The 70291-nt window shown below is 51.9% G+C and overlaps 1 protein-coding gene across 3 annotated transcripts; it reads left to right on the top strand.

The window, feature by feature from the left end:
- The first annotated feature begins 10908 nt into the window (after positions 1-10908).
- On the top strand, positions 10909-61405 carry LOC111142642 (ST8 alpha-N-acetyl-neuraminide alpha-2,8-sialyltransferase 5). 3 transcript variants are annotated; one of them, XM_022495955.1, is made up of 8 exons: positions 10909-11039; positions 27765-27872; positions 42602-42694; positions 51290-51376; positions 54974-55118; positions 58761-58873; positions 59648-59740; positions 60896-61405. In XM_022495955.1, exons 1-8 carry the CDS (start codon positions 10909-10911, stop codon positions 61362-61364), a joined length of 1239 nt encoding a protein of 412 aa, XP_022351663.1. In that variant the 3' UTR covers positions 61365-61405. The 3 variants fall into 3 exon arrangements, with proteins under 3 accessions (XP_022351663.1, XP_022351664.1, XP_022351665.1); XM_022495956.1 differs by lacking the exon at positions 27765-27872; XM_022495957.1 differs by lacking the exons at positions 27765-27872; positions 42602-42694.
- Positions 61406-70291: the final 8886 nt, after the last annotated feature.

The raw sequence follows: 70291 nt of genomic DNA, 5'->3' as shown, positions 1-70291 counted from the left end.
AGTTGTCGGGTAACAGCAGGAATGGCCCCAGCACTACCAACATGGCCAGGCCGGGTCGTGACTTTGGTTCACTGTCCTCCTCCTTCCATTAGCTGCCCTGCTTGTCAGCTCCCAGCCCTTTCCCTGTCCTGGCCATAGATGCTGCCTTGACCCTGACTGCTCTGCTTTCTGTCTGCTCCTGGAGGGTCCCGCACACTCTTTGCATGACCAGCTATTTATTCCTTCATGTCTGGAGTTACTAGACACCACTGGAACCCAATCCTGCCAAGGAAGGTTTTATTAGCAGGTGTTGTAAGGTTGGCGTCTGTGTGTCTGTTGAGGAAACTCTCTGGCACAGCAGAGAGAAGCATGAAGCCGAGAGTGAATCAGTTAAGGAACCAGGCACCCCTGGGTCAAACAAGCATCCGGATGGCCGGGCTCCTGTGGGCTGGTCTGAATTACCTGCCTGGTCTCAGCCCCTTTGGGATAGGAGGCCTGCAGCAAGACACGTGCTGGTGCAGCCTCAGGGCTCACAGGCTGGCCTTTCCTCTGCCTCCGACCCATCGTGCTGTGTTGGGCAAGTCATTTTGCCTCAGTGGACGTCTCAGCATCTATCTGTGAAATAGAAATAACAAGTGTCTCCTGGGGCTTTTAAAAGATCCAACCGAAGGAATAAAAATGAAAATGCAGTGACCTCACATGGGTCACTGTGCACGGAGTGCCCAGCCTGTTGCCAAACTGTGATCGGACCCACAGGACAGAGATATGTCTCTTGCTTGGATTCACAAAGCTAGTGAGCAGAGGAGCTAAGAGCTGGATCTTAGTAAGTCTGGCTCCACAGGTCATGCTCTTTGCCACATGCTGTGTACCAGAAGGCAACACAGCCTCAGAATATTACCATTGCCACCAGCACCCCTGTACCCTGGGGGTTCTGAGAGGCCTGGGATGGGAGGGGAGCACAAGAGAAGACAAGGATAGGACAGAGGATGAGAAGAAGAGAAAAGGATAGGGCACGTTAGATTGGGAGGAGCACAAGGCAGGTTTGGGGGGCTGGTGGTTTCCTTTTCTCTTTTATCTTAGTTCCTTCACTCTTTTATCTTAGTGGTGGTTCCGTGGGTGTCTTCATGTTGTGGTAATTCATGGGGCCGTACAGCAAGATTTGAGTACCTGTCAGTACATATGTTATCCTTCTTAAAAAGGTTAAAAAGAAAATAGGAACTTTGTAGCATATAGTTATTGAGTACAAATGTATTTTTAAAGTTCATACACTCTATTACTTATGCAGCTCTCATCTACATCTATTCAAATGACATGAAAAGTTATGTTGAAGAATCTGAAGATATTCTGGTAAATTACTCAAAAGTCTGGGCCAACATAAAGATCCCAGAACTGAAATTCTGGGGATCATTTTCTCCCCTCCTTATGGCTGACTAACTCCTGACATGGAACCTACCATTGGTCATGGGCCCTCCTTCCTTGGAACAATAGAGTAATGAGCTAGAGGGAGCTTGAATTTTTGAAGACTTTTTTTGAATGGAGCCACCGTCTGAGCCTTGAATCGCTCACCTCTGAATGTCCAGTATGTCACAGGAAAGAAAAACCCTGCGTATATTAAGTCTTGTCATTTGAGGAATTTCTGTGCCCAGAGCTGAACCCGGCTATAGCTCATCCTCTTCCCAGCCCTGCCCCATGAAAACATGGTGACTTCCCTTGTCCTCCTTGGATCTGGTGGTTAACTACGGAGCTGATGGGAGCCATGCTCTGGCAGGTCCCAAACTGAGAAGCCAACAGGTTACTGACCACCCCAAAAAATGCCATTAACTGCTTCAAGATGAGGCCCCACATGAACGCTGAATGGATAATCCCAATTGAGTGATTTTAGGGGGCTCGGAGAGTCTCTCAACTACCCCTTTCACATACAGGATGCCTGAAATTCCATCTTCATTTGCGAACTCAGGAGAGTATGCATCTCTGGGAATTCCTACTTAGATACAAATGATTCTAGGTGGGGGAACCGTATTATATTCTGTCTCACATTAGCATGAAGTCATTTATCTTAGAAGTAGAAACAGAGAATTGTAGAGACGAATGAGCCCTTGGGGGATCATTTAGCTCAGTGGTTTTCAAAATACACTTCGGCAAAGCCCTTGCATTTTTATGATGGTAACTCTCAGCTGCCGTTCAGGTCAAGACAGGCAGGAGGGGAGGCTGGATGGAGGGCATGGAGCACCATTGTGTTTCGAAGCCTGGTTTCCATGCTGGATAAAGTTTTAAAAACCACAGCTCTCTTTTATTTTATAGGTTCAAAGTCCAAGGTTGCCACTAGGTTAATGAAGCCTGAAATCAGAGGGCTAGTTAGTGGCAGAGCCAGGCCTACAATTCCGGATTCTGACTCAGGACTGTGCTCACAACTGTTTCGTACTTCCTTAGGTGAGTTGCAGATGTGTGTTAAGGAGATGGGATAGTGAGAGTCGAGATGGGTGAGTTTCCGTGGGAGGAGAACAAAGGGGGCAGATCCAAGTCTGGGCTTCAGTGGGGATGCTGCAGAGTTATGTGCAGTAGACAGTCCTGGGCACTTGGAGTAGGCAGGGCTGATGGGGACAAGGGAGGCTGCTGAGGACACCTGGCCCCCTTCACGAATCTGCTGAAACTCAACATTTGTGAAATCTTTCTCTCTTGGGCCATTGCAAATAATGTGGTTTATCTTAGAGTCATATGGCTTTACAGTTTACAAAATGCTTTTATAGCTTTATATTTAATCTTCAAAAACTCCTACTTTGAGGGATAGATATTATATTTTCCAGTGTCTATATGAGGACACCAGTGGGTTAGAGAAGGCAGGGGTCTCTCCTGAACTCCTAGGCCTGTGACCTAAAGCATGTCTCCTCTGACTCCGCACCTGTAACACCTCCCCACCCCCACACTGGCAGCTACTTTCCCCAGCCTGTCACTGTCTTTGCAGCCAAACACCAAGGCATGCAGACACAAACATAATCTGTTTCCATTCTTATAATTTAGCTGACCCGTTGCCTGGCTTCTCTCTTTTACTACAAGCTTTGTAAGTATTATCATACGTGCTACCGTCAGTGAACCAGTAACATGTGTGTGTTTGGGGAAATGGGCAGGAGACAGGGCTACCCGTGATACTCTTCATGGTTCTGAAACATTTCTGGGACATGGGAGGGGCACCTTTTCTCTCTCTCTTGTTTGTCTGTCATCAGCACTAACCAATGACAGCAGTGGTGCCCTGTCGAAAGGAAGAAAGGAAACGTAAGTGAAAAAGTGCTGCTCTCGATGATATCAGGTTGACTCTCCAACATCTGTGTTCTATCTCCATCTGTGGAAGCAGCCACGTGGTTTCTGGAATGGACCCTGGCTCCTGGGGAGCGTTCTTTGGTAGATTAAACCAACTAGGATAATACCTTCCCTTGTCAGTGACGGTTCAGGGACCCGGGGCAACCCAGTCAAGGCATGGCATCCCTGTGCTGAATATTATTGGTCCTAGGTTGGAGGAGTCTCTCTCTCTCTCTCTCTCTCTCTACACCCCCCTCTTCTGCTATCCCCCTAGTTACTAATGGCAGCTCTCATAGAACCATGAGGACAGCCACTTTTGAGAAGAAGCCTATAATTTAGATGACGCAGCAGAGGATGGGAAGAACCTGGGTTCTAGAAAGACTGATTGGCCAATCGCGGAGCCCACCCCACCTCCAGTTTTTCTGATAGGTGGGAAAGTACATTTCTCAGTGGTCTTTGTTACTTTAGTCAAAAGCTCCTAACTGACACAATGACCTTTAGGACGCAAGAATTTATGGTCTCCAGAAGTGAGATGGAGTCTCATCAAGCAGCCCATATGTGTGCTCAGGAGTCCCTGGCAACCAGGGGCATACGTCTATGAAACGAGTGGTCCAAGTTAGGGGGCACTTTCTTCATGGAAATGTCACCCCATGATCTCCAGGCTGTATTTCAGGGGTAATTGAATCTGTGCAAACATGTTGACAGTGGATAACGGATTCGCATGTTGTAATTTATCAGGCCTTTGTAGACATAATGCTCGAACACGGGGGACTGCCTTTCACAGTGATTCTCTAGTTCAGTGGGGTGGGTCTTTTGTATAGGGCTCTGCAAATCATGTGGTGTGGCCGCGGGTGGGGCAACAGACTATAACCTGTGGACCAACTCTGGTCACGCTCATGTGTTTCTGCATCATTTATCTTTCCCAGCACAACAGCAGAGCTGAGTGCAACAGAAACCGTATGGCTCACAAAGCCCTTTCAGTTTGCTGATCCCAGTACACAGCACTGTCCACTTGGCCTGTAAGCAGTGGCCATCTGGGCAAATCCACAACGTAGCCGGGCGAGGGCTGTCACACCGGTGACCACGCTTGTCAACGATGATCTGTTTTCAGGGTGTTCGGGCGGAAGACACCAATGCTGTTGCTCTTCCAATGTAAGTACTGATGTGGTTAGATGACAAGAAATTTCCTTTAGAAACGAATCCCATTCCCACTACTCCCTATTTATAATACCAGGTATGTATTCTCCTAGAAAACCCCCTCCCCATTAGGCTGCGATGTCTGAGCACATGGGTCAGGGGATGGTCACCCATAGGTCCCTTCATATAGCTCTGTGTGCATTTCTAATAGGACATCACCTCTATTACAGGCCCAGAAGATAATTCAGGTTATGTTTCTCCCCGTCAGGAACAGTAGGATATAAATTAAATTTACCAGAACCTTCTCCAAGGGCAGGGTTATCAAAGGGAGGAGGAAGAGAGGGTTTTTGCACCAGGAACCTGCAGAGTAGAAGGAACCCCAGAAAATGGCAAAAAGGGTGTCCTGGCGACATGCTCTGGGATTGTACCAGTGTGCAGTGGACTGGCCCCAACCACGCTTCACCAATGTCCATGAACACCAACTAAGAGGGCTGATGACGCCCTTCATACAGAGATAGTGATCACATACGAGGCAGTAAGCCTGTACCTCTGCTCCCTGCCTGCTCCCCTGGAAGGGGGCAGAGAATTCCTTCTCAGGTTGGCACAACAATGACAGGAGTGGTGGAGCTGCCTGCCCCTGGGGGTGTGGGGGTGAGGCCACAGCGGTGGGGGAGGCGTCTGGTGCTGTCAGCGAGAGGAGAGATAGGCTCTCATGTCTGTGCCTTTTCAGGCATCTCTCCCTCCAGCTGCTCTCTACCAATCCGGAGGCTGATTTAACCAAAATGCAAATCTAATCATGTTGTTCTGCTACTTAAAATCTTGCAATGGTATGGTGGATCATTTCCCCACTCCTGTGCTCTGGCTCCTGCCCTCTCCTCCAGCCTCATCTCTCCAGCTACCCTGAGCTGACCGGGTCACGTCGTCTCCTGCTGCTGCTGGGCTTTGTCCACAGTGCCCCTGCCCCACTCAGTGACCTGGCTAATCATCCTTCCCTGGTACAATTCAGCTCAAAGGCCACCTCCTCTCGACCCCTTCTTTGCCATTCTTTGCCCTACCTCCCAACAACCCCCCCTCCCCACCATTTGGGTTAGAGACTTACTTCTCCTACTAGAGGTTACTGTCTGCCCTCTTCACTGCCACCTAAATTCCTTTAAGGGCACAGACTATGACTTACAGATTCTCATTTCCCTGGCTCATCATGCAATACCTACCACATAGTAGACACTCCCACCACAGGCACTGAAAGCCTGGACCTTGAGAAACCAGGACAGAGGCTAAATGAACATACTTGACTGTGGCTGTGATATTAGGACCGGGAATCTCTGGTGTTCTAGAAATGGATGATCATAGTAGGACACATATTGCTTTTCTCTTTACAGGTACCCAAGGAACATTAAACATTTCCAAACCGCTGTGTTCCCAGGCATTCTTTTGAAGTCTCATCATTACACAGACCACCAGCAAAATGCATCGAGGAGCCTGCCCTGGACTGGAAGTGAGAAACCTTCTCTGAACTGAATTTGTCAGAGCTCCTCCTCAAAGGGCAGAACCTGATCCCAGGGGTTTCTAGCCCAGGGCCTGGCCTTGAAGGTGAGCAAAGAAGACACCATGTCATCTCAGTGTGTCCCCGAGTGACCTCATTATGAAGAGTGTAGCTGTTTCTGGCTACCTGTGGGAATGTGACAGCCCCCAGGGGGAAATGAGTCTTTTCTGCCCTGAGACGAAGGAGCCACTGTGGATTAATACTGAGAAGCCTGTCTCTGCCTCTGGAAGCAAACTGGGTCCTTCAGGGCAGATACAGAAGAGGAATCCCTGGGGCGGGGGGTGGGGGAGTGGTGCGAGGACAAAAGGAAGTTGTCTCTCGGGTGGGACACAGGAAGGCCACACTGTGACTTCATAGCCTCGTTCAGGATCATTTAATAAGTTATTTCGAACATGCTTGGTGCATTATAAGGGAACTGAATGAGGAGTTTAAATTCTAGTTCTATTCTATAATAGCAGCTTAGTGAAAACCAGGAGGATCCAGCGTCCACAGATGCCCGAGCAATGGTGAGCTCTGGCTCTCTAGATTCAGAGGTTATCCCTAGGCATTTCTGCTCAGTGGCTGCAAGACACCCTCAGCACAGACAGAGTGTCCCCGAACCACGAATCAGCCTCTTGGAGCCGCCTTGCGAACACAGATAGGAAGAGGCAGAACAGCCTGGACTTATCACAGACTCTGTGAACGCATGGGTGGAATGTCACTTACATAATCTGGCAGGTTGCAATTGTGCCATAATGTTACCAACCCCAGTTTTCTTAAACCAGTCGAAATCTCTGAGGTCTTTTTTTTTTTTTTTTTTTTTAAAAGGAGTCTTTCTGTTTTCTGTCGGAGACAATGCTCACAGCATGAGTAATGCCCATCAGTTATCAGCAATTTAGCAGATTGTGCCAGTGTTGACATTTCTTCTTGGCTTAATTGTGCGTGCGTGTGTGTTTTAAACAATGATGCAGCTGTCCCCGTTGCTGGCAATTAGGATATAAAAATGGTGTGCACTGAATCTGGCACAGTGATCAGCTCTCCACGGTTTACTCTTTTGTTTGCAAGGCCTTCCGAGGGTTTGCAGCAGTTCCCCAATCGGAATATGGATTTGGCTTAAAATGGAACCTAGATCCATATATTAATAGCAACAACAGGGACTGCAGACCTCCGTGTCTCGAGGTCTTTGGTCTCTGATTCCTCCGCCGATGCTTGTGTCTGTGTGTATGTTAAAGGTACCTTCCGACTTGATACGGAGATGGTGGGATTCAAGACACCGTTAGGATTAGGAAGGCCCTGTCAGCAGAGGCGTGCAGGACTATTGCTGGGTATCAGGTGACCCAAACACATCGCACACAGGAGACTACCCCAGCATTCCAGCCGTGGCCAAAGTCAGCACTGGCCCTTGCTGCAGATTCCTGCAGGCTACCTGGCCATCAGGGAGAGTCCACACCCAGTGTTACGTAATTCATTTCTCTGGACTATTTTGTCTCTTTGCTTGGTGGGTTTTTTGCTGTTAGATTAGCTGGTTAATGGTAGCGTCATCTAGGGTGGGGACCAATTCCCATCAGGTCATGGCAAGTTTGAATCAAATACCTATGAAAAGAATAACCCAGCTGTTTGGAAAACTGTTTGGCAGGAATCACTATAGCTGAGCCTTCTGTGACCCAGAGATCCCACTCCTAAATACCGCTACCCCACAGGTAAGCGCACATATATTCACCAGAGGACACACTGGAAGGTATGTGGCCGCAACTCTCTGGGGGTCTGTCAACAGTAGAGTGGATAAGTCGGTTGTGCTACAGTCCAGCCATGACATGCTATATAGACAGAAGATGGAACAAACAACGGTATCCGTCAACCTCTAACCCATAGCGTGCGAAGCATGCATTTTCTGGCTCTGGGAAACACATGACCACCAACTGAGGGGCTGAGGACAACACAAGCTTACCAGCTCACGGTGGGGCAGCTCGTAAATCTTGCTTCTCCTCAGACGGCCTCACAGGCCAGGAGCTCAGGACTGTCTTCCCAGTTCATTCACGTGGTGGCGAAATTTATGGTCTTTCTTGTGACTGGAGGACTGAGGTCCCCCATTTTCTTGCGGCCTGTGAGCCAGGAGCCGGTGTCAGCTCTCAGAGGCCGTCCAGAGCTCTTGCCGTGTGGACTCTGTCACCAGAGCCAAAAGTGAAGAGCTTCCCTCAAGTCCATCTGTATCATGCTTCAAAATCTCTTTCGTCAGGAAGAGCTTAGTCCCTTTTAAGGGCTCATGTGATCGGGCCCACTGAAAATACTCTCCCTATCTTCAAGCCAACTGATTTGGGCCTAAATTACATCCCACAATCCCTTTACAGCAACACCTAGATGGATGTTCGATTGAGTAACTGGGAGAAAGTGCGAGGACCAGAGAGGATGAGGGATCTTGGGGGCCATATTACAATGCTCCCTATCATACACAGTGACATGGAGGAATCTTCCAACCCGTGGCGAGCGAAAGAAGTCAGACATGAAAAGTATATATGAGGTATGATTCTGTTTGTATAAAATGCAAGAATGGGAAGTGCTGATCTTTGGGACTAAAAGTCAGAATAATGGTTACTCTTCAGCACAATGTAACTGGAAAGGATCAGGAGAGGGGTCTTGGAGGGGGACTGATGATGTTTTGTGTCTCGATCTGCATTCTGGTTACACGAGTATGTTCAGCTTGTGGAAACTCAGCAAGCTGTACATTTTTAGAATAATTTAGATTTCTTGTTTTAAAATAGATCCGTTTTGTTTTTCCAAGGCACTATGCGTTCAAAGACAACTATCCGGGAGGGTACTTGATGGTGGTGGGGAACCAGCGGGAAAAGAAAGGAGATGAAAGTGCCTCTCCAGCAGTGAGGGTAGCCCATGACCTCCACACGGGAGGGCCAACTAAGTGAAAAATGAGACTCTGTCAACTTGGACCACTGTGCGGGACCCACCGCATAATCTGTGTGTCCCAGTGGAAAGCAAAATGCAGGGCCTTCTAGTTCAAAATTATTAAGAGGTTAAGGACAGCAAGAGTGGAACTCTAAGCCAAGGGTGAGGTGGGGTGGGGCAGGGCACTGGCCCCACCCATAAAGCCCCCCCTGCTTCTGTGGGAGCAAATGCCACACTCCCATTCCAAACACTTCTTGCTAGGTGAGTTACTTTGGGCAACTAGACCTTTGGTCCTTTTGATTGTAAAGAGGGTTAGTTAGAGGCTAGCAGGCGCTAATTCAATTAATATGCAAAAGCAAGCACTATTTTGATGAGTAAGGCACCAAATAAATATGGGGATTATTATAATAATGGGCCATCTTAATGTTTGTGTTCTTTATTTAATTGACCTCACAGATATTTATTTGGTACATAAACTCTTGACAGCCCATGGTCCACTGCCACCTTGTGCATTAAAACCAATTCCAAGCTTATTGATGAATCCTTAATCATGAGACCTGCCATCCCGTTTCTTGCTCTTTCCAGCTCCAGAGTAAAGTACTAAAGGGTAAGGCCAGAGCACTGAAGGCCCGTCACTAAAGCCATTTTTTCTTGCTGGGACTAGAGTTTCCGTCTATTTGGGAGCTGAATCCTCACCCTGACTCCAGAACGTCCCCAGCAGCTGTAGGGCCCTTGGAAGGGGCGCCCTGAAATCATCCAGGAGGGCTCAGGGGTGAATGCTGTGGGCACGTGACTCTCCAGGACGTGGGAGACTGTGGAGTCAGGGTGACAGGGCTGGCACTTGGCTTGCAGGGCGGGGGTAGGGGGGTGAGGGGGATTAGGAGAAGGGGAGCACACCTAGTGGCTTGGATTTCTGAAGAGGCAGGACTTTGGCGTTGCCTTTCTGTGCCCTCTGAAGCACCAGCCTTTCCAGACTTGCTGATTTACTCAAGCTTTGGGGGACCCTGGTACCCTAAGGCGGCCGGCTGCCTGACCTAAGATTTATGAGCGGCTCCGAGGATGAGACAAGGTCCCAGTGTCTCGGTGACAACCAGGTCTTTGAGGAATAGCCGCGGGCCACAGCTGGGGAGAGGAAGGAGGCCTGTGGCTGGGGTGTAGAGCCTCTGAATTTTCTCCCTGCAGGAGTTGGGTGCCCGGAGCGCAGGCGGGCAGCCCCGCAGGCCATCAGCATGCAGGAGCCGCACGCGCCTGTCCTTGAAGGGTTGCCCGCTGACCTTGCTCCGCTTTCTCCGGAGAAATCTCCCGAGCGCGAGGACGTGGCCACCGCGGTGACTCAGTACCCTGCGCGCCGCAAGCAAACGCTCCCTTCCAGCATGCCCAGCTTCTCTGCCGCGCCTTCCCCTTCCTGCCCCCTTTTTTAATTCCACGATTCAAACCTGGCGTTTTCCGCTCCACCCCTCCCCCTCTCCACCGCCCGCCAGTCATTCGCCAGCCTGTCCGGGTGTTTGGTCCCCCCACCTCCCGTCTGCAGAATTGAAGGCACCTTCGCGCTGCCTCGCTGCGGGCGCTGGGATCGGACGTGGCCGGCCCGGACAGGGCAGGGCGCGGGGCGACTGCGATCCGGAGCCTGACCGGAGGGGGCGGTGCGCCGCGCTCTCGGGTGCACCAGCGGACGGCATCAGGGCCCCGCTCCCCATTGGTCGTCACCTCGGCGGGGAGGGGCCGCCCCGGGCCCGGGGCACCTGGAGTCGCCTCTCCGCAGGGAAATTGGCGGGTGCCGGGCACGGGCGCCCAGAGGTAGAGGCGTCCGGAGGGAAGGCCCCGGGCCGCGGCCGAGCTCCCTACGATCAGCTCTGCCCTGCCCGCCGCCCCGGCGCCAGCCACGCTCGGATGCCCCCTGCGCCCTCCCCGCCAGGCGGAAACTTTGCCCTGCCAAGTACCCCGCCCGGCTAACAGCGCCGAGAGGCACCTGGTCGATCGCGCGCCCCGCCGGGGGCCCCGAAACCCCGTGCGTGATTGCGGGGGCCCCCCGGCGTCCGGCGCCCGCCGCGCCCCGCCGTGCGCGAGCGGCCGCCAGGATGCGCTACGCGGACCCCTCGGCGAACCGGGATTTGTTGGGGAACCGAACTTTGCTCTTCATCTTCATCTGCGCCTTCGCTTTGGTGACCTTGCTGCAACAGATCTTGTACGGCAGAAACTACATCAAGAGGTAAGAAAGTCCGAGCGCGGGTGAGGGTGCAGGGAGCTCGCGGGCCAGTCCCCAGGTGGCGGCAGCAGCGTCGGCCCGGGCGTCCCCAGAGTCAGGCGCCCGGGTTGGGCACCTGGCCGCGAGCACGGCCGCGTTGGGTTTGGGTCCTGGCGCTCCGAAACGCATCTCTCCTCCCAGCGGCATGAGAGCTCCTGCCCTGCGTGGGCCGGAGGGGCCCAACAACTTTGTTCTCTTGTGAAAATGGGGGACAGGTTGGAATTCCGAGTGGCCACGCCGATGAAGAATCCATCCGAATGCCCCGAGGGGCCACAGGAGTCAGATCGGTGTCCCCCCAAATCTACGGCGCCATGGCCGTTTGGTTGGAGGGGAGGCTCCCTGGTGTGGAGGGCTCAAAACCGAGCAGGATTACCCCGAGTCCTGAACTTCTGTGGGGGCTCCTGTGGGGAAAGCGGCAGGTTAGGTGGGGAGTGATAATGGGCTGGGACCGTGGCTGGAATCGTCAGTTTTCATAAACCGGTAACCAGTGTGCGTGTGAAACACAACCTGATTCCTCCTGTAGCAGATGGTTCTTTCTCATCCTTACACAGAAGGTCAGAGCGGCAGACGAAGTTAACTCTCCCCTCGTTGGGCTCTCTTCCCAGCCCACCCCATCCACCCGCCGACTCTGTTAAGAGAAAGAGCAGTAGGAGGATGTGTCACAGCCTGGGTCCCTGCGTGTGTGAAAATGCCAGCCAGTTCCTTCTGCTGGCCAGGAGAAATGCTTCGGGGTACTCTGCCTAGCTCCAGAGCTTGGGGATAGCGCTGACCCTAGGATGCTCCCACATCGGATCCCCTTTTGGAAGAGCCTAGCTCTCCTTTCGCCTGGAGGTTTGTTCTTTGCTGCTGTTAGGCTACTCGCTTCCCTGTCCCTGTCCCTGTCCCCGTGCTGGGGAGTATGAGGCTCCTTGCCTGGGACATTGGCACTTAACCAGCCATGCACACACACCCCCCCACCTCCCCAGACAGCATTCTTCCCCCATGGAAGGCAGCCGATGAGCTCTGCATGGTGCTGCTGGTTTTAAAGGACATTTTCAGAGTTCCCTGGCTGGCTTGGGTCTGCCTCCCCTTCTGGCTCCTACTGCCCCTCCAAGATAAGCCCATGCAAGGACTGGCGGGCCCCAGATGGCCTGCTTCTGCCCCGTTGGCCTCCACCTGCTGCACTTGTTTCCTCCTCAGCAGGCCCACTCTGGGTTCCTGGGCCCCGTTGGCACTTACTCAGTACTGCTGGGCCTGCTGGGACCCATGCTGCCTGGGTCAACAGTGAGAAAACATCCGTGTTCATGGTCAGCGCCAGCTCAACTCCTAACTGCTTGCTCTGCCACACCCTCCCTGGTCTTGGGTGGCCGTGCGAGCCACCGAGAGTTCAGCAGGCGTGGTTGCCTCCCATCCCTCCCTCACACCGAGATCCTGACTCCCTGAATCTCAGATGCCACCTCTGGGGCTCACTCCAGGGGCATGGGCTCAGTCTGGTCAAGCAAGCCAAACCGGCCTGTGCTGGACGCGGGAAGGACGCTCTGGGGGTCTGTGGAGAAGCGGATGCTGTGATCCTGGTGTTCAGGAGGCCTGAGGTCTCTTTGGGGAAACAAATGGCCACAGATGAGCTAGTTCAGTCGTGAGTGTTAACCTCTCTGAGGAAGGACGTATGAATGGGCTGGAGTAATTAGGGAAGACTGCCTAGAGGAGGTAGAACCTGAATGGGTCCATGTAGGAAGGGTGAAATTTAGGTGTGTGTCTGGGTGGGGGGTGGTGATGACATGCACAGCCAGAGCTAAAGAGCATGTAAGCAAATGTGCAGAGATGGAGCACCGCCTCCCTTCGGCTCTCCCATGCCCGGACCACCCACTCAATTGTAATGAGCCAACTGGGTGTGATTATTGGTCTGTGTCCGGTCTAGGAACACTTTCCACTTGAGTGTTCCCCAAACAGGTCTTGGGACAGCCTCATGAGAATCCCCTGCAGGGGCCGCTGATACGTAGGCTTGAGCTCAGGATTGGACTCTCTGGGGGTGGGTCCAGTTCATGCTTGTTACCAGGTCCCCACAGGGCTCCTAGCAAGCTCCCCCTGCTGCTCTAGACCCACAGTTCTCAAGGGAGAGCAGCATTACCCCAGGCAGTACCTGGAAACATTTTTGGTTCTCACACTGGGAAAGGAGAGAGCTGCTGGTGTCTTGCAGGGAGAGGCCAGGGCTGCTGTTAAGGATCCTACAACTGTATCATCTCCTTCCCCCAGGAAAGCATTGCCCAGCCCCAAATAGCAATAGGGCTGACATGGAGAAACCCCTGCTCTGGACCGAAACCTCCATGAGACAGGGTCCTCCACACTTGGGTCCCACCTGCACGCTGAGCACCAAACATGGTGCCGGGTACATAGTAAACTCTCAATAAATACAGGATAATGAAGAAATGATTGAAAGTTGGGTGTGTGTGTGCGCACATGTGCACATGGGGTGTGTGTGTGTGTGTGTGTGTGTGTGTGTGTGTGCGCGCACATGCACCTGTTTGCCCACGTGCACCCCTGGTAATTGGAAGACACGGTGAAGAAACGGATCCAACTGGTAAAAGGGAGAATGTGGAGAACGGGGACAGATATAATGTTGGGTGAGTAGCTTCGGTGAGGTGCTTTGTGGATGGGGAAGGACAGATTGAACCCGGTTCCTTCACTCACAGGGAGCCGCATGTGGTCTTTGAGTAGGGTAATGATGGGATAAAAGCCTTTGGGGAGGAAGGCTATTCAGGCTCTGTAAGGAGAGGTTAGTGATGGGGAAAGCCTGGGAGGCTCTTGTGACAGCCTGGTCCAAAGTGAGGAGACTGGTGCGGAAGGCAGATCTACTTTAGACCTTGGGGATTCCTGAAGGCTGCCATTTTTCGCTTCTGTGCCGAGCTGGGGTAGTTGATGATGTATTCAGCAAAGCCTCCATTGTTTGCCACCTCTCAGAGAGCTCAGGAGCACAGAGATGACAGGCTATTTCAGGGAGAATTCGGTCCAGACTTCACCAGAAGGGAGTGGGGCATGTGAGTCGGTATGTGTTCTTCCCTTGGACCCCTGGTCTCTGTCTGTGCTGTGTGGTCGCCACTTCTAGGGACAAAACTGTGAAGTTTCCCGTTGATGTTCTTGGCTTCCTCCTATCCGTACTTGATTGAGCACATACTTAATGAAGATTTGCTCTATGCTGAATACCACGCTAAGTGCTGAGGACAGTGGTGTGGCAGGCCGACACAGTCCAGGGTCTCCGGGGAGCTTGCGGTCTGCTAGGAAGACGGAAAGGCACGTAATACAAACATAAGCCAAATTGGAGGTGTGAGCAAGGGCTTCCAGAAATCCGGAGGGACCCAGAGTGGATCAGAATGGCTTCAAGGTGCATGGAGGCATTTGAAATGGGTCCTAAAGAAAGGAAAATGACCCGTAGGCGTGGTGGAAGGGGAAGGAAGGAGGATGAGAGCCAGCTTGAATGAGGATAGCCAAGTGCCAGGGAGAGCTAAGTAATTCACCATAACTCAGATGTCACAGCTGTGTACCTGGAGCAAGGTGAGACAGGCAGGGTCTGATTATGGAGAATCAAGGAGATGTGTGTGAAGAAGCATGTCTGGAGGAAAGAGGTAACAAATTTGAGTCTGGATCTGTTAGGAAACTCACTGCAAGGAGCTGACAGGGAGCTATCCAGCAGCTCCTTGGAAATGAGCTCCGGAACTGTGGGCGGAGAAGAGCCAGGCTAGCAATGGAGATTACTTAGTCACCACCAAAATCAGTGTTTTCCCAACTTTTATAATTGTTAGCCACCGTAAGAACTATGTTACACCCGGGGATCTAGAACACACTCACATACACATCCATTTGAAACAGCCGTTCTGTGAAACAATATTTGATCTTCTTATAAGAAACGTGCTTTAATGTTTTCTATTCCACTGCATTTGAAAAATAAATCTGGCCTTTAAAAGGAAGGGAAATCTGATACATAACGTGGATGAATCTTTTTTTTTTTCCCAACATGGATGAATCTTGAAGATGTTATGCTAAAATAAACCCGGCACAAAATGACAGACATTGTATGGTTCTACTTATACGAAGCACCTAGATTAGTCAATTCATAGGGACAGAAAGTAGAATGGTGGTTGTAGGGGCTGGAGGTGGGGTGGGAGTTAGTGTTTAGTGGGTACAGGGTTTCAGTTTGGGAAGATGAAAAAGTTTTGGAGATGGATGGTGGTGATGGCTGCATAACAGATTGGCTACACTTAATGCCACTGAACTGTAGACTTAAAAATAGTGAAAGTGGTAAATTTCTGTTATGTCTATTTCACTGCAATACAAAAGTTTAAAAAAATTCTAGGGGTAAACCACCAAGTTGATTTTATAACTTGTTGGTTTGAAACCCTTTGTTAGAAAAGCACTGGTTCCACGATGAGGTTGGATGGGATCACCCAGGAGACAGCAGAGTGAGGGATGATGAGGGTCAGGGCACAGTGGAGAGCCTTAAGGAATCCCCGCATCTAAGGGTCCAGAGAGGAGAGCTGTCTCTGGAAATTGAGGCTGCAGAGAGGTAGAGGGGAACAGCTGTTGAGGAAACCAAGGGATGATGGTGCCAGGCAGAGGGTGGTCCCCTGTGACACACATTGCAGAGGGATCAGGTAGGATAAAACCTATCCAGATTTGGCTGTGTGGGTAAGGACAGGTCTGGGGGAGTGATGGGTCAAAAGGATTTTCTAGAATCAGGGCCATGGAAATGGTACCCTCTTCCTTTAAGCCCTCCACTGCTCCCAAGCTCCTTTGTGAGTGCTAAAATCTTCACATAAACTTTTGTCCCTAGAGTGCTGAGGACTAAAAGTACTTACACTTTAACAGAGGGGCAGGGAAAGGGCAGTAGTTTTTTTTCTTCTGTTTTGTGGTTGTTTCTCCTTTAGTTAGAAATAAAAGTCCTTGTAGATTTTATTTTATTTTATTTTTTTACAATCTGGTGTCAACCTGCCTTTTAAACTTAATCTCAGAGGAAGACCGGATGGGCTTGGGCCTCGCACGTCCTCTTTTTATGTCTTTCAGTGAAATTTTATAATTCTTCATAAAGAATTTGAACATTGCTAGGCTTATTTCAGGCTACATAGCTTTAACTGCTATTGTCAAAATTTATTTTTAAAAATTGTATTTTTGAAACATTTATATATAGTATATATACAAAAACATATACTAAAGTGTGTGTGCATGTGTGTGTGTGTATATATATATGACATACAGAATTTGTATAGCACTTGTAGCTAGTATATAGAAATAAATTTGATTTTCTTATGTTTTGATCTTATAAACAGCAACCTGGATAATGTATACATAATGACAATAATTTATCTGGAGAGTCTTCTGGGATTTCTGCATAGACTTTTTTTCCTTATATTGCAACCCTGTACCTTAATTATTTTTCTTGTCTTACTGAGCTGGTGAGGACCTTTGATATAAGGTTCAGTAAAAATGTCATAATGAATATCCTGGCCTTAATTCTGATTTTTTTTTCTTTTTTAACTTTCTTTTTTTTTTTTTAAGATTTTATTTATTTATTTGGCACAGAGAGAGAGATCATAAGTAGGCAGAGAGGCAGGCAGAGAGAGAGAGAGAGAGAGAGAGAGGGAAGCAGGCTCTCTGCTCAGCAGAGCAGATGCGGGGCTCGGTCCCAGGACCCTGAGACCATGACCTGAGCTGGAGGCAGAGGCTTTAACCCACCGAGCCACCCAGGTGCCCCTTTAACTTTCTTTTTAAATAGATTTCTCCAAATATAATTTGCCTATTTGAAGTGTACAATTAAATGATTTTTGGTATAGTCACATCACTGTGTACCCATCACCACAGTCAATTTTAGAACATTTTCATTACCCCAAAAAGAAACTAGACTTCTTAACCATCATCCCCCAGTACTCCCACTTCTAGCTGTAGGGATGTACAAACACTAATGCATCTTCTGTCTCTATAGCTTCGCTGTTCTGGACATTTTCTACAAATGGAATCATATGATATGTGGTCCAATATGACTGTCATCTTTCTTTAAGCATAAGATTTCCAAGGCTCATCCATGTTATGGCATGTGTCAGTACTAACCTTCTTTTTTCCTTTTTTAATATTTATTTATTTATTTATTTGAGATAAAGAGAGAGCACATGAACATGGGCGAGGGGAGGGGCAGAGACTCTCCAGCAGACTCTATGCTAAGACTCTCTGCAAGCCCCCCGACGTGGGGCTTGATCTCAAGACCCTGAGGTCATGACCCGAGCTGAAATGAAGAGTTGGCTACTTAATGGACTAAGCCACCCAGGTGCCCAATACTTCATTTCTTTTTGTTGATGAATAATATTCCATTTATAAATATACCATATTTTGTCGGTCTGTTCTTCAGTGATGGAAATTGGGTTTTTGTTTTCACTGTTAGGAATAATGCTGTGATGAGCATTTGTGTCCAGGTTTCTGTATGGACATGCATTTTCCTTTTTCTTCGGTACACACCTACAAGTAGAATTGTTCTGTCATATGATAACTCTGTGTTTTACCATCTGATTGCCACACACTTTTGCAGTTGCCACACTCCTTTCCAAAGTGGTTTTGCCATTTTATACTCCCTCCAAGAGGTGCATGAATTTTCCAGTTTTTCCCTATTTTTAAAAACACTCATTGTTATCTTTTTGGTCATAGCCATCTTTGTGGTTTTGAAGTGGTATTCCGTTGTGGGTTTGATTTTGTATTTCTCTGATGACTAATGATGTAGAACATACTTTCATGTGCTTATGGGCCATTTGTATGTTTTCTTTGGAGACATGTCTATTCACATCCTTTGCCCATTTTTAAATTGGATGATTTGTCTTCCTCTGATTGAGTTGTGAGAGTTCTTTATAGCTTCTAATATAAGTCCCTTATGAGAATAAGATTTGCAAAACATTTCTCTTATTCTAGGGGTTGTCTTTTTACTTTTTTGATGATATCCTTTGAAAATTTTTAATTTTGATGGATTCTAATTCATGTATATGTATGTCTGTATATATATATAGTTGTTGCTGCTGTTGGTTGCTTGTGCTTTAAGTGTTGTTTCCATTAAATCACAGCCTATGTACATTGCCCAGTGTCACAAAGATTTATCCCTGTGTTTTCTTCTAAGAGTTTTAAATTTTTTTTATTTTTATTTTTTTTAACATTTTAAAAAAAGATTTATTTACTTATTTGACAGACAGAGATCACAAGTAGACAGAGAAGAAGGCAGAGAGAGAGGGGAAAGCAAGCTCCCTGCTGAGCAGAGAGCCCGATGCGGGGCTCGGTCCCAGGACCCCGGGATCATGACCCGAGCCGAAGGCAGAGGCCTAACCCACTGAGCCACCCAGGTGCCCCTTTTTTATTAACATATAATGTATTATTAGCCCCAGGGGTACAGGTCTGTGAATCGCCAGGTTTACACACTTCACAGCACTCACCATAGCACATACCCTCCCCATTGTCCGTAACCCAGCCACCCTCTTCTAAGAGTTTTATAACTTCAGCTCTTATGTTGATGTCTTTGCTCCATTTTGAGTTATTTTTTGTATAGTGTATGATTAAACCTGATTTTAAGGAGAATTATGGTACAAGTGTCTCCATTGAATATATCTGCTTAAAATTTTCTTTTGTTTTTGTTTATGTTTTGTAGATAACCTCTAAGATATTAAGACTCCCTTCTGGAGTATGCGAACAAGTTTTGTTTACTTGTGTCACCGTATTTGGATATTCATTTTATCAGATGCTTTTTCTACCTCTATCGGATGATATGTAGTTTTTTGCCTGTAATTTTTGATGTGATAAATTACATTAATAGATGTTCAACTTATAATTTGGGGGCTAAATCTAGCTTGTTCATGGTGTATTTTTTATTTTCTATGATGTGAGATTTTGTTGGCCAGTATTTTATGTAAGATATTATATCTCATTTTACTGAATAATATCAGCATCTCATCTTCTTATAGAATGCAGTCTCTAGTCTTAAAACCAGTCTTGTAAAAGGAGTTGGGAATATTCCCTCTTCATTCTGTGGGATGATTTATACAGGTCTGAGATCATCTATTCTTTGAAAGTTTGGTAGAACTCGCCTGTACAGCTATCCACACCTAATGTTTTCCTAATGGGAAGACTGTAAGTTACTAATTCCATCTCCTTAATGGTTAAGGATGATTTCTCCAACCACACAGGAGCCGAGGCTGGGTCTATTTCATCCTGCCTTTTGTAGAGCAGGCTCTCCTCTATGCTACCTTCCCTCCAGCCTTGCTCTCTCCTGTGCTCAGAGGGTGCCAATCTGGGCTGCCTGCATGTGGCTGGTGCAGGCCTGAGACCTGAGGATATGAAACTGGGTCAAGGAAAAGCACAACCTGACTCCATGCTTTATCTGAGGTTGTGTGCGAAGGCTCTCCTTGCAGAACCAACCCTCCTGTTCGACTGCCCTGAGAAACAGGCACAGCACAGGAGATGGGACAGCAGGGGTGGGAAGGTCTATCCACCTTCCCCTTCTGAAGGGGACGAGTGCCTTGCGGGGACCTGGTGGGAATGGATGGTCCCCCAGAGAAGAGAAGGGATGCTGAGCTGACTGGCACCGGGGTGTTGTGCTGGGCCGGCGGGATGACCTTCTTGTTTTGCTGATCAGAGCAAGCTTGTCTTGAGAATCTGATGCAGGGCTGGGATTAGGGTGAGGGAAGCCTGGCACCCAGGGGACAGGACTCAAGGAGGCCTCCCTCTCACGGGTGTGCCCTGCACCTGTGTGAGTCTGAAGGGTAGGGGCCACCTTTGGTTTTGGCCCCTGGGAGCCTGTTTGCCTCAGTCCAGACCCGACCCTGACCTGCTGTGTACCCAGGCTGCACTCAGTCATCTGTCAGCTGTCTCTCCCTCTCCCAGATGGCCCCTAGTGACGCAGCGCTGTTCCCTCACTCTTCTCCCCACCCCCCTTTCGGTTCCATTCTTTTCTTTTTGGCATCCCTACTTATCAGGTAAATTGTACCTCTTAAAGGACTGAGCATCTCTTCTGTGACTTATCCAGGCCCACTCACGTCTCCTCTAATACCCTCTCATCCAGAACTTCTCAAGTTTGGGCCTTAACCCTACGTGTAGGGGCCCCTGCCCCTCCGTACCACACACCTGAAGGATGCATCAGGTAATGATACAGATTATTAACATTCCTTAAGTGTTCATGAGCCAGCCTCCGACCTAAGGAAATAATCCTAAGTGAGGATTGTTTCATGTAATCCTTACAGGAGTCCTGTTAAACAGATACAATCATCCTCCTCTAAAACTCACTCAGAGAGGCGAGTAACTTGTATAAGGTCACGTAGCCTGCGAGACCCTTAAAAGAGATGTTTTATCCATCTCTGCATTCCCAGGACCTAGCACAGTGCCTGACATTAATTGCTGGACAAATGGATGCACAAAGGGAACCGCTCGTAGCGCCTGGGCGATGCAGGCAGCTCGGTGTCCAGCTCGTGATTTCCGCTCAGGTCATGACCTTAGGGTCGTGAGATGGAGCCCCACTTCGGGCTCCGTGAGTCTGCTTGTCCCTCTCCCTCTGCTACCCACTCCAGCTCTCTCTAAATGAATGAATGAATGAATAAATAAATACCTTTTTTTTTTGAAGGAACCCCTAAACTTCTCCTAATAATTGTCAAACATCAATTAAATGTGCACTCAGCTTCGTACTGGGGGGATAAAGGGATGTGATAAGGAATTATTAGATGCGATACATGTTCTTAAGGAACATAGAGCACACATAAAGAGACAAACCTGAAAAATATGTAAAACTGTACAAATGAACTTGCAGTTGTGTGGCATAGGCAATAAAGCTTGTAGGATTCAAAGGAGACAGCAGTTGACTGGTGAGTAGCCTGGCAGGACCTGATGTGGGCTTTGGGGAGCTAGTGTATTTCAGGGGGTGATTCTGGGGGACAGGCTGGGGTGTTACGACTGCAGGTGCAGGGATGGAAGTCACAGATGGCTTTTGAACTTCCTTTTATTCCCTGGTGCTCTGTGAGGCGGATGGCCCTCTCTGGTCCCAGTTTAGTATTCTGTAATGTGAGAGGGTGAGTGGGAGGTTAGTTGTTTTTCCCAGCTCTGATGAGGGGGGCTGGCCCTTCAGCATAAAGCCTTGGGCCAGACTTTGCCAGTCCTCTTTGTGAAGGACCCACGGGTCCTGCAGAGATGGGAGATGGGAATGAGGCTGGTAATCCAGGAGAGGTGGGTGGGACACCATGCATTGGGGGTGCCAAGGTTATTGGGAGAATCAAATGCATCTGTGCTTGCTCCAGCCTGAGATCGTATCCGATCTGTGTTGCTCCTGCTGAGCCTCTGAGCAAAAGAACCCGAGCCTCTGAGCAAAAGAACCCAAGCCTCTCCCTGGTCCCCCCGTATACCAGCTTTCCACGCTTCCCCCGGCCCATCAGGCTGAGGATCAGTATTTCTGGGACCAACACTGCTCTTTCCCCAAAAATAAGCTGCAACCCCCAGAAGAAGGTTTCGAGGACTCGAGACTCCCCCAGTGTTTTCTCTTTCTTCAGTGTCAGGCTGGGTTGCTGTCCTGACACAAGTTCATTACTCTGGGTCTTCTTCGCCCACCAGGGCTTGCAGAGCTAATGTTCCCACTCCCAGGGCCTCCAGCTGGTAGAGGTGCCATTCTGCACGTCCAGTCTCCACCTCCTTTTACGTAAGGTTGAGTAATTGGTTGGTTGGTTGTTTCATTCATTCATTCATTCATTCATTCATTCATTCATCTGTTTGTTCATCCAGCAAGCATGTACCTGACCTTTGGTGTTCAATATTAATAGCCACTCGCCATGTGTGGCTATGGAACCCTGGAAATGTGACTAGTCTAAACTAAGATGTGCTGTAAGTATAAAATACATACTAGATTTCAAAGACATAGGGGAGCCTGGGTGGTTCAGTCAGTTAAACGTCTGCCTTTGGCTCCTGTCATGATTCAGGGTCCTAGGATTGAGTCCCACATCAGGCTCCTTGCTCAGCAGAGAGACTGCTTCTCCCTCTCCCTCTGCTGGTCTCCCTGCTTGTGCTTGCTCTCTCTGTCAAATAAATAAAATCTTTTTTAAAAATAGATTTCAAAGACATAATATGAAGAAAGATGTAACCCATCCCATTGGTTTTTAAATTATTATATATTGAAATGACAATATTTTAGATGTATGAGGTTAATAAGAATATATTATTAAAATTCATTTCAACTTAAAAAAAAGATTTTATTTATTTATTTGACAGAGATCACAAGTAGGCAGAGAGGCAGGCAGAGAGGGGGGGAAGCAGGCTTCCCACTGAGCAGAAAGCCCGATGTGGGGCTCGATCCTAGGACCCTGAGATCATGACCCCAGCCGAAGGCAGAGGCTTAACCCAATGAGTCACCCAGGTGCCCCTCAACTTTTTTTTTTTTTTTTTACTTCTTAGAAAACTTTTTATTTTGAGAATTGTAGATTCACATACAGTTGTAAGAAATTATACAGAGAGAATCCACGTACCCTACTCCTGTTTCCCAGATGCTAACATCTTGCAAAATTATAGTACAATATTATAACCAGGAAATCCACATCGATACAATCCATCAACCTTACTCAGATTATACTAGTTTTACATGTACTCATTTGTGTGTCTGTGTGTAGCTAGTTCTATGGAATTTTATGATGCGTTTGATAGTTTTATTTTAATTTTTTTGTAATGTGGCTATCAGAACATTCTAGATGACATCTGTGGCTCCTGGTGTATTTCTATTGGATAGTACTGCTCTAGTCTCTGGTTGCCAAGATGTATGAAACTCTGCTGTATACTAAGTGCCAGGTGGGCTGGGGTTCGGGCACAGAGAGACCCCCAGGGCCTCAGATGACGTGGAAGCCTCTTACATGGAGAAAGGAGGGTACTCGTTTGGCACAGAGTGGGGGCTTCAGTCCTTCCCAACCGGGTGCCTCTTCCTCAACCCCGCCCTCTGCCATGTCCCTTCCCTCCTCTACACAGTCACAAAGGGTCTCCCAGTGTCCCACAGAGCCAAGCTGGAAACCACGGGCCAGGGCTGAGCATCTGAATGGAATCTTGAAGAAAGAGTAAGGTCTCACCTTGGAGGATTAGAGAGGGACCCCAAGTGTATGGTCAGGGCTGCTGTAACGGTACCACAAACTGGGTGGCTTCAATTGAGAGTTGCTGTCACATAGTTCTGGAGGCCAGATGCCTGGGGCGAAGGTGTCAGCAGGGTCGGTTCCTTCGGAGGGCTATGAGGGGGAGTCTGTTCCATGCCTCTCCCGTGGCTTCTACTAGTTTGCCTGTGATCTTTGGTGTTCCTTGGCTTCATCTTCACATGGCGTTCTTCCTGTGTCCGATTTCCCTTTTTTATAAAGACACCAGTCAGTCATATTGGATTAGGGGCCCACCCCACTTCAGCATGACCTCATCCTAATTTAATGAATTTCCTCTGCAGTGACCCTATCTCACAAGGACTGGGGTGGGGGAGGACTTCAACATAGGAATTTTGGAGGAGCACAGTTCAACCCATAAGAGCCACAGGAATGAGCAGGAGCAAAGGCTGGTGCACGAAATGACTGGAGAAGTTCAGCTGGAGGGGGCTCCCCAGGGTTGAGGGAGAGTGTGGGCTGCTAACCTCTGAGAATCTGGGACGTGTCATAAGATGGAGAAGATTGAATTAGTGGGAGCTCATAAGAGAGTAGTTGGAGTGAATGAATGCATGAGTGTTTGAGGGGACCCCCATGTGTCCTCATCATTCCACTGCCCTCCAAGGAGGCAGGGGGGCCCCACTCTGTTCACTGTGGTCCGCCACTGGGGGCCTTAGTGCCAGAGGACAGCTGGAAGGTTGTGGGTGTATCCTCAACCCCTCCCTCACCCTGTGCTCCTCCTGCAGCAGCCTCTCTTGGAAGGGGTGGTCTGGAGCACCAGCCCAGGGAGCACAATGTTTGGACGTGGGCCTGGGGGGCCCAGACTCCTCTGCGGTGCCTAAATGGGGGGTGGCAAGGTGGTCTCAGAATTATGCCTGGAGCTTGTCCAGTTTCTCTCTCTCTGGACCCCTCCCATGGCTGGGTGTCCCCGTGTGTACCACCCTCCACCCCCATTCCTGCCCTAGCACTGCCAGTACCGAGACCACTGGGCCCCGGCCCAGCCGTTCCTTAGCCAGAGGCTTCTGCAGGGCAGTGGATGGTCTTCAAATCCAGGAGCCTCTATCTGCTCCCTGGGCCCATGCATTCCAGGCCTGGGGACTCTCAAGGAGGCCAACCCTCTGCCACCTCTGGGCAGGGCCACTGGGGAGTACAGGCCCCCCTCCTCTCCTCTCTCAGCAAACCCCCACCTGCAGCAGCTTTTCTGTTGCCCCAAATGAAAGTCTCCACAGGTGAACCCTGGGGATGAATCTACTTCCCTTTCCCCCCGAGGTTCTTCTGGGGAGAATGTTACCATCCAGCCCTTCACAGAGAAATACCATGAGTCACTGGTATGTCAGGAATGGGGACCGGCAAAGGAGTATGTGGAACCTGATAATTATGCCCATTAATCCCACTGAAAAGGCTTCCCAGCTGGCAGGCACTTCCGCTTGGATCTGGGTGGGAAGGTCCTGGCAGCTTCTGACCAGCTCCTTCTGGAGACCCAGAGAGGTGGAAGGTGGGGGAGGGCCTAGCACAGGCTCCCAGGTGGCCCAGCGGAATTCTTGGCTCCTCAGAAGATGACATGGTCCCACCTCCCTCTTAGATGACTTTGAGGGAACGCAGAAATGTGGCACTGCTTCTCTGAGCCCAGGCCCTGTCACCTGCCCTGATTCACTCAGCCCCAACTACATAGACCCTCTTGCCAACCCCAGAAGAAGCCATCACACCCCTCAGGGCCACCACAGGTGTTGGTTCTGGAATATTCTTCCTCAGGAGCCACCTGTTGCCTCATCACCCACTTCCCGTCCTCTCCATTTTACCTCCTCAGAGAGGCCCCCCGACCACCCAGTGTGGAATGGTACCTTCACCACCCCAAACTCCTTATCCCCCTTGCCACCCTTAATTTTTCCCACAGCACTGTCCACATCTGACACACTAAACATCGTGTCACCTGTTTGCTTATTGTCACTGTATCTGTCTCCCTCTGGTAGCAATTGTCATCGGGGCAGAGCCTTTTTCGGCTGGTTTGTTGTTGAACCCTGGCACCCAGCCTGGCAGGGCTCTTTGATAAATACAGAATAACATAATAAATATTTGAAATATATCTGCCTATATAATAAAATAAAAATAGCTTGGAGATAAAGGAAACATATCCTCAGTCAGCTGTGACGTACGACACAAGCGACTTGCTGATGATTGATGGAAAAGGAGTCATACCTTTGATTTCACAAACTTGGTGTGAAAGGAAGAGTTTGTTTCCTTCTCTTCTTTTAATTGAGCCTTATCCACCAGCTGGTGGGAAACTGAGTCTATCATTCCCAAAGGGCCTTCCATCCACACCTTCCCCCCACCACTCCAGGTTTGTGGAGAACAGTGCAGTTGGGGGCTCCCAGGGCCACACCAGCCTTAGTCAGTCTGCTCACTGCTCTCCGGAGGCTCCCAGAGCCATGGGTCCAGTCACCAGGGGTGCCCCACGCTGTGGTCTTTCTAAGGTCCTGCTGTCTGTTTAGAGGGAGATGTGGGGGAGCCCCAAAGCAGGAGGCAGGCTTCCTGGACTTGAGGCATCTTCTGCCCCCCTCCTAGACCAGAAGGCCGTGACTTCCCCTCCTGGACGCCTAGCACAGTTTCTTCAGGGAGCCAGGAAGCTTTCAGCCCCCACAACCCGCAGGGCCCTAAAGTAAGAGGATAAAAAGCCCAGCTCCCTTCTCGGAAAGGGGGAGGGAATAAATAATTCAATAGATTATCCTCCCACAAAAGTTAAGTACTGGTGTTTTCTGAATGACTTTCTTCTTTTATTATTTTTTTCCCCCATGGAGTCAACTCAAGGTTGTCCTGGCAATAATAGCAGGTCGGGCATTTACAGTCCTATTGCTGGCTTTGCCAGTGGGCGAGGGGGCGGGGAAGGGGTGGTCACAGGCTCCAGGGACCGCACCCCCGTGGGCTGCCTCGGTGGGCGCCCCCCGCAGTGCTGAGCTGGTCCGTTTTGCCTGAGCCAGCCCCCAGGACAGAAGACCCTCAGGTGTGCTGCGGGTAGCAGACTCCTGGGGATGGGATCCAGGACGTCTCCTGAGCTGCGACAGATGAGGCACACTGTCTCTATGGACAGGGACCCCCAGAGGTGGGGGTGGGGCAGGGGTCCCCAGACTGCATCCAGCGTGCAACATGGCGCATGTGGTCTGCACAGTGTTCCCACTTAGAACTCATGGACGCACTTAAACACTGGGGCGACCTAGACGCCCATGGAGGGATCTGGGTGGGCATCGGGGAGACAGCTCACCTCCCTGATACTTTGGTCAAGGACCCTGGGGGACATCCTAGACAGCGCTCCTCCCTTGAAAGATGCCAGAGAGTTATGCAGATTTGCCTCAGGTTGCTCGGCTCAACAGTGGCAGCTCCGGGTTGAGGGGACAGCAGCTCCGACAACCATCGCCGTCCCCTCCCCTCAGCTTAGAGGCTATTTATTATCAAGAGTTTTATTAAAAATTTTTTTCTCCTTCATTTGTCTCTTTTCCCCTGAGTTTACCTCCTCCCCCCCCTACCCTTTTTTTGGCTATTTGTTTTGTTCTCTGACTTTGAAGTTTAAGGTTTTCTCACATGCTGGTTGGTGGCCTGTCGTTGCCTGTTCATACTTCAGGGCAAGCCAGTCTCCAGAAGGTTCACCGGAGCTCTGTGAGGTGGGCACTGTCTTAGGACAGTGGTTCTCGGCTGGGGGCATTTGGCCCCCCCGGGGATGCATGGTGACCTCTGCAGACATTTGCGATCGTCCTAGTGGGACAGTGGGGAAGGAGGTGCTCCTGGCATCCAGACAGTAGAGACTGGCGGGCACAGCTCAGCCCTGCACTCCTGCCCTCGGTGGCCCTGGGTCCCCAATTTCAGAGCCTTCTTGAGTTGTGCACACGGAATAGATTGCCCCATAAACAGCGGGGCTCCACTCTCTCATGGTGTGGGGGACTTAGTTACCTGTCTGCTCTTCGTCTTCCGTGGACTTGTTGCTGGCCCCCCTAACGGTCACCTCCTCTCCATGCTCGCATCCTTATTTATTCCTTTGCTATCACTGCAGGCAGGGCTGGGGACGGAGCAGAGATGACCATGGGTGTTGAGTCCCTCTTCTCGAACCAGGAGGTGTATCCTTATGCCTCAGAGCGCCGGATTTCATTAAAAGCTTTGCAGTGTGGCCTCTGAGAACAGCCAAGCGCTGGCGAGTGACAGCTCTTTGGGTCTAAGTCTCCAGCGCGGTAGGGGGAGGGCTGAAGAACACACCACAGAGAGGTAGCTATGAAGAATGCACCACATAGGACCTTGACCTCACTAAGCCTCAGTTTCCCTGTGTTTACAGCGTGTAACCTCAGCTCTGCTGGGAGAGGCGGAAGGAGGGCACGGGTGAATGTGAGCAGAGAACACGATACAGGGCTGTGGTTTATGACCATCCCCCTCGTGGGTGGGTATCCGCTTTATCTCCAGTAAAGGTGTGATCACGGCGACGTGTCCCTCAGCACAACAACAGCAAGAGGTGCTGTGGTTAGATGGGTTTCATCGAGTGTGTGAGCCTTGAGTACCAACTGCCTCGTTTTCTTGCCAGAGGCCTCCAGTTTGGCTGGCAGAGTGGCGACCCGCTGGCCAATTGGACGGGGCTCTTTAATGTCACGGACGACCCAGCAGTGCAGAGCGGCAGTGACTCCAGCTCCAGGTACAGACCCCAGTGAATGGCCTGGGAGGGGGGTAACCCCATCCCCAGGTGGCCTCATAGTCCCTGCCCTGCGGTCCACCCCCAGAACTACCCTCAGGGAAGAAGCAGGCTCAAAGCTCACTGCGTTTTGGCATCCCGCCTTGTCTCCTCTGACATGAGGGCTGAGGGCTAGGACCCAACCACAGCACGGCAGGGATGTGCTGGCCCCTCTCAGTCAGAGAGCGGGGAGCTGGAAGGGGTGCAGTGTGGGTCTCAAGCTTTCCTTGGGAGTCGGGGCTTTTGCTGCGTCCCTGCTGCAGAGGTTTTGGAGGCCGGCCTGCAGGTGTGTGTAGGTGTGTGTGTGGGTGGCATCCGGGGTGGGCGTGGGGCATGGGCTCTGCTCCTTGGATGTCCAACTGCACGGGCTGTTCCTACTCTGCCCCCAGGCGGGGCTGACCTTGGCTAGGGAAGAGCCATTCCCTCAATGTCAAATGCTGAGATTTGACATTCAGACCATAGCGTGGTTTTCCCTTACTGCTCTGCTGTCGGGTTGGGCGTGAAACAGTAACGCAGGGCACTCTGTAAACCCAGGAGCTCGGGGTTTGTTGGATGCATGAAATGCAGGGTGCTCCACTGGAGGACAATCAAGGCGGGGAGGGCAGCGGGGGTAAGTCTTTCAGGCAAGGCAGAATGCTTTCTCTGGGTGTGGCTGGAACTTGCCCCCTAAGGGTTTCCAGGGGCCAATTAAGTTGTTCGGGCCCTTAATTTTTGCATTTCTCAGGATGCACTGACTCTGAGGTCTGTTTCCCTGGGAAAGTGGCCTGAGTTTTTGTTGCTGTTAATTCTGACACTGAAACATTAAACTGACCCCACAGAACACACAGAAGAGAAGTAATGTGTTTTTCAGGGACCCCTCCCATGGGTATGATTCTGTTCGGTGCTTGAAAAACTAAGGATGTGGTTCCAATGTCAGAAGAATGTCAGCGGGGGCAGTGTTCACAGACAGGCCTTAGGGTGTGGGCCAGTCTCGGGAACCCGGGTCTTATCCTGGCCAGTTCTTTCCATATATGTGTGTGGTGGAGCCCCAGCCAGCCGCTCGGCCCCTGGGATGTCACCCGGGAAGAGCGGGGTGTCCAGAGTTGTCCCTTCCTAAGTGTTGCACCTAAGTGTTGGCCTTTCTGCTGTGTGATTAGCCCGCCCAGTTGGGGGGTGTTCTAGGTAAGCCCACAGGTGTCTGCCTTCCTGGGACGGACTCTCTGAAGAACTGCCCGAGGAGTTTGGCTAAGATGCTAATCCCCTGAGCAAGATGGGACAGGCCCCTGGGAGCTGTCTCTGCGGGGAGCGCCCTGCAAGAGCTCTACTTGCCCCCTTTCCTGTTGCAGCAGACTTTCCCTCTCCTTCTCTCTCTGCCTTGTGTTGCTGATTTCTCTACCTTTCCCTTGACCTCTTCTCCCCTCTTTCTTCCTGCCGCCCTTTCTTGCTCCCTAATTCCTGCTTCCCTCCCACCTCCTTTCTTCACTACTCCCTTCTTCCCGTCCCTTCCCTTTTACTTTCTCCCCCCTCCCAGTGACCCTGGACAGACACCCCCCCCCGCCCCATTCCCTGTCACCCAGGATCCCCCCGAGTCAGAGCCACCACTAACTTCTAACCATTTGGTTTTAGAACTAAGCCGCCCTTTCTCCAGCGTGCTCACCAGCTGAGCTCATTTCCTCCTGGGGAGCAGCCATTTGACCCAGACCCCCTTTCATCATGGAACAAATGTGATGAGCACACAGCCCAACTTCTTCTGGGACAATTCCAATGTCAGATCGCCATTTCAGGTTGACCCCCAAAGTACTATCACACATGTGAGAAACCGTAATGTGCATAGTTCGCAGGTGTGGGAAAGAATGGTTAATGTCATTAGAACTGAACCATATGTTGGAGATCTACCTTCCTACCTACCTTCCTTCCTTTCTTTTCTCCTTCCTTCCTTCCTTCCTTCCTTTCCTTCTTCCTCTCTCTTTCTTTCTTTTACCTTGGTTTAGGAGTAGCGTCTGCCGTCTTCATAATGGGTAGGACTGCTCCTGGCAACAGATTTGCAGGGCTGGGTGGGGGGGGGGTCTCCTGTCGCTGTGGAAAAAACATCATGGCGGTGAGCAGCTCTCCACGCCCGGATTATGTGATGTTCTTTGTGGTATTATTCAGCCACTGAATAATTCAGCACAGGCCATATTTTGCTCTCTATAGTTGTGTGGTGTGTCGTGGTGTGTCATGGTGTGGTAAAGTGTGTTATTTATTATTAACATGGTTGGAGGGGAAGTCAGGAGTTACCATATATAACCAGAGGATCAAGAGAGGCAGAAAAAGCAAATGACTCATAAACTGTATATTCAAACAGGAGCCATGGGAGAAGGAGCAGGTCCAAACGATTGGTCTGGAAAACTCCAAATAAGACCACAAAGAAAATCCAGACCAGACAGTGCTCAGAACGGTTGCGGTCAGGTCCTCCCCTTGGACATGAGCTGGGGGAAGTCCAGGCCGAGTTAGAAAGTGTGTGCGTTATAAAATACACATCGACATACGGCTTTATTAATTTCAAGCATGAGTCTAGAAGCGTCCGTGAGAGTCCTTGGGGGAACTGTTGTAGTGAGCAGATAGGAAGCTGTTTGAATCAGCAAATGCTGCTATTCAAGTGGGTGCCTTGAATGTGAGCGGGAAGGTCTTTGAGGACAGTTCTTCTCAGGTCTGGGCTATGTTGTGTCTCTATCTCCCACACTACACAGTGATGGCGCTCCTTCACCTTTGAGCCCTCAGCACCCAGACTGGTACCTTGCATGCAGAAGGAGCCCAGTGCATGTTACTGGAATAAAATAATGAATTAAGCAGGCACAGAGTAAGGGCTGTTGGTTAAAAAAAAAAAAAAAAAAAAAAGCAAACTTATATTTCAGGGTTCCCAAATTCTCCCTTAGTGATGTATTCCTTTGAATAAACCTGTCTCTGTCACTGTCTTTGAAAATTAATCCCCAGAGGGGAAGCGCTTTGAATCATAAACTCCTTCCCAGTTCGGAATGATGGGAGAACATTCTCTTGAGAAGAGCAGGGAGTAGGACCATCGGAGCAATCTGGGCAGCTGGGTGGGAAAGGGAGCCTGCAGGAGGGGGAGGGGGCCGGCTCAGAAGGAGAGAGAAGGTAGTGAAGGCAGAGTGTACACTCCTGCGATAGCTGAGAAGCCTTCCCAAATGCCGCCCACAGAGCATCACTGCAGATGAGCTGGTGGGGAGGGCCCATGTCCTCTAGGGCCAGCTCAGTGCCTCGAGCCCTCTGGCTGGGGCCCCTTGCCCGCCTTCCCAGGGTGGGCCCAGAGGGCTGGGAGAGGCAGTAGCACCCTTAGCAGTCATAGTCCTGCAAGGTGGGCAGTGTTGCACCCACTGTCTGAGCCTGTCCCGGGGAGAGGACCGAGTCAGAGGGGCTGAGGGCGGCTGGGCCAGGAGTCCTCCCAGGTACTGACCCTGAGTCAGGCCCATAGTCACAGCACAAAGGGCTTCACTCAGCTTCTGCTGCCTGGACCCTGCTCCACATCAAGTGCTTATCGTCCGGTCGATATCCACCTCACACTCCACCTCCTCCTTGAAGCCTTCCTGGATAGCCCCCTTAACTGCACATTCTGTAAGAAGTGTCTGCACGGAGGGTTGTTTCTATCATTTCACACACAGTCAGCTCTCCAGCAAGTGCACATGAATTTCTCCGTGTTTGCTCAGGCATTCCCCAGATCCCGAGAACTGGCCTGGACCATCTGTGCAAGCATCGCCGGGGCCCTCCAGACCCTCCTGCTCCAGATACAACCCACAGATGGCCTGGCTGGTCAGTCTCATTGGCCCCTCTCCCAGATTCTGTACAGCCTCAGCCCTCCTGGGCTGTGGTGCGATGGCAAGAGGCAGTGCACAGAGCACTCTCTCTGAGGTCCAGAGCAGAGCTGGCTCAGGCTGCTGCCCATCCAAGTTGCCCGTGCCTGGGACAGCACTGACCCTGCATTGCCGGCCTTCCAGGGTGGGCTGAAGGGGACTTCCCAAGTGGGAGGGTAGCACTGGCCATGGGAGAAAAGAGCCAGCCCCCAACTGATGACAGAGGAGACTCTGCCCCACTGAAGAGGGAGCTGGGTGCGTGTCCAGGGCCTGGGCCGGAGCCCTGCACTCCGGGTGCGATCTGCATGTGTGTCTAGCAGGTACTGTGCAGTGTGGGCCTTGGGGCAGTGATGTTTCAGAGCTGCGCTTCAGTGTAGCACTTATTAGGCTGTAGTCAGTTGTTTATAGTTGTTTCAAGATGGTGTATAATCAGGCAATAAATTGCGCCACACAGATGGCGAGTGCACCAGGGGCTCAGCGTGGAGGTCAGAGGTGCTTCTGTGGAAGGGCAGGACCTGGCTGGGATCTCGGCAGGTGATGGCCACAGCCAAGTGCTATAAAGGCTGACTGTGTGCCCGGCACTGTTCTGGGCGCCTGCACCTGTTCCTGCCCTCAGTCCTCACCCTCCAGTGTTTGAGGTGGGTCCTGTCAGTGCCTTCCTTTTCCAGATGAGGAAACTGAGTCACCACTTAGAGGTGGTGGCTGTTGGAGCTGGCACACAGCATATCCTCCCCTCGAGTCTCGGGGCTAAGGCCGTGCAAGACAAACGGCTGCTGCTTCCTGGGCTGTGGACAAGTCAGCCTGGGTAGGGTTCAGTGTCCTACTCCATCTTTAGGGTCTCTCCTCTCCCCACCCCCATCTTCTGTGTCATTCTCCTACCTCCCCCCAATCCCATGCTTAGTGCTTTCTTGATTGCTACCCCTGACAAATGCTTCCTTCTACCAGCTCCTGGACATGCTACATTTCAGAGAGGAGCCCTTGGGGGCAAGGCTACCCCAGGGGAAAGAATTTTCCTTGGACTTGGAGGTGTGGTGACTGTTGTTGAGGGCCTGTGTCTGGGCCCCTGACTTGTGGGTGTGGGCTGGCTTAGCATAAGCCTCTCTGGTCAACTTTCAAGTCTGTGGGAAAGGACAAAAAAATAAAAAATAAAAGAGGGATAGAGTCCTTGGGCTCCGTCCAGTGGGGGAAGAGTTTGGAGAATCAGGTTTGGCACTGTTCTGGGCCGCATGCTGGAAAAGCCAAACCAAGATGGAGCAGCTTCCCCATCTCCTCCCGTGTACCTGACAAGGGCCTCTGGTGGCCAGCGGGCAGGGGGCTGTCTGTGGAGGCCAGGTTATGGGTGTCCTGGGACTCGTCAAGTGGTGTTGACCCATGAGTCCCCCTGGTCCTCAAGCTTTGTGGCCCTTGGTTGAGTCTGAATTGAGTTTCTTGGACAAATAACCACCTAGGTGAATGGTTCTGTGCCCTAGTTTCCCATTGGGTAAGCTCCTGTCTTGCTCAGTCACTAGTGGGGTCACCTGAGGGGACCTTCTGGATAGAGCCAGGCCCCAGCTTCACCCCGACTCACAGCTGGGTATGAGCACTTCCTTCTATGGGCCTCATTTCCCGATCAGGTGATCAATGGTGACTGCCAGGGCCTCACCCCAGGTCAGCTTCCAGGATGAAAAGGAAAAGGGGGCTGGGGTCAGGCTGGGAGGACCCAGCATCCACCCGGAAGCAGTTTAGGGGTGCCCAGATGGTAGGCACATGGGGCTTTCCCAGTTTCCCACTCTGCCTACCTGTGCGTAGCCTATACCACCTACAGCAAGGGCCATAAGGTTGTGCTGGGATGGGGGTGATGGGGTTCACAGAGGCTGTCCTCCCCATGCGGGCCTCCTCCTGTGGCATGTAAACCTTCCCTCCCTCACCCTCCACTGGGGCCTTCAGCGCCTCAGAGAGCACTGAGGCATGTTCCTTCTAACTCTGGCTGGTTCTTCACGCGTTGGGGGAAATGCCCTTCTTGCTGCCTCAGCCCGGACCGAGTCTTCGTGCACTCCCTGTCCCGGCATGGGTGGGCTGTGGCTACGGCAGCCCACAGATCCGGGGGGCTCGTAAGCAACAGACTGTCTCTGGCCGCTCCAGAAGCTGCATGTTGGAGATCTGGGTGACAGCGCGGTTGGGCTCTGGTGGGAGCCCACTCTGGTGTGCACACTGTCATCTTCCTGCGGTGCCCTCACATGGTGGGAAGACCACAGGCGAGCTCGCTGGGGTCCCTTTTATAAAAACCCTGATCCCATTCACGAGAGCTGCACCCTCATGACCTCATCACCCCCCAAAGACCCCACCTCATGGCCCCCAGTGCTCATCACACAGACTTCCACAGCCACTGTCCGCAGGACCTCCCACTTCTGTTCTCACCTCAACCCACGCCAGTGGGGCTTCTGCCTCCCCGCTCCCCGGAGTCTGCTCTTGTCAGGGTCACCAGTGACTGCCTCGTCGCGAGGTCAGCGGGACCTTCTCTTTCTTGGCGTTCATTAGGTCTGGTCAGAGCTGACCCTCTGTCCCGGAAATGCTCTCTGCTCCTGGCTGCCGTGTCGGTGGGCTCTCCAGGTTCTCCTCCTTACCCCAACTCTCCTCAGACTCTGCTGGTGCCTGTCTCCCCTGCCACCATCTGAAAGTCTGTCGGAGCTGACCACAGGCTTGCCCTCTGCCCGCCACCCTCCCCTGAGATCTCGCTAAGCCCTTTGTCCCTTGCCCTGGAGCGTGTGTCTCTGACCCTGACGTCTGCACTGGGCTGCAGACATGTGACTCTGACTGGCTACCGACGATCTCTTCTTGAATGTCTAACAGTCTCAGCCAGCTGCACGGGGCCCGAGGAGCTTTGGTTCAGACCCAGGCTGTTCATCTCCATCATTCCCTCCTCTTTCAATGTCTCTGTGAACCAACTAGTTGTCCAAGATAAAATCTTAGGAGCTACCATTGATTTCTCTCATTCCTTTTCACCTTTGCAGTCTTGCCATCAGCACATCCTGCTGATTCCATATGGAACTCGCGTCCTGCTCTGTCTCCTTCTGGCATCTCTTTGCTGCCTCTTGGCACAGTCCACCAGCCCACGTGCCACCCACGTCCCTACGGCGGCCAGAGGGAGCTTTCACGTCAGGCCGTGCGTTTCCGCTGCTTCAGCGCACTGCTGTATCGAGTGCCCCCCCAGCCCAGCTTGACCCGGTGCTGCTCGCCCCTGGGCCTCAGTTCCTCTCACCGCGCACCCCTGTTCCTGCAACCCCACTGGCTTTGTCTATCCTCAGCATGTTTGTATCTGCTTGTCGTTCCCTCTCGAATGCTCTTCCCGCACCCCTGCTGATGGCTCCATCTCTGTCCCGAGAGGCCTTCTTTGACCTCCTACCGCCCTTCCAGGTGCCCTCCAGCCCCCTCTCCTGCTTTACTTTTATGACGCTCATCCCTACCTGGCCCTATGTTGCATTTGTATTTCATGTGTCTCCTGTCCTGGAAGTCCGTGAGGGTGGGGGCTTTATCCGGAGTTGTCGTTGCTGCATCCTGGCCTAAACAGGTACCTGGCACGTAGTAGTGGGTCAGTAACTCTTCCGTGAGCTGAAGGGGAGAAGAGCCATCCCCCGAGGGGCCTGGCGTGGTGGTGGGGGTGTTGCGCGGAGAGCAGTGTAATAAGGACTGAGCTGGGGGCTGTGGGCGCGGCAGAGGGAGGGCGGGGAAGGCTCTGATGGATAAGCTGGTGGCAACCAGAGAGACACAGCGAGGAAGAGGGTCCCAGACAGAGACACCCCTCCAGGGAGAAAAGAGTACTTACTCACACCCTTTGTGCCGGAAGGGAGAGAAGTGCCTCAGAGGGAGCAGAGGTGACCAGTGGGTGGGAGCTGAAGGAAGAGGAGGCCAGGAGGATCCGGCTGTGGCATGGGCCCCTGGGGGCCCCTGGGGGCAGCAGGGTGGTAAAGCAGGGTGGGAGCAGTGGACGGCCACTGCTAGTTTGGACACCGGGAGGTGGGCTGGGTTTTAACAGGGGAGTTCTTCAGGGATCCCTGGTCTGGTTCAGAAGGGAAAGCCACCACATGCGACCTCTTGCCTGGGCTATCTAGACACTGGATCAGGGGCCCCGAAGAACCTCTGGCCGCAGGGGGGAGGAGGGGCAACCCCAACCCCCACCCGATGCCAGGAATGACGCTGCAGCAAAGTTCATACCCGGAGCAGATTAACCAAAGGACTATCAAGGTTGTGTTCGGAACGTTGGGCTTTCTTAGCTTCCAGCTCTGATATTCAAGTACCTCTGCAGAGTCCCATGGACAGATGGGGAAATTGTGGCCCAGAGAGCCAGCATCTAGTCAGGGGTCTGAGCCAGCTCTCTTCACACCCTGGGAGGGGAGCATCTCCTCCTGGCACCTGTGACCTGCCATTGTTGACAGCTGAGCCCTTCTCGAGTCTCTCTGTTCCTGTTAAGGAAGACACGGCAGTCCTTTGAATTGTCAGGCTGCACTTTGCAGACTTTGATTTCTGTGCCTGTGCACTTATGGGTGGAATGCTGTCTTGGGATGGCAGCTTTCCTGGCTCTGAAGTCGCACTGAGCCCCCTGACGGGGAGGGGGCTGCTCGCTGAGAACCGCTCCCTGCACCCCATAACTGTGGCTTGTCAGAATCAGGGAGAGGGAGTGTACTGCAGCGACGGAAGGACATGGATTCTGGGCTCCTAAAAGCTCTGGGTCCCCTTTCCAGTGCCCCTATTTACTAGCTGAATGACTTTGGGCAGGTTGCTTTACCACTTGCTATCTGAGTCTTTGGTATACAATGGGGGAAACAATGCCTACCTCATAGGGCTGTTGGGAGGATTAAGCAGGACAAAATTAAGGAATCCAGTATCAGGCTGCCACAGACGGTTGTGCAGAGTGGGCACTGCAGCACTGCACAAAGATACCCAGCCAACGGTCAGGCAGCTCACTCTCGCTTCACAAGTCATGTGACTGCCCTGTGGCTTAATTCACCTGGAGAAAAAGGTACTTTTTCCTAATTTGCACAGAGGTGTCATACCCTTTCCAGGTTCCTACACAGTGTGGAATAAATAAACCATTTTGTGGTCCCCTGAGATTCTGCACGAGGTTTGAGAGGAGCCCAGGGGTGCTGATTGCTGAGCTGGGGCTGCTTCCTTGCTCGATGGGCTGGTGGAATCTTTTGCAGGACATTGGGACCTCCCTGGGCTTCTGTTCTCTTGAACACCATCAGCACCTGGGGAGGAAGGGCAGTGTTAGGTAGGAAGCCGAATGCACGAACCTTATCTTGTACCAGCCAGTGGTGCCAGGGCTCAAAGTACCGTGGCCTCCAGGAAAAACCCCATGGCCCCAACAAAGCTCTGGAGGGGGTTCAGCCAAAGGAGAGCCTGCTGAGGGGCAGGCTTGCAGAGAAAGCCTGGCAGGGATGCACGTGGGCCCCTGAGCATGCTGCAATGAGGCCTCCTCCACCTGCAAACCTAAAGCCCAAGTCTGGGGAGGAGGAGGAGGACTGTTGTGGTCACCTCTGCCATTGTCTTCTCACTTAGGGGAGGCTGTCACCCGCTGGTCAGGCAGCCGGGCTGCCCTACCGCCCCCCCCCCGAAGTCCCTGAGGGCACTGAGGAGGGGCAGGACAGACACAGCTTGGTGCCAGCCCCGGAGGTGGCTGCCGGAAGCCAAGTGGCATCTGAGATGAGCTGGGCTGCCGGGCTGACAGGCTGAGACTATTTATACCTGCGAGGTGCTAAATGTGCTGCAGGCCCCTCCTCTCTGAGCTGGGCAGAGATCATCTTTCGAGAACTGGAAGAAGAGACAGTGACTAACTCACCTTGAGAGGCTAATAGAGTTGAGAAGGTTGGAGAAACTGCTTTTCTCAATCTGTAGCAGGTCAAGGCGGAGCTTGTGCTGTTTCGAGGGAGAGCTAGGACTTAAATAAAAGGGCATTTACTGGTGATTTCCAATAACACGAAAATCATAACCCCATTACAGGAAACATAAAAATACAGAGAAGTATTTTAAAAATTGTTCATTGTCCCATTACTCAAAGAAACCCACCATTAGTGCCTTGTTGCGACCCGTCCCTTCGCCCCACGCATTCACATGTGTGCGTCCCATTCTTTTGGGACATCAGTTTTGTAACTTGCATTTTCCACTCAGCATTGTCCTGCGAGTATCTTCCCATGTCATTCCACAAAGAAAGTGGAAGCCTCATTTTTGATGTCTGCATAGAAGTCTGTGTCCAGGCCAAACAAGGATTACCACGGCTTTTCCCAGAATGCCATGCTTGGGTGTTCCGTCAGAAGCAGAACGCGGGGGGACACTTGGAAGCCCTCGTTACAATCTCCTTTCCTCAAGTTCATTATCTTTGGAGACAGGGATGGAGAAGTGCAGCCCAGAGAAGCAGAGCCCAGGCAAGAGCTATTATCTCCATTTTCAGCTGGGAAAACCAGGGCTTTCGCCCCAGGCAGGGAGTGGTTTTGATGGCTTGGCCAAGGTACCATGGGGAGTGTTTTCAGGGTGGCTGGGCTTCGTTATAGTCGTGCACGGTGAGACACACAGACGTGCAAGTCACTGGCAGGAAGGAAGAGGGTTTTATAGTCATGCTCAGAAGCAGGAGGCACATCACACCAAACACTGGGGAATACTGGGAGGTGGGATCAGGAGCAGAGGGAGTGAAGGGAAAAAGTGGGCAAGAGCCTCTACTGTGGTTTCTCTGGAAGAAACAGGTGAGACAGGTACACAGGCCTGGGAGTCATCAGTCTGAATGATCTCAGCGGGCTCCGGGGCCTAAGGGGCTGCCCTAGCTGTCTGGTACCTGGCCCTGGGATGATCAGGGCAGGGGGAAAGCAGCCCCTCTTGGGAAGTGGTGCAGTGTGTGTGTGAGCTCTGGACTGATTTGTTTGCATAGGAAAGGTGCTCACAGGTGGTTCCTGTCTCCAGGAATCGGCTAGCCCTGGGTGGGGTGGTCTTCCAGGGTCAACAAGGCCCAGAGGTTAAAGCCTCAGAAACACAGTTTATCCATGGAGTGTGCAGCAGAGAAGTGACCAGGGACATCCCCGCATCCAAGCAGAATGCAACATGGGCTCTATCCTGCTGGGTGGCAGGGGAGGGGGTTTCCTGGCAGCAGTGGAAGGAGGATGCCGGCCTGTCCAGGTGGCAGAGAAGCTTCCTGAGGTTACTCGTGCCTGACCCAGCTCTGCCATCAGCCAGCCGCAGGGCCATAAGTGGTCACTGACTCCCTGGAGACTCTTGCCCTTTGATGGCAAGAGAAAGGAGAAAGAAAGGACTGAGCATTTCTTGGGTGCTTGGTGTGTGCCAGGCACTATCCTGGGACTTTCCCCAAATTTCTCATCAATATCTTCTCTCAGCCCTGTCACACATGAATGGTACTTTTGTGTGTGTGGATGTGACAGATGAGGAAAGTAAGGCTCATAAAAGTGATGGGCCTGGGGTGGCTTATGAGGGGCGGGGAAGGAATGTGACCCCATTCTGAAAGCCTGTCCACCGAGTGGGCACCAAACACACGGCACGAGACCATCTGGAATCACTGTACTGCCCAGTTCCCTGGAGGGGTAAGGTTGGCGATTCAGCAGGGAGGGAGACTGAGAGGAGTCTGGCAGAGGTAAGGGGGCGCGCCTGATGGAGATAGTGGAGGGGCTGGCTGGTCTTTGAGAGTTTCTTCCTTGTCTTTGTGGATCATCATTCCACAGTTACATTCTGGTTTGGTTAGTGAGTGGGAAACACTGAGGGGTCATATTATGTGCTGGGTAGGCCCTTGGCTATTATTTTAAGGAGGAGAAAGCAGAGGCCCAGAGAGGTTAAGTGATTGACCCACATCACATAGCTGGTTTAGAGGCATAACAAAGATGTGTCTGCAAGACTTCTAGTCCCCCAAGACCAGTGGGGTAAGTTTCTCCTAACTAACTCCTGCACCATTTGAATCTGGAGCTTTTCTTACTAGCAGCCTGAGATCATGGCTTCAGATGACCCAGTGGATTCCAAAGGACATAGTGCCAATGGCTCTGGTTGCAAACGATGATCTTTGTGATAAGACACCAGACCTTGCTTACAGTTGTGTGACTGGAAAATGATGTCAGTTACAGCCAAGGTCATGGACTTTTCTGGTGGCCTCATGCTGACCCCTTATTCTTAATTATAGGTAGTCAAATCCGTTGAGCTAGTGAAAGCAGAAGGGGATCTATTTAGGGGAAAGAATATAATATATAATAATAATAAATAGGAGAAATAATAATAAATATGATATATTTATTTATAAATATAATATCATGAGGGTGATGCTACCACTGTAGTTTATATATAATAATAAATAATATATAATAATAAATGTAATATATTTACATAAGAATATAATCATGAGGATGCTGCTACCACTGCAGTTTCCAAGAGATATGCCACCTCTGCCACATTCTGCACCAGCAAAACAGTGCCTGGAGCCTGGCTATTCTTTACCGATAACACAACTCTGACTCAGTCTTATGCAAATGCTTCTGACTGGTCGAACCTAAATGACATCCACACCCTAGTTGCAAGGGAGTCTGGGAAATGTAGTTTTCCACTTCACGACATCTGTAGTACAAAAGGTACAGAGCTAACAAAGACAGAGTCCTTTCTTTGAGATATTCACAACAGTTTGGAAGGGAAAACAGATACATAAACAGACTGTTAGAATACAGTGTTAGTTGTTCTAATTAAGAGACAAAGTAAGAGGGACCCCAGGAGTGAGGGTCAGAGAAAATTCTCAGAGGTAGGGGCAGTTGAGCTGGGTACTGAAGGATAAATTTGGGTTTGCCAGATGAGAAAGACAGACAAAGGAATTCCAAAACATGGGGAAACAGGGAGAAGAAGGTGAGTGTGATATTTTGGAAATCCACAATGCCTAGTTCTTATGAACTCCACTTCATTTCTTTCACGGCATGAGAATAAGGAGTCAATTTCATTTTGTCAGTAAGAGACAATTTGTTATATAAAATGTTTTAATATTTTAATGGAGCACCTGGGTGGCTCAGTTGTTGGGTGTCTGCCTTTGGCTCCAGTTGTGGTTCTGGGGTCCTGGGATCGAGCCCTGCATTGGGCTCCCTGCTCTACTGGAAGCCTGCTTCTCCCTCTTCCACTCCCCCTGCTAGTGTTCCCTCTCTCACTGTGTTTCTCTCTGTTAAATAAATAAATCTATCTATCTATCTATCTATATATCATACGCATGTATGTGTATAATCATTATACACATACATGCATATGATATAATATATACACACACATACATATATGAGTTAAAACTACTTAAAAACATAACTTTAACACTTAACTATTAAATTATATGAAAGTTATGAACAAATATTTTAAAACATATTTAAAGTGTTAAATATGATACGATATATAGAAGTTATTTAAAATGCAGGTATTGTAAAAAGCCACTTTATTGGGTAAAATGCCTTTCTGTGTATAGAGCAGCACATCCAAGAGTTGGTACACAGAAATGAGGCGTGTGAGAACACATGGGAAATAACTGCCCCCACGTGCTGGGAAGGTTTCTGGGACGTGCTGGAGGAATGACTTTATTCTAAATCCTGGGTCACGGCACACAGCTCCCAGGAGCAGCCCTGAGGGCTCATCTGATTCTCCAGAGCTACCTGTCCCCAGGCCACTGACCCCACTTTTAGAGTGTCTTGACCCTGCAGGCTTCTCTGGTGTTGAACTGTTCTGGGATCCAGCCCCCCAGCCTTTTCTGAGCAACCTCCGGACAGAGAGGCTACGAGGGCTGGCCCCATCCTGCCTCCATGGCTGCGTTCAGCAGTGAACTGTGCTTAATGTCTGCAGGTGCTCTTTCTTCTCTGGGCTTGTGGGAACTTCAGGGGACAGCTTTAAAGGTCTCCTCACCCAGTGACTGTGGGAGGCCACAGGGCCTTTTCAGGGGACACCAGCTGTCTTTACAGGTGAGTGGACAAGAGCAGCCTCAAGTCAATGTGCAGGCTCATGTCCCAGCTTTGCCACCTACCATCTGTGTGGCTCTGGGCTACTGCAGAGCTCATTCCAGATGCATATGCCGACTGCTTTCCTCATAGGCTAGTTCGAAAAGTAACAAGTGGGTGCACCCACGTCAAGCACTTGGTCCTAGGTAAGGGCTCAGCAAGCACTGGCTAGAATCGGCTTCTGTGTGGAGTTGCAGGAGGGACCCTGAGGTGGCTCTGGCAGGCCTGGAGACAGCTGGCATTAGGAAGGGCTTGGGCTTCCCTCTGGTGGGACCCAGCCCAAGCCTGGCCCCGTCCTCCTGTTTGTGGGACCTGAGCTCTATCTCCTTAGCCTCCACTTTCTCAGCTGCCAAATGGGGAGAAAGAAACGTCAGCCTCACCTAGTCACAGCTTGAGAGCCGGGTGAGCTACTGACAAGTGGAAAAAGCAGCAGATTTTCACTGTGTTTGTGTCCCGGGGGGAGGAGAAAGGGGCAGGAAAGGGCAGGACTAAAGTTGAAAGTCTGGGTCTCACCACCCCGACTCCCCGTGCCGCCTCCATCAGGCACCAATCACCGAAGCTAATGAGACCATGCCCTGGGCATCCTTCCCTTTCCCTTCCCTTTTGCAGCCAAACCTTCTTCTGAATGTCCTGATTTGCTGAGATGAGTTCATGCCTTGTAAAGGGTTAGACTCCTGCGGCAGTGGGGTGCTGTGAGTAACCAACCACCCTGTGGTCAAGCCAGAGGGCCCCACCAGTCCTGGGGACCCCCTATGAGGTCATCTGCCGGGGTGGGTCTGGTGTGCTCTATTAATTTGAGCAGGATTGACTTGTCCCCACCAAGAGCCCCATAGTCCCCCCAAAGTCTGGCTGGCTTCTTCATATAGTAATTTCTGTCCCTGTTGGTTCCTAGGTACTTTGAGTTTTACGAGGGCCCATTTGAATATAACTCCACAAGATGCCTGGAGCTGAGGCACGAAATCTTGGAAGTGAAGGTGCTGTCCATGTGAGTGTGGCCGGGATGGTGGCAGGGACGGGACACGTGGGATGGGGCAGGACCGGGGGAGGGGGCGTGGGATGGGGCAGGCACCCCATAGAGGGAGAATGAGATCTCCTTCCCCCGGGCCTCTGGCACTTGGAGAGCAGGGATAATTGTGCATTTTATGAAACAAGACCAAGTTGGCAAGGTCACCTCTGGTGACTCAGGGGATTCAGTCCCAGTCTCAATTACCAGGCTCCATGAGATTGTCCCTGGGCAACTCCTGCATGGAAGCCAAAGAGAGCACAGGAGCATCTTACCCAAAATTCAGCACTCTGAGCGGAGGGTTAAGCAGCGCCCTTTTGCTATCATCTTTTCAACCTTTTATAGTCATTAAATTAAGTATTTTTTAAATTATTTCAATGATACAGCATTCAAATGGTACAAAAAGGCATAGAGTAAAAACCCCCGTCTCACAGCCCCTCGGTTCCCCGCAGAGGCAGCACGGGTGTCCTGGTGCACTCCCCCAGGGAATCTGCTTCAACCAGCACCTGTGCACAAACACGCTTTATTAGGATTTTGCTCACAAATCACAAAAGAACTGTAATTTCTGCTCCTCACCCAACAGCAGAACACCCATGGCTTTTTTACAACCTATAGGAGAAAAAGCACATTAGAGGCAGCACATTTCAGTGACTATGGGTTTCCACCACCCTCCTCTCCCACGTGGCACTGCCACAAATTCACCACCCACTGAGAGGAATGTTGCCGCACTCGTCGTGATATTTGGTTTGAAATGAAATTCGTGTGTATTTGAAAACATTTCTACCTGGATGTGGAAGAGGACTATAGTTAATCTATAACTAGCGTTGGGGGCTCTCGTGGGCCCGTGAGCCATCCCTGGGACCATGGTCCATGGCTGACGGGCAGAAGCCACCGCGCCTTCTGCCATCTGACCCAGTTTCTGTGTAGTGTGGGTCATAGACGGAGCATGCGCCTGGGGAGTTGTCAGACCTGGGATCTTAGCAGCTCTGCATCTTTATACAAATTACTTAATCTCTCTGAGCCTTTCCTTACCTATAGAAATTAGGATACTGTTACCCAACTTTTAAGGGTCACCGCAGAGACTACAAGAAGTAGCGTATGTGAGAGCAGATGGCCCCTTGGTCCGCGTCCACAGTAGCACATGTAATAGGTGCTGCCTCAATGTTCATATGCCTCCCTCCCTTTTCTTCCGCTTCTGGAACCACTGCCAGCAGCAGCAGCTTTTCGGGGCTGTCTTTCAGAATCTGTAAGTTTAACAGCTGCAGGAAAGCTCCCAGGACGTGTCCCTGGGCTTAGCTGCGTTATGGTCCCGGTACCAACCAAAGGTCTCTGTACCCTCTCCAGAGGTAAACGTGTAAGGCAGGTCCCCCTCCCATCAGCCCCAGCCAGCCCTGCGCTGAGCACACACCCTGGTCCCTGCCCTCATGGAGCTCACAGCCCAGCAGGGAAGTGGACATTAATACTTGTTTACCCTAGGGAGACAAGGGGATGGCAGGGAACTGGACTTGGACTGGGGCGAGGAGGGGGTTGTCAGGCAAAGCTCCTCTGAGGAAGGGATGCTGGCACTACCGTTGGAAGGCTGATAAGAGGTAAGTAGGCCAGGCAGGTTCCAGACTGAGGGAACAGTCTGTGTAAAGTCCCTGTGCCAGGAGAAAGCCCACTGTGTCCCTGGCTCTGAAGGGTCAGGGCAGCTTGAATGCCAGCGTGAGAGGGGAGATGAGGCAGCCGTGTTGCTGGAGGGCCAGACCAGGGCCTGACCTCATGAGGCTTTGCAGTGTGGACCAGGATTCAGATTCTGTCATTATCCGAGGGCCGCGGGAACCCATGGAAGGCTTTAAGCAGGTGGCAGTGGGGCGTGTGTGATGTGATCAGTGAGGAGTTGCGATTTAGTGGCAAATGTGGCTGTCCACACTTCAGGCATGAGTCAAATTCATCAGCTCCTAAGCAGAGACCCTTTGTCTTTTCCCAGAATTCAAAGACCTCAGGCCCTCCAAGAACTTTAGATCCCACAGCTGCAGAGGTGGGAAGCCTGAGATCGAGGTGCTGGCAGGGCTGGCTGCTGAAGCCTCCGCTTGGCTTGCCGATGGCCGCGTTCTCCCTTGACCTTCATGTGGACTTCCTTCTGTACCTGCCTGTGTCCTCATTTCCTCTTCTAATAAGGACATCCATCATACTGGATGTGGGCCCACCCTCATGGCCTCATTTCAACTTAACCTCCTCCTTTAAGACCTTGTCTCCAAAGAGTCACATTCTGAGATCTCAGAGGTTAGGATCGCAAATAAGAGTTTTGAAGGAGAGATGATTTGGACCCTGAGAGTCCCTATCCCAGCTTCCACCACGCCCTGCATCACAACGTTGTGCGGTGGAGTGGGGTGAGGAATCTTCCCACAGTCGGTGCCCACCTTTGTCCCTCATCAGGGATGCATGTCTGGTGCTCAGCAAGTTAGTCTTGAACTCTCCTCTCTGCCTTGAGCCACCTGCTCTGGTCTCCTGAGCTGAGCTCCGTCCCAGCTGGTGACCCCTGGGCCCTGCACCACTCTGTCTCCTTCACATCCCTGTGGTCCCCAGACCCTGGGAGCCTGGGCCCAGTGGCCCTGGGGCTCTGAGAGGAAAGGCGGAGGCTGTTTGTGAGGCATGGGCCTGAGGCAGTGCCTCCTTTCCTGGGTTGGCAAGCTGAGGTTCAGTGGGACCTCCAGGTCTGACATCAGAGAGCCCGGAGACCAGCCTCGGACTCGAATGGTCCTAGCATCATCTGGGTACCTGCGGGCCTCACTGGCCCGGGGCCATGCGCACTGCTCCCAGTGGAGACTCTGAGTCATTGGAGTCATTGGAGGAAGGTTAAGTCGCCATATGTGCGTGGAGGGGGCTGCGCGGCTGGGCTGGGAGGCCCTTAAGGTATAAGAATGACAGCTGGCATTCGGAGGCAACAGGGAGGGGTGGGATTCATCTGGGAATAATTCTGGTCCAAAATTGCTCCAAACGCTGGTAGAAACCAGTCAGCCGGCAAATTCCCACATGGAGAAGGCCTCAGTCCCGACGATGGCAGAAGTAGGAGGAGTCACTCTGTGGTGATGTATTATGATGGGCATCCTCACTAATACTTGTACAGATTATTTGTTTGAATGTAGTCATTCTAGAGCCTCTTGGTTTTTGAGCCGGTTCCCACCCGGTGGGGCTGGTGCTTGGGGCGTCACCCCAGGCCCTCTCCTGCTGCCCCTTCCCCATCTTTCTGGGGCGGGGAGGCCTGCGCTACACCCAGGAACAGAGTCTGGGAGCCAGGACCACCCAGGCTGGGGGCCCGTTCATGCCCATGCATCTCGGAGTCCCCGAGTGTGCACGGGCTCAGGATGTGGCCGTGACACGAATGAGTGGGCAGGGCATGTACATGAGAGCTGGGTGGAGACAGAGGAGGCCAGCGGAGGAAAGGGGAAGAAAGAAGAACAGAGATGGTCATGATCACCTCCTATCCTCACCATCTCTTGCACATGGTGGGAAAAATCAAGTAGGATAGAGATGCTGGTAATAATAAGAAGCCACAGGCCCCTGCCCCATGCCTTCAACCCCCCCCCCCAGCCCTGCTCCTTTCGACTCTGGCTGTTCCTTCTGGTCATTACCGCCACAGCTCTCAGTAACACACCCCTGCTGTTGTTTCTTGACTTACCACGACGTGCACTGATGTCCGGCCTCGGTGGGTGAGGGTTCAGCCCCCTTACGATACCCCCCACCCCTACTGGGTTGGGGAGAATTGCTATTTTTAGTTCTTCCGCTTCTAGATTGCCTGAGTAACTTGTTTTTGGTTCTGCCAAATACTGGCAGTATTTCTTGAGCCTGTACTTTGTAAGATGGGGTTTTTAAAATTATCCCTATGTTTTGGTTCCAGTCATCAGTGCATTTACCTTTAAAAGGTCAAGGCTGATAACGTTTACATTCTCTTGGTACCCATAATGAGCCTATTTTCGGGTTTGCTCTATAGGTTGACTCCAAGTTTTAAAGAACAGGAAATAGTTATTTTATGTCCTTTCTTGTGCATCCTCCCCCTCCCCTTTTTTTACTGGAGCATCAACTCATCATTTCCCCCTTGAACTCTTTGTCTCTGTTATGCACTATCTGGGGTTTCTGCCTGCCTCTCCTCCAATCAGACCTTCCCCTCAGGGTTTCTCTTTATCCTCGTTCTCCAGCGTGGATAGGCTGCTCTCTTGGTGGGCCACATGCCATTGTCCTGGGAACTTCCCTTCCCTGCCTCTTAGCTGAGATTCACTCTTGTGGAAAGCCCATAGCTTCTTCTTGTTTCTACCCATCTTCCAGTCATTTCCAAATGATGGGTAGGAGGTCAGGTTTTGAGTTCTGTGTCTAAATCACTTAATTCTTCCCATATACCTGATGATTGGTTTGGTGGTGTTGGAATTTTGGGAGAAAACCATTTCCCCCCCGAACGCTAAAGACTTCCTCCAATGCCTTCTAGCGTCCAGAGTGATGAGAGCATGATGCTTCTTGTTCCTTTAGAGGTTTCCTGTTTTCTTCTCTCTGCACTGTTTCCGGATCCTGCAGTTCTGAAATGTCTGGAGGGTGGGTTTCAGGACAGACACCTGTCGGACCGCTCCGTCTGGGATTCATGTCCAGACTCTTGAATGTTCTTTTGGATTTTTAAAAATATTTCCTTCTCTCCATTCCTCTCTACTTCCTCTTTCCAGTCCTTCCAAGAGTCGCACCCCCAACTTTCTGGATCGCTCGTGTAGCATTCCCTGTCTGATGTCCTCTTTTCTGTCTCTGCCCATTGTTTCCACTTCCTGAGAAAAGTCCTTGACTTCATTTTCCAGCTCTTTGAGCAAACTCATCCCTACCCCAGCGCTCTTTCTTTGTCCTCAGAGCTATCTATTCCTATCTTTAAGGGTGTCGTGTCTTCTAGGCTCTCTAGAGACACTAAGTAGACTCTTTTAAAGTTGTATTTTGTTCCTCCACTGTTTTTCTCTTTGGATATTTTAACTGATGGTTTCTCTTCATCTGGTTCCTTCCAGTTGGCCAGGTGACCCTTGCTCATCTGATTCATATTTACATTTAGAACAACAAAAAGCTGAAGAGCAGGCCTTCTTCAAGAGTCCTTGTTGGAGACACTACTCTTTTTGCTGTTATGATGTCCAGATCTTTTCATTGGGAATGATAATTTGTTTTTGTTTTTGTTTTTTGGTAGGAACTGATAGTCTGATTCAGTCTCTCCCCTCCCTCTGCTGGACACTGACTGTTTGGCTGCTGTGGTTTGAAGGTTCTGGGTACAGACTTACAACTGATGCTCTTTTTCAGCACCATGTCCCATCCCCACCCTCCACCCTCTTTAAAAATGTTCCGTGGGGTTGGACATTGTTTCTGGGCCATGTCACCCCTCCATATGTCCCCCCGTCCTCCTTTCACACACTTGTCAAGATCTGTCTTCCTCTGAACTCCCCCGTCTCCATCAATCAATTCTAGGTCTATATAACATTTTTGTTCCTCTTCTGGAATTTCAGTGGTGTCTGCAGAGAAAGGAAATCAGAGCCTGGGATCAACCCTTCATTTTTAAAGGAAAGGCGATCTCTACATTTGCAAATCAATTTATAAAATATTCTTATGCGTATCATCTCATTTGATCTTTCTGACAACCCTGGAGATTAGCAGGACAGAGGTTGTTATATATTGGTTGTACAGATAAAGCACCCAAGTCTCAGAAAGATTCAATGACTTGTCCAAGGCCACACTGCAAGTCGGGGATGGAGCCAGGATTCAAGGTTGGGTGTTCAGGTCCCAGCCTTAGTCCATTGTGTGACAGGTATTGGAGGCACAGAGAATGCTGGTAAGATTTGGACCTAGGACCCCGGCCCACAGTCCTGCGAGGACTGTGTTTCCACGTGGTGTCTGAGGCATTGGCCATGTCAGGTGCTGCTCTAGGGACCTGTGGGTTGTGGAAAGCAGGGGAGGGAAGCCTGGGGGAGGCAGGGGTGGGCCGTGACATCTCCTCGGATGTCACATTAGCCTGAGAGGGGCAGGCTAATGTGAGAGGTTTGTGGAAGCCAGAAAGAAGGCATCAGCCTGGAAAGAAGAGGGATTCCTTCCAGCTCCTTAAAGTGGCCAACTAAGATCCTGCCCCAGTGGGTTTGTACTCACTTTTTTCTTTGCCTGGACTGCTCCTTCCCCAGGTGCTTGCATGGCTCCCTCCTAACCATTTCAGTTCTTTGTGCCAAGTTCTCCTCTTCAGTAAAGCCCTCCCTGACCAGCCCTTCTGAAACAGTCACTTTTTCCTTCATTTACCTTGCTTCATTTTTCTTCAGAGCCCTCGCCTCTCCCTGACATGGCATTATTATTTGCTTTCTTTCTCTCAGTTGGGGTAAGAACCCTTGAGCTGAGATCTGCCCCTTGAACCCATTCTTAAGCGTATAATCCAGTATTGTTAAATGTCGCACTAAGTTGTACAGCAGATTTCTAGCCCTTGTTCACCTCATCAACCTGAACCTCTAGACCCGTGGGGCGGCAGGCAGCTCACCCTTTCTCCTTCCCAAAGCCTCCAGCAACCACCATTCTACTCCCTGTTTCTCGGAGATTGCGTAGATGCTCCACGGGCAGACTCATGCCATGTACATCGTTCCATGACTGCCTTATTGCACGCAGCATGAGGTCTGCTGCCTTCGTCCAGCTTGTCACCTATGGCAGATTTCCTGCCCGTGAAAGGCTGAAGAATATTCATTGTGTGTCCATAGCACGTTCTTTTTACACATAGGGGGACATTCAGCTGGTTTCCATTCCCTGCTTACTACCAAGTAGTCCCACCGTGAACAGGGAGCGTACCGAGCTCTTTCCCATCCTGACAGCAAGTCCTATGGATATAGACACGGACGTGGAGCTGATGGGTCATATGGTAGCTCTATTTTTAATTTTGGAGGAACCTCCATGCTGCCTCCCGTGCTGGCTGTACTGGTATGCGTTCCCACCAACACTGTTCCAGGCTTCCCTTTTCTCCACATCCCCGCCAGCGCTGGTGATCTTTTTTTTGTTTTCTCGCTGTTAGCCATCCTAACAGGTGTGAGGGGATGGCTCGTTGCACTTTCGATTTGCCTTTCCCTGATGATGAGTGATATTGAACGCCTTCTCATGTGCCTGTTGGCTGTCTGGATGTCTTCTTTGGAAAAATGTCTGTTGAAGTCTTCTGCCCATCTTAAAATCGGTTTATTTGGTTTTCTGTTATTGAATTGTAAGAGCCCCTTATCTATTTTGGATTTTAACCCCATATCAGATACATGGTCTGCAAATACTTTGTGCCGTTCTTTACATTGACTTTTCGCTTTGCTGTGGTCCTTTGCTGTAGTCTGACACAGTCCCGCTTTTGTCTTTTGTGCTCTTGTTGTCATGTGCATACATACCTGTTTTCCACTTGCCTCCTTTCTAGGATTTAAATTCCATGGGAACAGGGAGCAGTTTTGTTCTCTGCTCTAGCCCCAGTTCCTGCCATATAGAGGAGTTCAATCAATAATTACAGACTCTATTTGAACTCAGACTTATGGCTTCATTCGCCAATTTATTGATATGCTCAGTGCCTATGTCCCGCACATCTGCCGTGTGCCTTACCACTGGATTTATGGGGGTGAACTCAGGCACCACCCCCCTGCCCCTGCAGTATTTACTTTCTTGTGGGAAGGATCAGGAGTGGGTAGGAACGGGTTATGGGTTTTACAAAAGGGGAAATCCAGGGCATGGTGAGTGAGCATCATCAAGGTGATGCTCTTTGACCATAAAAATAGCTTACCTGTCTCGGGGGATTTCTGTGCACACTTCCCATGCCTAGCCCTTTATTGCATCACTTTATTTAATAATCTTAACAAATCTGGGACTGTGAGTGATAATCTATTATTATGTTCATTATAAAGATGAAGCTCTGAGAGGTCAATTACCTGTCTGAGGTCCCTGAGGTATCTGAACTTGGCTGGGGCCCAGCTCCTTTTCTGGTTCCTAAATCCATGCGCTCGGCTGCTCTCCTGTATGACTCTCTTGCAGTCATCTATCTCCGCACCAGTCATGTGTGCGTTGCACCTCCCCCTACAGATACAAACAGTTGGGCAGCAGCTGTTTCCCCTCCAGCTAAACACAGGGGACCTAGCTCTGCAGAATGAGCCTGGTTTTTACTTTACACCGAAGTGAGTATTTGCCCTGTTTTGTGAATCAAAGACCTCTTCGGGCAGCCAATGAAAGCTTCAGATTCTCCCCCAAGATAGCACATGGGCAGACAGACTGGGGATTTTGTCTATAATTCGGAGTGTTCCTGAGTTTCCCTAAGACTGGCGGCTCCATGGACGACGTTGATGTTGAGGCTGCCAGCTCGGGATTGGCCGGTTTGCAGGTGGCAGGCAGGCTTGCGGGAGAGCAGTTGGCTCTGTCTAGGAATGAGCAGGACCCCAGATGCCGGGGCATCCAGCATACCCCAAATAAGAAAACACAGCTCATGTAAAGGTCCACACCAGGATTCGGCACCTGGGGAGCAGGAAGGGAGGCTTGGGAATGCCGACGCTCTGTCCAGCCTGGCCCTTATTTGTGCTCTTCTGTCCTCCACTCCCCAAGGGTGAAGCAGTCGGAGCTGTTCGACAGATGGAAGAGCCTGCAGATGTGCAGATGGGCGATGAATATCTCGGAAGCCAACCAGTTCAAGTATCTGTGATTTGTCTGCCCTTCCCAGCCCTTCCGCGGGTGCCATCCTCCTTCTGCCGCCCCATCCCGCAGGGCCCCACCCCGGGCTCATCTTCCCCAGAGCTGGCCCCGGCTGGGCTTTGGGATCTGGGCCATGGGGAGGTTCTGACTCTGTGCCCAGGCTGAGGTGGGCACCTTGCTGGCTGCTGTCCCCCACATGATGGCCTTTGGGCCCCACATCAGCCTCAGAGCTGTTGTCTCCCGACAGCCCATCACAGAACCATGCTGGGCTCCCCAGCCCGAGGCCTGCTGCAGATTCGTCTCTTTTCCAACTCAAAGCAATAGATTATCAGCTCCCAGAGAGGTGAGAGCCCTAGCTTAAGGTTCTCCTCTCTGGGGGAGCTAAGCAGCTGGCCAATGTCCACAAATTCCTTTTGATCGTAGGGTTCTCTCCTTCGCTGAACTTCTGGGAGCTCATGGTATTGTTTCGGTGCAGACAGAGCTCAAGGAATGGAATTGGGGGGAGCTGAGGAATGTGGGCAGGAACCGGATGCGGGCAAGTCAGGCGGCAGTTCCCACGTACCCAGGAGCCATGGGCTCATGGCCCACCTACTCGGGAGGCTTCAAGAAGCAAATGACACTCAGCATTTTGTCTTTAACTTAAAAGTCATTTGTTCCAGTTTGCCGCCGTTCCAGGCCCTGTCTAGAGACCAAGTTGTAGTTTTAAGTGGCACGTTTTTAGAAATGTGGATGTTTAACGTGGTAATCCCTGAAGAGCAGATGCCAGCAGCCACGCCCCAGAGGTCTCAATGAGACTGTGGGTTCCTGTCCGAGGCTGTGTAGGAGTTTGTGCTGACCCCTTCCCTCCCCCCACCCCCCTCATCATAAAAGTCAAACATGAACTTCAGCCCAGTGCTGGGAGGAGGGAATGGGTCCAAGACCTGTGCGGCAGGTGCGCCCCCCCAAATCTGCCACTTAGCAAGGAGTGCCACAGTGGGCACTGTACTGGCCAGGCAGCTCATCAACACCCTGCCTAGAGGAGGTCAGGGAGATGTGAAAGGGTGTCTTCTTGGCTGAGAGCTGAGCGCAGCACGGAAGACTCCTTGGTGGGATCCTCATGTCTAAGGAAATAATGAAACAACAGGAAGATGATTGACAGGAGAAAAACAAGGATCCCTTCAGCAGGGATCAGTCAGCAGGATCCCGGGGAGAGGCTCCAGGGGAGCCCACACCCTTCTGGGGGTGGGCGTGGGGAATAGTTTCAGGTGTGGGGAAGGGAGAGGCCATCAGACCTTGCTAGGCTCTAAATGGAAAAACTTCAAGGCCGGTAGGTTGTCTCCCTTTGCTCTTGTCACAAGCTCATTGAACCATGATGCTATTCTTCACTTAGACTTGTAAGAGCCTATCACAGTGAAATGTGCAGTGTGGGAGGGGTGTGCTAGAAGATGGACATGAGCTTTCCAGTTGTAGGAGAGGGGTCCTGTAACTGAGGCCTTCCTCTACCCTACTGCCTACAAATAGACGCATTGGCCTTCTGGTTTATATATCAGTCACTTGTGAGCTTGGTTAATGGGAGTCAGTCTCCCCCCTCTTTCCCCTCAATGAAGTACTCTCCATCAGGCTGACAAGACTGAGTTTCTGGACCAGCAAAGCTAAATACTGACCCATGGCCTCTGCCTGGCCAGGCATCTGGCCCCCAGTCTGGGAGGCCTTAGTCACATTCTGAAACTCAACACTGCACAGGAAAGACCTCTCTCTGTGACCAGCAGCCAGCTGAGCTCCCCAGTGAAATCTTTGCAAGAGAGAAAGTCATAAAAAATAATTTTATAACCTTCCTGGCTTTGGCAACCTACAATCACAGAATTACAGGAGGTCAGAGGCGGAAGGGCCAAGGCTGAATTCTTTTTTTTTTTTTTTAAGATTTTATTTATTATTTGGCAGAGAAAGACACACAGAGAGAGGGAACACAAGCAGGAGGAGTGGGAAAGGGAGAAGCAGGTTCCCTACTGAGCAGGAAACCCAATGCAGGGCTCGATCCCAGGACCCTGGGATCGTGAGCTGAGCCAAAGACAGACGCTTAACGACTAAGTCACCCAGGTGCCCCGCAAGGCTGTATCCTATAGACAAGGAAGCTGAGGTCCAGTCTGGGGAAGACCCCTGCCCCAGGCCCCACTGCTGGTGGGAGCAGAGCAGAAACTAGAACCCAAGCCTCTTGACAGCAGCGTGGCAACCCCATGTTTCCATCCCAGACCTTGAGGGGAAGCTTCCAGAAAGCTCTTCCTCAAACATTGTTGGTGGTCATCATCCTGGCTCCTTGGGGTAGGTGTCCCATCCCTCCTGGGGCCACCTAGGTGCTGCATGGGACCGCACCTGGAGCTAGTGCTGGGGGGAGGAGGCCAGTGTGGACACGGCACCTCACTGCTGCTTCCGGAGGAAATGGAGCCTTGTGGGTTCAAAGCCCCATGTGAGAGAGCAGCAGCTGGCCTGCCTCGTTAGATCTAGCCCTTGGGCAGCCAGTGGGGAGAGCTTTGGGCCCCCAGGGCAGGGGAGGGGAGGGCCCAGGGCTGGACCCCTCACCAGGCCTTGGAGAGTGAGTGACCAGGGGGAGCACTGGCTGCGGCCAGAAGGATGACAGATGACCCTACCCTCTCGGGCCAGGCCGGCTCCCAGGTTGGCCTCTGCAGCCACCTTCTCCCTAGGAGCCTTTATTTTTTTATTTTTTAGTTTTGTGACGCCTGCTCGCATCATCTGAGCTTTACACCTTCTGTAGCTTGTTTGAGTGGTTTTTTTGTGAGTGAAAGCCAGGGGGCTTCTATTTATTTATTTATATTATTTATTTATTTATTATTTATTTTTAGAAACAGTGAACTCCTGAGAACCTGTTTTGGAAGTCAGTCAGACTCCTCTCTCCACAGGAAGTGGCCCAGCACCAGCCCACCAGCCCTCTATCTGACCGCGTCCCCCCTCCTTCCCAAGACACTTTCTAAATGATTGAAATTGATCATTTTGTCTTGGGTTTCTGCCCCCATGAGACGGGGGAAATGCCTTGTTTACAGTCTGATCCGGGCCAGGGACCCGAGGATGAACTCGGTACCCCCAGATTTCCATCGAGGCTGGAGAAACAGCATTTCCAGCGAGTAGCAGAATGCCCAGTGGACCTTGACGAGCGCCTGAGTGAGGCGTGACTAGCTCAGGGCTGGCCAGCAGCTGGCTGTCCACACTCGTGTGACTAACACCAGACAGGGTCCACTGGCAGGGTCCCCGCCATCAAGGGGCTTTGGTTCGGGTGGGGAGAGAGACTGTAGGTGGTGAAGTGGGTGGTATCCGGTCTGTGCTCCAGTCTTCAGAGGCTGGTGAGGTCGGTGGGGTGGGCAGCCAGGAGCTCTCAGGGAGCAAGGCCAGCTTGAGGAGAGGAGGAAAGGCCCAGGCATTGGGAGGTGTGTTGAAGGTGGGGGAACAGCGTGAGCAGAGGTGTGGGGAGGGGGGTGAGTGCGGGAAGGTGTGGGTGGGGGCTTCCTGGCCATCTTAAGGGGCCTCAGTTCCATGACCCCCCGTTTTCCAGAGGCTTGGCTCTGCCCCGTGTCACCTGTCTCTCCCGCTCTGTCTCCTGCCTGGCAGGTCCACTCTGTCCAGGTGCTGCAATGCGCCCTCCTTCCTCTTCACCACCCAGAAGAACACTCCCCTGGGGACAAAGCTCAAGTACGAAGTGGACACCAGCGGCATCTACCACATCAACCAGGAGATCTTCCGCATGTTTCCCAAGGTGCCGCTTTGGGCAGGGCCGCCTGGGTGGGACAAAGGGGCGACCCCACACGGCCCTAAGTGGCTCTGCCCACGGGGTATGGCATCCATCTGCTAGGCCCTCCGCACCCACTGTCCTGGCTCTGGTGTGCTCGGTAGACCATCTGAGCATGGTGAATGCCAACCAGCTACTCTTTGAGTGACTCAGGCAGGAGAGTGCTTGTCAAATTTTGGTTATTGCCTTGCTTGCCGAGGATAGCCTGAAGCTATCTGGGAGGGTAATTAAGCATTTGTCCCCCCCATGAGAGGCAGAAGCAGGAGCAAAAATGTTCATGCAAAGGTTGTGTGCCCAAGAAATTACAGACCAGTAGAAAGCAAAGCAAGAAAGACTGATCTCACGTTGGCTGACCTTGGGCACTTACGATGTCTTCCAAGGTCTCAGTCTCCCTGTCCCTGGGCTAGGAATAGGTGTGGCAGGAAATCTCACTTGAACAAGGTAGATGTTAATTGTTCTCCTTTCCATAAAAGAAATCTGGACGTAGGCTGTTCTTCAAAGCTAGGACAGTGACTCCCTGGTCAGCGGGGGGACCCCAGTGTAAGTGATCCCCCTGCATGAACGGAATGCGTCACTGATGGCTCAACATAGGCACTCCGTTGGGGCCTGACCGTGGCCTCAGACTCTCCGAGCAGGGGCCCTGTAACCTGCATTTTCAGTTCATGCTGATGCTTACCCTCTGAAGAGGAGGAAGATTTCGCTGGATGTCTATATAAGCACCTCCTGGAGAGGGCTGGGTCCAGAGCAGGACTTAGTGGGTCCAGAGTGTAGACATGCTGAATGGGGGCATGTTCAGGTCTTTCCAGAGTGTAGGCGTGCTGAATGGGGGCATGTTCAGGTCTTTCCAGATGGAATCTGAGGGTCTGGGCTGCCCTGCTTCCACAGAAGGGCTCATGAAACCACAGCCAGGGCTCCCTGTGTTCTGCTGCTTGCACAGAGGACACAGATAACATTGGGTCTTGTGGGGGCAGCGGTGGTGGGGGAGTTGGAGGAGGGGACATGTCACACAGACTCTCCCCCATCACAGCGCTGGAGGACGACGGATACAAGCCACCTTTACGAGGTGGGTCTTGTGAGGCCCGGGACAGGAGGCGAGGGACGGCAGGTGGATTTGTTTCTCCTGCGGGTGGTGCCAGTGGGTGACACCCAGCTCGGTTATGACATACGGGTCCATGGAGGGCCGTGGGTTTGGACTGCCGAGTCCCGGGGAACTAGAGCAGGGCTGCCAAACGTTCTCTGGAAAGGGCCAGAGAGTAAACATTTTAAGCTTTGCCGGCCATATGTTCTCTGTCACCGCTGTTCTCCTTTATGGCAGCAGCACAAAGCCCCCACAGACCTTCGTAAGCCAACGAGCATGGCTGGGCTCCAGGAACACTCTAGCTCCTATTAGGCACTGAAATGGGAACTTCATCTAATTTTTACATGTCCCAAATCTTCTTGTTTTGATTTTTCCCCCCAACCACTTATAAAGATAAAATCCACGCTTAGCTTGCGGGGTATACAGAAACAGGTAGGTCTGATGTGGCCCACCGGCCATAATGAGCTCCCCTCCCTCCCCAATTCAGAGCCTGTGATATAGAAGTATTGCCTCAGGGTAAGTCTTTCTTTGGGTTTGTATAAAATACAGCTTCTCGGGCTCCTACCCTCACCCTAGGGATTCTGATTCCATGGTTCTGGGATGGAGCCCAGGAATTTCTATTTTCAGAAAGTACTCCAGGTTGTTTTTGATGTACAGAAGTTTGGGAAGCACTGACATAGAACATAAAGGTCTCTATCTCTCCAAAGATAACTTTGGTTTTTTCCTTTCCCTGGTAGAAGTCAAACAGTGCAGTTTTCCCCACTGGCTCTGAGATACCCTTGTTCCCCCTCTTGGCTTCTGGGCCCGTCCCTCCAGGGAAAATGGGCCTGGCGGGAAAGCTTCCCACAGGCGGATGCAGCCTCTCCTGCAGACCTAGACTCCTTCCTGGTCCACTGTGGTGTGATTTTCCATGACCCCACCTGACAGCAGGCCCCACCGGAAGCCCAAGGTGCCGCTAGGCTGCTGTCGTTCAGGGCTGGCCAGCTGCGAGTGTGCCAGGAGGGGAGCTGCCCTGCAGGCTCCTGGGCAGGGGGGAGCTTTGGGGCTTCGTGACTGTGATAGGAGCCTGGTCCCCATGCAGAGAGACCTCTGGGTCAAGTACCGCACTGGGCAGGCTTTTCATTTACACCAGTGGTTTTTAACCGTGGGGGACCCTTGGCAGTGTTTGGAGACAGTCTGTTTGTCAAGATGGGGAGATACCCTTGACCTCTAATGGGGAGAGGCCAGGGATGCTGCTAAACATTCTGCAGCTCCAGGTCAGTCCCCCACAACGAGGAATGATCTGGTTCCAAATGTCAACAAGCGCCAAGTTGAGACACTCTGCTCTACACCATCGCATTGAAAAGCGTGACACTTGCGTGTTATTATCCGAATTTTCAGATGGAAAATCTGAGTTCCTGAGAACTCAGAACACTTGTCCATAGCTCCTTCGTCTCATGCTGGGGCAAAATCAGGGCTGGCCTTGGGGCTTTTGCCTCAGGTACCCAATCCTGGCTGGCCCTAGACTTTCCTGGTTTGACCCAAGCGAATTCCTGTATTGCATGCAAAGCTCCCCGGTCGTGGGCAAGCTGGGGTGGTTGGTCACCCTACCCTTGACTCTGGCTCTGTGCTTCTGTCTGTGCCATGCGTGTGGCTGCTGGGCTCCGTCTGCCTCCGGTTGCCCAGGAGGGGGTTATGACCTAGAGCAGGGACGTGACAGAACCAGGACATTTTACCGTCAGGCCAGCCAACGTTTGCTTTTTCCTGCCAACTTGTCTGTGGTCCCCTGGAGGGTGTGTCCATGGAGCCTTTGTGGGCAGCCAGAGCCTAGACCAAAGTAACCCCAGCAGTCAGGCCATGACAAGGTCTAATTGCTGTGAGATCGTTACTCCCAGGGCTCCTGAGAGTGCCACTGTCACTCAGGGTGAGACCCAGGCTCTCCCGCACTCAGAGCCCATTCTCTGCCGAGCTTTGAGGTGTTCTAGGCCCTTACTGCTTCCCGGTGGTGGCCTTGCTTCCTCAGCCGTTGGTCTCTAGTCCCGCTGCTGCCAAGTTCCAGCATCTGTCCTGGTCTCTTTGTGTCCCAGGCTTGCGTCCTCCCTGTATACCTGGCCCTGAGCTGAAAGGGGTGAGGGTCGGGTTTAGGCCCCTGTCCCTGTTTCTGCTGCGGTCATCCCCCAACAACATCTTCATAAACCAATAAAATATGCATCCGGGAAGTCCTACAGAAGATGAACTTCCAAACATCGGGAAAACCAAAAGCAAGCAGGACTGGCCATCACCTGTGCTTTCCTTCGGGAAACCTGAGGCATGCCAGGGCTGGTTGAAAAGGCAGTGGAGACCTGGCTTCTCCTCCAGCTTATTTGTAATTGCCAGGGGGCCTGGGAACAAGTGTCCTGACCTCTTTTCTCATCTGCAAAGTGCGATAACCACTTTCCCCCCATAGTCGCTGCCAGGCTGGCTGGGCACGCGGCCGTGGGTACAGGGGTGAGGGCAGTGGGAGAAGGCAGGCAGGGTGTCGCCTCTGACCGCTGTGCACCTGTCTCCCCCAGGACATGCCCTACTACCGGTCCCAGTTTAAGAAGTGTGCAGTGGTGGGCAATGGGGGGATCCTGAAGAACAGCCGCTGTGGGAGGGAGATCAACAGTGCTGACTTTGTCTTCCGGTAAGAGAATCGCCCTGGCTCTGCACCTGCTACCCGCTTGGTGCTCCCACTCCCTGCTTTTTCCTCTGCTGGCGCCCAGCCCCGTGCCCTCATGCTGTCCTTCAGCTGATGGGTCCCCGCTCCCCATCCCTGCACACCTTTACACTCTACCTTCCCCAGCCCTGTCACTCAGAGCCAGTGGCTGAAACTCAGGGCCTCAGTCTCCATATCTGCAGAATGGGAGGCACCTGAAGAGCCTGGCAGGTGTGAGGACACTGAACACTCCCAGGGGCTGGCTAGATCTGCTGGAGAGGCCATCTGGGCGGCCACCTTCCCGGCTGAGTTCTACTCTTCCAAAAGCAGTGCTTGGAACCTGTGCAGCCTTGTGGCTGACACCAGTGTTGGCTTTGCCCTGGCTTTAAGCTGGAGACTGGTCCTTGTATTTTCTCCTTCCTTAGCTGGAGCCCCTCATCTCTGTGGTGATCCTCACTTCGGGATCCAGAAGATGGGTTGAAAATAAAGCTTAAAGCAAAGGGATTGGGGTTGAGGCTCTAGTGGGGTCTCACGGGTCAGGGATCCATAATCACTGTGCCATTCAGAGTGGGAGGGGAAGGAGTTGAACTTGCCCCTCTATGCGCAGGCTTCCAAGATTCCAGCCTGCTGGCTGCCTGGGCACTGCTCTGCCCATGGGAGTACCATCTTGCCTTCCCCACGCCCTCGTATTGCCCGCGCTCCGGCGCCCTCTGGGAGGAGTGAGTGAGCGTACACAGCCAGGCTGCCTTGTGTCTTCTGCAGGTGCAACCTACCCCCCATCTCAGAGAAGTACACCATGGATGTGGGCGTGAAGACGGACGTGGTCACTGTGAACCCCAGCATCATCACAGAGAGGTCAGTGAGCCTCCGCCAGACTCCTGCTGCCCAGTAGAGTAGCCATGAGCCATGACCACTGGACATGTGACATCCAGATGGACAGATGCTGTCTGTAGCAGGAGACACACACCTGATTCCAAAGGCTTACCATGCAAAAGATGATGGGCCACAGTTCCTCAATTGTTTATATTGATTTCATGTTGAAATAGTAGTATTTTGGGTCTATCGAGTTAAAGAAAACATTGCAAGCATTCAATAGGATATGACAAAAATTAATTCACCCATGTCTTTCTGCTTATGTAAATGTGATCCTTAGAACATTGAAAATTCCATATGTGGCCTATGTTATATTTCCCCCTGGACAGCACTGGTCCAGACAGGCTTCATCTAGAAGGGCCGTAAAGCTTTCCAGTGTGTGATGGGGGCAGGAAGCTTCCTAAGCTGGTGTGTCCAGGTGGCTCTGGGGAGAAGCCTCAGGCGAAGATCTCAGCCCCCACCGAGTGCCCCTCCTGGGCTCTGTCTGTGTGGGAGGCCTGGGGGAAGGGGGTTAAGGGGTTAAAACTCCAGCAGGGACACAGTCCTACCTTCCAGGTCAGGCTAGGAGCAAGAAGGGGGACAGCCAGAGACCAGAGGATGAGGAGCTGGTAAATCGGGTCAGATGCCCAAGGTCACTTACAGAGTCAGCAATGTGAGGGAGCACTGGAGAGGAGGGAGATGAGCCCACGGGAGGACACTTTAAGGTGAAGGAGGAGGTGAGGGAGGGGCTTTGGGGGAGGAGGGAAGGAGGTGGCAGGCAGACTTTTTCCCTACACTTCATTGGGGACCTTGGGAAAGAAAGTACAGGTGAATGGCCCGAGGACGCCAGGAGTAGCCTCCACTTCCTCACTCCTTCCCCGCCGAGGCCACCCTGGGACGCCCTCATCCCTGGGGGTGAAGCACAGCTGTCTGGCACTGCTGTCCCTCTGGGTCCACTTACACAAAATAGCCCTCCCCGAGAAAGGCAGGGCGTTCATCTTCGGGGGTGAAGGAAATGATGGGGAACAGCAGGGTGCACTTGAGTCCCCGCGGCCTCCCAAGAGGTCCCGGGGTGCGGGGTGGGGGCAGCGGGGGCTCCGGGGGGGGGGCACAGGCCTGGGGAGTGGGCTGCCGACCTCTTGCTCTGGCCCCGCCCAGGTTCCACAAGCTGGAGAAGTGGCGGCGGCCCTTCTACCGGGTGCTGCAGGTGTACGAGAACGCATCGGTGCTGCTGCCCGCCTTCTACAACACGCGCAACACCGATGTGTCCATCCGCGTCAAGTACGTGCTGGACGACTTCGAGTCGCCGCAGGCGGTGTACTACTTCCACCCGCAGTACCTGGTCAACGTGTCGCGCTACTGGCTCAGCCTGGGGGTGCGCGCCAAGCGCATCAGCACCGGCCTCATCCTGGCCACGGCCGCCCTCGAGCTCTGCGAGGAGGTGCACCTGTTCGGCTTCTGGGCCTTCCCCATGAACCCCTCGGGCCTCTACATCACCCACCACTACTATGACAACGTCAAGCCCCGCCCCGGCTTCCACGCCATGCCTTCCGAGATCTTCAACTTCCTGCACCTGCACAGCCGAGGCATCCTGCGCGTGCACACGGGCACCTGCACCTGCTGCTGAGGGCTGTGCGGGTCGGCCAGCCGGCCACCCGGCGAGGAGAAGCACGCACCTCCTTTCCCTTCTGTGCCGGGTGCTACTGGGGGCGCCTGGCGGTCAGGCGGTCACTACCTCCGGCGTTCGACTTCCTGCGTAGGTGGTGTGGACCCGGAGGCAGGGCTGGGGGTTCCCCCCATGGAGCAGAGCTGGCTGCGTGCTAAGCTCCCTGGCCTTGGCCGGGGGGACCGTGTCCCTACCCTGCCCACGGGGAGCGTGCTGCCGAGCCACACCCTGAGATGGGGGGCCTGGGGGATTGCAAGTAAATAAAGCACATTTGCACTCAATTTTAGCATTCGGGAGAGCACACACTGCAGTGGCCTTGTCGTAGCTAAAGGCCCCCCAGGACTGAAATGAGGGAGACTGGACATGGGAGCACCATCAAGATTTAACTCACTTTTGGCTTCCAGGGTTTTATCCTACAGCCTCAGCCGCGAGCTACTATCTAGAATCTCAGAGCTTACAGATCAACCCAGCAGCCAGACCTTCCTGTGAAGATAGAGTGGCACAGGGAGGTCCAGTATCTTAACCACAGTCACTCCAATGGATTGGAGTCCCTCAAGTGACACCGTGAGATCTAACGCAAGCCCCATGTCTTAGCATCTCTGCTGCGACACCATGAGCTGGGAGCCGTGCTCTTTCACACACGTCCTCAGGCGCACACACAGTCTCGGCCCCTCCCCGTCCCATCCTGTGTGCGATCTTCCCATGAGAAGGACCAGCCATTTGCACGAAGGTCTTCAAACCAATGGTATTGACTCAACCCGTGCTTCTCAATCTGCTTCCTCTCCAGTCTCCTTATTTTCAGCTCCGTTTTAACCAGGAGTTATTTATAAGATCCCTTCCTCATTCTGCTCCGGAATCCTGCGGAATCCTGCTACGTTGTGTTCCTGGTCTGGAACTGTAGGCTCCGGGCTGGAAAGCACAGAGACGGAACCGATGAGCTTTGCAGATGGAAGTGCGTCATGGCCTCCGACACCAGCATCACTGAGGGTCCCACAGGGAAGGCAGGACTTCCACATCACACAGCCTGGCCTTCGCACACGTGGACCCACAGAACCTGTGCTTTGGGAGGTCAACTGGGCCTGGGCCGAAAGGGGTTAACATGGCATTTCACTTGTGAAGTTCATTCCCTTTGCTTTCCCCATGGTGTTTCCGCCATCAGTGTGGTCCCACCTAGGAGACACCCTTGGTGACTTGCTTTAGGACCTAGCTTCGTGGCCTCGTGCAATGTTAGTTCTGGAGGGACTTCAGGCCCCTTCCTCCCACTCTCCCCTCCCTCCTTTTTCCAGAAACCTATTTTGCTTGGGTCTGGGGGTGGGCTTGGGAAGACAGGGTGACGAATAAAGGCAGAGTCGCTTTCTTCTAGGGATGGCGGGCAGACCATACACAGATCCCAGCCCAGCCTGCTAGGTGCCCCAAGGAGGGCGGGGAGCTGCGAGGTCTCAGCAGGGAGGGGGACCTGCCATCCGATGACCGTCTTTTATAGGCAAAGCAGCAGGTCCTGCCAGTGAGAGACAGGGACAAACGCGGGCTCAGCTCCAGGCTCCCAGTCCAGGGTCCTTGACAAAACCACTTCTGTTTCATGTTGGTGGGTTGCTATGGAATGCACACTCCATGCACAACACTGTTCTAGATGGGACCTTCCACCTTCGTTCTGAGCCCTGGTCCTGACTTGGACAGTCCTCACGCTACTTGTCTGTAGAGCAGGGAAGCAGCCAACAGGACAACATAGACGCTAGTGCACCATAAGCTGGGAAAAACCATGCGAGGGCAGTGGGTGACTAGGCTTTCTTGGGCTCTGCCTGTTCCTCCCAAGGAAGATACTTCTGGGGAAGGTTCCGGTCGGCTGAGCTTTCCAGCCTCGCGTTTGTGGTTAATGGAGCCCCGCTCTTGAGACCGTGGCATGTCAGGACTGTGAGGCTCCTAAAGACCATTTTGCCCCATTTAACGAAACAGGCCTAGAATGGGAACGTGGCCTGGGTCAAATTGTGTCTGGGGCTCTACTGAATGCTTGCTCTGGACAGAGCCCCCTGGCTAACACTTCCGTTCCAGGGAGGGTCGTGTTGGGGGCAGGAGCTGTGGCAAATCAGGCATCAGGGTTGCCACTGCCTGAGGGTGCCACGGGTTGGCGTCTGCCCCAGCTGGGCCCTCGTAGGAGCTGGAGATGAAACGCCATGATCTACCCCACAGGGGAATCATGGTCTCATTTCTGTATGTGGGTCCTAGGGCAAGTCTCTTCTCTCCCCACAGATCTCTTTCCTCATCTCTGCAACTAGAGCCTTGGGAAAGATCCCTAGGGTCTTTACAACCTCTCATTTTTTTTTTTTTTTTTTGGAGCTATTCCTGATATAAGGATCTGAGCCCCAAGTAGTATTTACTATTATAATAGCTAACATGTAGTGTGCTCCCATTCTGTGTCAGACCCAGCACGGAGCACTTTCTTTGCAATTATCTCCTGTGGTCCCAAGACCCCTTTAGGTAAGAAGGCTCCCATGGGACCAGTGAGGAGCGCCTTCTTGGCCAATGTCGCAAGAGCTGGAATGAGAGGGATCCTGGTGGAGGTGCCACTGCAGGGCAGTACTGGGCCCCGCTCTGGGGACAAATGCTCTGGGAGGCTGTCATGGGTCCAGGAGGTCGTCTCTGCTTGGAGATGTCCCCCACCACCATGCACCTTGGCGGCACTCAGCCGCCCATGGTCCAGTGGGTGCCATCTGGGCCCTGGAGGGAGGTGAGGTCATCTCGGCATCTTATAGGTGAGGAGAGCTGCCCAGAAAGAGTACCCGGTAAGTGACAGCATGTTGAGTGACTTGCCCAAGGCCCCATGGCCAGCCAGTGCCTCAGGTGGGACTCACCCAGTGTCCCGGCTTCCAGGCCATGCTGGTTCTCCTGCAGTCCATGTTTGTGGGGAAAACATTGTTTCCAACGGCTCACTGTTTCCTGGGCATTGACTCAGGAAGCCCCCACTGTGTTCCTTGCAGCCCCGACACCATCCCCTGGCGCAGGGCAGACCACCAGTTAAATTCTTATTTGAGGGAAATCGATTCCCCACAAATAAAACAACCGTCATGTCTTCTTTGCACTCAACCCACTGCTCCAGGGTTGAGCGGCAGCAAAAACAAGTAAATGACTCAGTGCTTAGCCAAGCAGAAGGGAAGGTGGCTCAAGGTCAGAGGCAGCCTTGGAGGCTTCACAGTGCTGCTGAGGCAACTTTGCCCGCGAATCACCTGCTACTGCAGAGAGCCTGCGGGTCCTCCCCTCTGCCCAGTGGGGTAGGGGGCTGGGACGCACCGCCTGCCAGGTGAGGGAGAGCACAGGGCTGGTTTCAGCCAGGCCTTCAAGGAGGAATTACAGAGCACTCACGTTGTGCCACGACATTGCCTCGGTGCCGGGGACCAGTGGTCCCGTCCTAGCCCCTGCCCTCCTGGGGCCCAAGAGCCCACCCCGCTACTCAGGAGCTGTGCTGGGAGCTGGCAAGTCTGGGCTCGGGGACAGTTATCAGGGGGAGAGGACAGGGCATGCCAGAGTTATTGCCAAAGCAGCAGCTGCTTCTCAGGCCTCATCCCTGACATTAACAAGGCAGGTGACAGGGATGGCCTCACTGTCCTTTCAAGTCCTCTCCTCCTTTGTTTCCTAACCAGCCACCCTCCCCTGATGTTCCTCCTGTCTCTGAATGCTCCTTCTCGGGCCCCTTTGTCGATTCGCCTTCTGTGAGGCTTCCTCAGGGCTCTCTTCTCTCAGCAGGAGCGCTCCTGCAGAAATCTCATCTCTTCACAGCCTGTCCGTCCTACCCCGGGGTCTCAGCCCCCTCCCTGGCAGGCGGGCTCTCCCTCCGAGCCTCGGAAGCACGTTCACCACGGCCTCTGAGCCTGCACTTGTATCTCCAAACTCATCATGTCCTCAAGGGGCATAGTTGAAAGGACAACCTGGCTCCAAGTTTGCCTCTTACCGCATACCAGTGGGGTGACCTCGAGGGGGCTGCCAAAGTCCCTGGAGGCTCTGATTCCTTCTCTGAGGGGCAAGGCCAGGAGACTAGCCTCTATGGCTGTGCTGAGGGACAAGGGAAGTATGGTCAGGCGATGCCTAGCACAGAGCCTGGCATAGACTAGACACTCAGAGTGTGCAGCTTCTGCTGCCCCCAACCCTTCCCCAATCCTCCCCCGGTGAACGGCTCTCCCGCACTCACCCCACAAACCCGAGCCACCCTTGGCTCTTCCTTCTCTTTCACCTTCCACGTCAGCTCGACTGCTGGGGAGCCGCACCCCACCATGTCTGCCATCGAAGGGCTGCCACCAGGGGAGGGGGTCTGGCTGGAAATTCAGATGAGGGTCTTAGGTGAGAAAAGAGTGAAAGTCAAAATCTGACACGCAACCCAACTTCTGCACTTCCTATAAATATGAATATAAAATATAAGCTGCTACTACACTAGCCATCAAAAAAATAATTGGGAATCTGAAACATTTATGAAATCTGTTTTGGCCTTGACACTACCAGATTTCTTTTTCTTTCTATTTTTGATTGGGATAAAATACATAAGACATTGAATTTACCATTTTAGCCATTTTTAAGTGGGCAGTCCAGTGGTGGTAAGGACGTCCACATCGTTGTGCGATGTGCGACCAGTCTCCAGAATACTTTTCATGTCACAGAAAAGACTCCGCACCCAACAAAGGACAACTCTCATTTCTCCTGCTCCAGCCCCTTGGCAACCATAGCTCTGCTTTCAATCTCTGTGAATTTGACTATTCTAGGTACTTTGTATTAGTGGAATCATATGGTATCTGTCTTTTTGTGACTGGTTTATTTCATAGAGAATCATTTAGGTAGGCACAAGCTGTTCTCAAATGACATTAACTGTTTTCAGTGTCCCTGTAATAGAATTCTGATCTTCCTTTTTGTCTGGAGCAGCTGTCCTGGGCCCTTGGTCTGTCTGTCCCTGCTTCTGATGATCTTGGTGCCTTTGCAGAAGCTCAGAGCAGACCTGGTCTGCTTTGCTGGTGGTCTCTGCTGTCCCGGCCAGACAGTGTGCTCAGAGGCAGCAGCTCTGCCCACCTTTTTAAAGTCTTTAGATATTTTCCCCTGTGTAGTGTCTTCTGTGAGCAACCCCCACCCCACTTTTTTTTTCTTTTCTTTTCATTTGAAAAAAACTACGACAGGGAGAGCAAGAGAGAAATATACACTTTAGTCAGTGATTTAGCTCTTGGCACAAAAGCCAGAAATCAATGACTGTCTTTCTTTCCATTCGGGGGTTGGTTCCCTTGGCAACTAAGTAACTCATTTCCTTCAACAAAATGACTTGCTCAGCTTTGGGGTAAAAGTTTTATTTCCTCTGGAATTGTGGTTCTCAGCCTTGTGTGCACATTACAATCACCTGGGGATCTTTATAAAATAGCCCCCTGGCCCCCCCATGGACTTCACCCTCCCAGAGAGTTTGATTCTGTTGGCTTAGGGATAGGGCTTCCTATCTTGCTTTATTTTTTTCAGATTTTGTTTTTATTTGAGAGAGAGAGTGAGAGAGCAGAACTGGGGGGAGGGTCAGAGGAAGAAGCAATCTCCCCACTGAGCAGGGAGCCCGATGCAGGACTCGGTCCCAAGACCCTGGGATCACTACCTGAGCTGAAGGTAGACGCTTAACTGACTCAGCCACTCAGGTCCTCCCTATCTTTATTTTTAAAAATCTTGATTCTTCCGCACAGCGGTTAAGATTCATTGCCCTGAGGCAGAGGGGCTGCAGGTTGACAGCCCTTTGGGTCATCCGAGGAGCTTTGAGAAATACGCCTGGCTGCCTGCCGCCTGCCCCCAGAGGCTCTGATCCAGCTGGTCTGAGGTATGACCGAGGTATTAGGGGCTTTCACACTCTCCCGATGATTCTGATATGCAGCCAGGGTCGAGAACCGTTATTCTAGAGCAGCAGTTCTTGAACTTGAACCCCAGTCAGAGTCCGAATCACTTGGAGAGCTCGGGGGCGGGTCCGGGGCAGGCTCCTGGGTCCCACCCTGCGGTCTCTGATACGGTGAACTGGCGTGGGGCCTTTCTTAGCCAGCTCCCAAGGGATGGTGATGCTGGTCCCTGGCCACTGCTTTAGACCTAACTAGCTTGACCCTGTTCTCCTACATTTTTTTCCTCGTTGGGGGTTGGGAAAAGCTGATTCAAGCCTGTGGCTTCGTAAAGGTATCAAATAGCTTTTTTTTTTCCCGAACATTTTAAACACTGAAATAAACATTAAGAAATATTTTTAAAGCGAAGTTACATAGATTTCTTCTCCCAGGTTAGGAGGATCAGAGTGTGCCTGAATTGAGAATTTGTTTGTGCCTGGAATTAGGATGCATTTGTGATCAGAACGAAGGGGTTGATGTCTCTGGAGCTGGGGACAACCAAAACTGTGACCAGTTTTATGACCGGCGCTGGAAGGTGGGGAGGATCTGTGCACCACCCTGCCCTCTCAGCACAGTTCCTGGGCCCCTGGGGGTGGAAGAGGGGCATGGTGATCTGTCCCCGCCCCCACCGCACCCGTGGAAAATAAGCAGGAAGGTAGCGATGAGGAGACGTCCCATAGAAATGTCTGTGTGACCCAGGGACTAGGGGTCCCTCCCCATTGCGTTAAGCTCTTCCTTCCTTCTCCACCTGCCTTTGGGAAAGGCTCCAGTTGAAACCAGCTACCTAGTATCTGCATCCTGCCTCTGTCTCTCCTCTCTCCGATGAGAGGCAAGTCCCCTGCCCCTTCCCTCTTCAGACGCCCCCGAAGGTGTGGTCCCAGTGAGAACTTCCTCTGCACGGCAGCTCAGGATCCCGCACTCAACTGCAAAGTTTACAAGACACCCTGAACACCTTGAAGACTTGTTAAGGGAGAATATGGCTACCATCTTGCCGAAACGAGGTCAAAGCACACTTCACTTCCCAGTACCCAGGCGAGCTCACTCAGCCCTTAGGTCGCTAGGGACTCAGAGGAAGGAAAATTAATCTCGAGCCCCTGAAATAGATGCTATAAAAGCTCTAGTAAAGACCAAACGTTTTGCTAACAGCAGATCCCTCATGGCGTCCACCTTAATTTTAAATTCAATTCTAGGGAACCTGATTCTGGTTTCTCATAATAAAGTGAACGAAGAGAATGACAACAGGTGCTAGACCCAGCAAGAAGTGGCAGCTAAAAGCCTAACAGGAACGCATTAAAAAGACCAAAACTTTACATCTCCGCAAACACCAGTGATTGGAGGCCATTTAGTGGAGGGGCAGATACATTGCCACAACCCCGAGGGCAACAAAGCATTTTCGATCTGCTCACCCTGTGATGTCTGCAACCACACAGAGTGCAGAAAAAAACAGCATTCACTGTACTGTGTTTCAGAAGGCGGAGAAGCCACTTACCCATTTTGGAATTAGTTCCATCCCCAAATACTTAAAACACCGTCGTAGAAATCTTGGTGCTTCAAAGGTTAGCCCTCGGTTATCTTAAGTTCAGGTAGGTGCAATAGTTCATTTTCTGATAACAGAGGATACATGAGATGGGCAAAGTCACTCCTTTGTTTTTAAGTACTGTTCACACCCAACGTGGGGCTCGAACTCACAACCCCGAGATTGAGAGTCACGTGCTACACGGACTGAGCCAGCCAGGCGCCCCAAAGTCACTTCTTTGGACTCACGTGTTCCCTCTGACATTTGCTACCCCTTCTCCCAAGAACAAAAGGACGAGGAGAAGAGGGGGGAATGCACCCCTCCCAGCTCCCCTCCCCCTCCAAGGGAACTGCAGCGTGGTGAGTGAGGGGCTTTGGGGGTGGGGCAGGGAATTCTCCTGCACCTGTGCTTCCACCTGTGGTGACTTTGTCATGCTGGGACCTGGGCAGGCTCTGCAGGGACCCAGCCTGGATTTATCTGTGAATTTAAGAATATGAATGACCCCCACGTCCAAGAACCCCATCCCGGCCCACACAGGTTTCTACTTTCCAAACACCTTCATCACCGATTTCTCACCAGGATTGGCTGTGCTCCTATGAGAAGGCTGGGGCAGTTAGGGGTGTCCCCACTTGACTGAAGCCCGGAAAGACGATGATTGCACGCCCCAGGGCACGTGGGATTGGAGGTGGAGTTCTGGTGCTGGGCGCCCAAGCTGCTGGAGTGGTGGGAGGGGTCCCTGCTATAGCTTCTGGGGCTTTTCTGCTTTCTTCCCTCTGAGCTGGTCAGGCTGGTTGGCATCTGGTCAGGCCTGGGCTGCACCCCCTGCCTCACTCCGTGTCTGGGTCTGGGGAGGGCTCTCTTGGGTATTCATTCCTCTCTAGGTCCTGCACTCAGGCTACCCAGAGTCAGAACACTCGGTGGCTGTACCCAGTGGGTTGGAAGTGGAGACAGCTGTGCTTTGCAGGGAGTCACCGAAAGCCACAGGCCTGAGCAAAGTGGGATTGTGGAGGGAGTTGACATCAGACCCAGTAATCCAGCCCCTAGTGCTGTGGTTGTTTGGGAGGAGGCCAGGGGGTTCCCAAGCGACAGATCCTACCAGCCTAGCCAGGAGCCAGCTCTCCTCTGCTCTTCTTCAGCAGGGTCCTTGACGCTCACTGTGGCTGCCTTCCCTGAGCATGTCCTTCTGTTCCAGATTGCTTTGGGGGGACAGCTGGTCCTCCCTGGGGCTCCCACACTTTGCACAAGTGTTTTAGGGATACGACAGGATGGGTCTTCTTGGTGGCCTGCAAAATTTTCTTTCTGGGCCCAGCCACCCTTCCTTCAGAAAGCCATACCTCTTCTTCCAAGCTGTATTGTTTGAACTGAAATATATGCATATGTATTATTTCTTTTTTAAACAACACTTCATGTAAATGAGCATTTAGGCTGGATGTTCAGTGTCACAGTTTGGAGTCATTCCCCCACCCTCTCGCTCCCCGAAGAAAGCCAGGACAGACAATGGA

The sequence above is a fragment of the Enhydra lutris genome, unplaced genomic scaffold (assembly GCF_002288905.1).
Source record: "Enhydra lutris kenyoni isolate GAN:26980312 unplaced genomic scaffold, ASM228890v2 scaffoldscaffold8, whole genome shotgun sequence".
NCBI classification, from domain to species: Eukaryota; Metazoa; Chordata; class Mammalia; order Carnivora; family Mustelidae; genus Enhydra; species Enhydra lutris.
Note: the sequence above shows the minus strand (reverse complement) of the source record. Positions and strands in the feature narration are given on the sequence as shown.

Excerpts from the sequence above, each read along its gene's own strand:
- LOC111142642 (XM_022495955.1), top strand. The coding sequence starts at position 10,909 with ATGCGCTACGCGGACCCCTCGGCGAACCGGGATTTGTTGGGGAACCGA. Across the intron at positions 42,695-51,289 it reads GAAGTGAAGGTGCTGTCCAT|GGTGAAGCAGTCGGAGCTGT; the intron begins GTGAGTGTGGCC and ends CCACTCCCCAAG. Across the intron at positions 51,377-54,973 it reads TCGGAAGCCAACCAGTTCAA|GTCCACTCTGTCCAGGTGCT; the intron begins GTATCTGTGATT and ends CCTGCCTGGCAG.